This window comes from Gadus chalcogrammus, chromosome 3 (genome assembly GCF_026213295.1).
Source record: "Gadus chalcogrammus isolate NIFS_2021 chromosome 3, NIFS_Gcha_1.0, whole genome shotgun sequence".
Lineage (NCBI taxonomy): Eukaryota > Metazoa > Chordata > Actinopteri > Gadiformes > Gadidae > Gadus > Gadus chalcogrammus.
In genome coordinates, this window is record NC_079414.1 from 10376564 (window position 1) to 10445690 (window position 69127).

The 69127-nt window shown below is 43.0% G+C and overlaps 4 protein-coding genes across 11 annotated transcripts; 3 read left to right on the forward strand and 1 right to left on the reverse strand.

Moving 5' to 3' along the window:
- Window positions 1–4983: 4983 nt before the first annotated feature.
- Window positions 4984–19316, forward strand: LOC130379237 (dehydrogenase/reductase SDR family member 6). 2 transcript variants are annotated; one of them, XM_056585949.1, is made up of 10 exons: window positions 4984–5082; window positions 5521–5600; window positions 11746–11824; window positions 12359–12455; window positions 12966–13074; window positions 13480–13540; window positions 13888–14001; window positions 15874–15932; window positions 16391–16483; window positions 19021–19316. In XM_056585949.1, exons 2-10 carry the CDS (start codon window positions 5529–5531, stop codon window positions 19072–19074), a joined length of 738 nt encoding a protein of 245 aa, XP_056441924.1. In that variant the 5' UTR covers window positions 4984–5082; window positions 5521–5528; the 3' UTR covers window positions 19075–19316. The 2 variants fall into 2 exon arrangements, with proteins under 2 accessions (XP_056441924.1, XP_056441925.1); XM_056585950.1 differs by having other exon boundaries at window positions 4999–5086; window positions 19021–19300.
- Window positions 19317–19458: 142 nt separating this feature from the next.
- LOC130379235 (sodium/hydrogen exchanger 9B2-like) lies at window positions 19459–33103 on the forward strand. Of its 7 annotated transcripts, XM_056585942.1 has the most exons (14): window positions 19459–19588; window positions 20685–20703; window positions 20794–20962; window positions 22046–22286; window positions 22771–22941; window positions 24154–24296; window positions 24839–24966; window positions 26158–26333; window positions 27113–27219; window positions 27606–27755; window positions 29090–29198; window positions 29870–30006; window positions 30449–30671; window positions 32197–33103. In XM_056585942.1, the coding sequence occupies exons 3-14, from the start codon at window positions 20828–20830 to the stop codon at window positions 32256–32258; spliced, it is 1782 nt and encodes a 593-aa protein (XP_056441917.1). In that variant the 5' UTR covers window positions 19459–19588; window positions 20685–20703; window positions 20794–20827; the 3' UTR covers window positions 32259–33103. The 7 variants fall into 7 exon arrangements, with proteins under 7 accessions (XP_056441917.1, XP_056441916.1, XP_056441921.1 ...); XM_056585941.1 differs by lacking the exon at window positions 20685–20703; XM_056585946.1 differs by lacking the exon at window positions 20685–20703 and having other exon boundaries at window positions 22085–22286; window positions 30449–30632; window positions 32197–33102.
- cisd2 (CDGSH iron sulfur domain 2) lies at window positions 33081–37496 on the reverse strand. Its single transcript, XM_056585951.1, has 4 exons — window positions 37349–37496; window positions 37136–37249; window positions 35620–35834; window positions 33081–33981 (listed from the first exon to the last, which is right to left on the reverse strand). Exons 2-4 carry the CDS (start codon window positions 37236–37238, stop codon window positions 33892–33894), a joined length of 408 nt encoding a protein of 135 aa, XP_056441926.1. The 5' UTR covers window positions 37239–37249; window positions 37349–37496; the 3' UTR covers window positions 33081–33891.
- Window positions 37497–37901: 405 nt separating this feature from the next.
- Window positions 37902–54265, forward strand: suclg1 (succinate-CoA ligase GDP/ADP-forming subunit alph). The gene is made up of 9 exons (XM_056585948.1): window positions 37902–38007; window positions 39665–39765; window positions 41577–41693; window positions 42144–42356; window positions 42644–42701; window positions 43304–43387; window positions 43851–44002; window positions 49067–49255; window positions 53954–54265. Exons 1-9 carry the CDS (start codon window positions 37974–37976, stop codon window positions 53978–53980), a joined length of 975 nt encoding a protein of 324 aa, XP_056441923.1. The 5' UTR covers window positions 37902–37973; the 3' UTR covers window positions 53981–54265.
- The last annotated feature ends 14862 nt before the right edge of the window (window positions 54266–69127 follow it).

The following is a 69127-nucleotide window of genomic DNA, read 5'->3' on the forward strand; positions in this document are numbered from 1 at the left end:
TGTGTGTGTGTGTGTGTGTGCGTGCGTGCGTGCGTGCGTGCGTGCGTGCGTGCGTGTGTGTGTGTGTGTGTGTGTGTGTGTGTGTGTGTGTGTGTGTGTGTGCGAGTGATCTTGTCGTGGCAATTTCTCTAGAAGAGTTTGTGTCTAAGACAGATGAGATATTTAGATGCAAAAAGCACACAATACTCGTAGACAAGTTGGTCGTTATATATATTTGTAATAAAAGTATGAACAAAGATACATCACAACATTCATCAACAAACAACAGGCTGAGGCCTCAGATGGGAGTTCGCCCTGCGCCTTACTTCATACTCTAAAGGTACGCTCGGAGAAAGTCTGCATAGTGACTTTTGTTAACCAAATGTTAATCTATTGATTGTAGTTCCTTAAGAGGTTGAGAAGGTGGTTGAGGCTGTTCCTTAACAGCTTTTGCTTCTCTGCGCTCCCCAGGGGGTCAAGGAAAAACAGGCCCAAACCAAACTACAGACAACATGGAAACAGAATGTGAAACCAGATTACATCACATGAAATGCTAAGATTTACATTTTAGAAGACCCTTTAGTTGAGCAAGATTGCAAGACAATACACGGAACGGAATGTGAAACCAGATTACATCACATGAAACACTAAGATTTACATTTTAGAAGACCCTGCACAATAGCAGGGTGGGAAGATCATACACGGAATAGTATACAAAACGTGATGGCATATCTTGAGTCTTCTGAACCTAAAAGGATTAACAGAAATAATGCGGAGAGGGGACAGGGTTTATTAAAACTGCACTTAAGATTCTATACATACTTTTGTATACAAAAAGTATGCAAAAGTTCATAAAGAAAAACGTAACATGTGGATTTTCCATCACAATCTCCATTAGGCTCTGATGAGGTAATGCACTGTACGTCATTGATGTTTCTCTCGTAATTATGTTTTCTCAGAATTGCATCATTTGTATTCTTATTTTAGTTCTCTAGTCTTATCCTCCAGTCATTCGAGCTTCGAACGATTCACTTCTACACCTCAATTAAGGAGTCTCTGTTTATCTAAAGGTCTTCACCTATCTGGGTGTTGTTGAGATTTATTTTGCTCTGCTCAGTGGTTTTTAGGAGTTGAAACGTGGATGCGCCAAACTAACTCCATATTTTACGGTCCCCTGCCTCACTTTAGATTAAAGAACCAACTCATATATGATGTAAATAGCACAACATGTGTCCCCCTTCTCCCAAATCCAGATTGTTTTTTAACTTCGGAGAACAGGCAAGAAATATAACGGAGACTACGTCTGAGAATCAATAGCACCAACGTCAATCTTTAAAGAATTGCTCTGTGGTTTTGTGTTGCACCTCCTGCTGTTCTCTAGGAGATCGCTCAACTCTTGAATTATATCTCTACAGATCTCTCCATCTCTGTCTATATTTCTCTCCCTTCCCTTTTGCCAGCTCTCTCCATCTTTTCTGCTCCATCTTTCTCCATCTCTTCCTCAATCTCTCTCCCCACATCTCCTCATATTTCTTCCACCCTCTCTCAAGAACTCCAGCTCCCACTTAACCTCACTCTTTCTCTATATCCCACTACATCATCTCTCTCTCCATCGTTCATTTTCCATCTCAGTGATGCTCAAGGGACCTGCATTTGAATTGGCCATCCACACATTGTTCATTACTCATTGCTAATTCAGTCATTTGTTAATTCAACCAAATGTAATTTGATTAAAATCTCCTGCCAGCAATATCGTAATCACAAGACATCCCAGTACTGGAAGTCAAGGTTAACCAGAAACCAACGTCTCCATCATTTAATTGATGGTTATTGAACCAATTTAAATTTTCTAATGTGAAGTATCTGGTAGGAGAATATATGTGATAAGTGATGCGTGCAAGTGAAGGATTTAATTGAGCGGAACAGCCTCCTTCCTCACTCACCGATGACAGGTAAATCGTTATTAGGGGTCAAGTGTTATTGTGATCTGAAAGCATCATTAGTCAAACCAGATGTTCTCAATTATGTAAATTAACGTGAGTAATGGTGATATTGAAATAAACCAGTGAAACCGGAGATGCTTAATGTCATTTATTTGTTATTGGCTCGCCACAACGCAACACACACCTTTGGATTTCGTTTTTGAAATTGAATTTTTGGTACAGGATTCCCAATATTGCAGCAGACAGTAGTAGCACAACGACAGACAAACAATTCAAAGAAAACAGGTATAGAATAGTTTTAATCCCTCTGCCCACCCTAACTAGGATTCCTCCCCCGTAACCATTCTGATCAGACCGCCCCCCACACTTTACATCAGGCCTCTCTCCATAAAGCCCCAATTTCATCACCATCCTTTAGATGGAATAGCGTGGTAGCAAGGAGAGAGATTACTCACTGTGTGATTTTGACTGTCTTCTACAATTATTTTAGCTTGTCAGCCTGCGAGACGGAAAAAATGCTGAAATATTGATGTCACTTATTCTACTACCATATTAAGGTGTTCCTCAAACGTGGCTACCACTTGTGTCCATCCAATTTTTCATCAATTTTATTCCCAGAAACAAGCATGTACGCCATCTGGTCTTATGCTCTTGTTGGTCTCTCTCGTCTCTGTTGATTCCACTTATTCCTACTGAGGGCTGCGTGGGGGGGGGGGGGGATGTGGCTCGGTCCGATCTGCCAGAGGCTAGGTCTTAGGTCAAGATAAGCCTCCATCCAGCTCTCCGTCCCTACGTTATTTCGACGTTTTCATCTTCAATCTATTCTCGGAGAAGGAAGGTCAATCGTATCTCCCACCTCCCCTCATTAAAGGGATAATGGAATTTTATGTCAACAAATGTGGAACTCAAGCCTTCCTGTCACATCTTGCAACATAAATGGACGTCACTGATTGGCATCTCAGAGCTCCTGCGGTTTTTCGATCCCTTCTAATAGTTCTCAGCAGAACAAACGGAGCAAAAAGTCCAAGGCACAGATACAATGTGTAAAAAGGAACCAGAGACAGAAGATATGGGCCGTGTTGGAGACCGAGAGCGTACTATCGGTACCTTCTGTTATTAAAGGGCAGTATGGTAGACAGATGAGATGATGAGGGGAATAACACAGATGCATCAGGAAGGCTGGATGTATTAACGTGTTTACCTTCAGTTGTTGACATGCCGAGTGGAGAAATATTTTTTACGCGACAAATGCAATTCAGTAGGAAGGAAGACAAATATAAACAGCTTTATTCTCACTTGTCCACCTCTGCCCTTGATCTGATCTGAAGGCCAGCCCTGGGCTCGGCGAATGATATTTATTGATCCAAATTTTCTATTCACCTGTTTCAGACCAGTGTGTAATGTCTACAAAAAGGAAAAAAAGACATTCCATGCTATTAACTTGTTTATTCCTCATTTCTTTGGAGAAGGAGTAGGGCTGTTGCAACAAAAAAAATTCTATCTATCTAAATAGATTGGTTGGTAGAACGTCCTCCACAAAACCATCATTGATTTAACAAGCCCTCATCAACTGTGGGAGCAGAAATTTTGGACTGCGTGATTTTTCCTCACTAGGCCTTTGAATTGCTTCTTTATCAAATGCGCTTTGCTTTTAATAGAATATCACTCAATATCAACAATTTTGTGTGCGCTCGCACTCTCACTGTCACACTCTCTCTCTCACATGCACACACACACAATTATATTATTTAAATAACAATGAGCAGAATGGAAAATTGGACAGGTGCTAATTATATATTATTATCGGTGCAGGGTGGACCTTGCTTCAAGCCACCTAGGCGGCTGCCAGCCTCTTACGGGGCTGGTGAACATCACCACCCAGGGTTGGGATGTTAAAAGCCAATTTATTGACGAGGTCTGCATATGGTCTGGTGCACCTTGTTGCCATGTAGGAGATTACTTACTCTCGAGTGTGTGTGGTGACGTCTGGTTTAACCTGTGTACACAGATTACCCAATGTGCAATTGGGGTGCTTAAACCAGCCATCCACACACAGTCACACATATATAAAAGTAAACACTGCTTGCAAAGACCACCTATAAAACATTCCACCATAATGTGTTCTGTTTACAGTCATATCCCTAAATATTAAATAGGTCCGGAATTTACACAAAACCTTTAATGCAGTTCGAAATGCTATCCCAATAATCGTTGTCCACTCATAAATCCTCAACTCTCTTTTATCAACCCCATAATCACAATGAGATGGATCAATAGCGAAATATCACCTCACTTATCTTAATAGCTTATATATATTTAGCATTCATATTATCAGTACTGACGATTAACTTCACAATTCCTGCTCAGTTCAAAAGTTGTTCTAAACGTTTTCCCATGCTGTGCGAGCACAGTTTGTGTTTGGTTAACTTGGGGGTTTGTAGCTGGGTCTCCATGGGAGTACAGACTTTCTGGCCTGTTGTTGTGCCATCATGTTGGAGGTCCAGCCTTGAGCGAAGCACGCTTGTGTTGCTGTTTGTATAAATTCCCTCACAGTGTGCCGTAGTTCAAAACAACACTCTTGAGCTCTATTCCACAAGACTTAACTGCAATCAAAAAATGTTTCTTTAGGTCACCCTGTTGAGAACAGATAAACATGGCTTTCTGTCTCTGGTTGACCAGCAGGTCACCAAATAAAGGCCTGCAGACATTACAAGTTAATTAACTAACAACTGAAGACAAAATAGTTTTCCCGAACCTGTGTTCAAACTCTGGTTGGAGTTTACATAAACCTCTACCTTCTGTCTTCTGCTCAGATTTCAATGTGAAGTACTTTATATTTTCTGTCAATTAAAACATTTTATGTTCCTTAACCTATAATACGTGTTATTGATGAGGCCTAATATTTCGACTATTGCAACATAGTAATTTAAGTGTGGGATAAGCATAGTTCTTCATTAACTCCTGGAATGCAGGCGCAGCATGGTTAAATCCTTAACCCTCACTTATTTTTTACTCACATTAACAACTATTGGCCAAGAACACAGTGCTGCGTGCGCACACACTTCCTGGTCTGTAGCCAATGACAGAGCCGGAAAATTTGCTAGCGAAGCTACTGCCACTGTGTGAACTTTGACTCACTGTTGGACTGACAGAGCAAAAGGTAGGCAAGTAAACGTAAACTCTTACAAAACCTATAATGAAGTACGGTTATAAAATGTTCATTCGCCAATGTTGTATGTGGATGCACCAGTGTTGGCTACGTTAAGTAATTTGAAGACAAAGCAAAGGAGAATGTTGCTGCAGGCTTACGTTGGCAATCATACCTCTAAAAATAATGTATGCAATCCGACATGATTGATGTATATAAATTGGTATACATGTGGAAAAGTTAGAACAAAGAAGGCAAATCCTGAAAAATAAGAAAAAATGGGCATGCACATACGCACATCACATTCATAACTGGCATGTAAATCATTGATATCAATAAATGATTTATTTTTATGGTTCCCACTTATGTTTTTCACGATCACACCTTCACCTTGCTACTAATGCATCAGGTGTCTCATGTTGCTGTTACTGTTGTTGTTTAATCATCTAGGACGCGCCATGGGTCGCCTTGATGGGAAAGTGATCGTGTTGTCTGCAGCGGCGCAAGGGATTGGACGTGCGGCGGCAATAGTAATGACTTTATAAATTGCTCATGCAGTTGAAGTTAATTTCCCACTAGCCTTTTCAATATATAGCCTACAATTTGTTAGATTGTGTGTCTTCTGTGCTGAAGAGATGCGTACAATGACAAATTAATCTCTCCACTGACAGCAGGGTCTGCATCACATCACAACTTTGTATACAGAGTCCCGTCACTTGAAGAGTTGCAACCCAGTCTGAGTTCTGCAATGTTTTTAATAGTGAACTTATAGGGGTGAAAGTTAAGTTTAAAGTGGTTGTGAATCACAATATTGAATTATTTTAAACTGGTTTTATGTCGTTTATGTTCTCTTCAGCATATCAATAAACCATTAAATCACTGTTGCTTCAAATAAGACCGTCAAGAGGTGTAAAATCTAGAGCTGTCAAGCTCTAGATTTTACACCTCAATCGCGATTAATGCGATTAATCGCATTAATGTCATAGCTAACTCGCGATTAATCGCAAATTCTTTTTCTATGCTAAATATCCCTTGATTTTTTTGTCCCATAATTCTTCTCATTTTAATTCTCTTATCAACATGGTGAAGTGCATCGGCTTGCCTTGTGCAAATGATTTTTTATTGATAACAACATTGGCATATACTGATCAAAACAGGACGATACAAAAAAAGAGCCTATAGTGCAATTAAACGACTGCTTTGAACAAATGTCATTTGAACATAGCAGTCAGGCTACTGCTTCTTTGTTTTGGCCCAAGGAAAATATATATATATTTTTTTGTAATAAAATAATTGCGTTGATCGCGCGATACATTTTTTAACGCCGTTAAAATTGGTTTGCGTTAACGCCGTTAATAACGTGTTTAACTGACAGCTCTAGTAAAATCATCTGTGTTTTCCAGTCTCCAATCAGTCATTGGCTGTCAAAGTGCGGTGGCACTTTGACACCACGCCAAAGGGCGAGAGAGTGCACTTTGGGGCACGATTTAAGGATATAATTGAATTGCGATTACTAGACTATATATTATAGTCTAACATTAGATTATAATATTGCGATTGCGATTTAGTATGCACATTTTCTTTTTAAAGTTCCTTATGTTTTGTATTATTACTTGACACATTGGCGGTCATGTTTTTTGTCAGTCCGCCGCCAAATAGCCTACCAACGAGTCCAAGACAAGTCCAAGACAATAAGAAATGTCTCTAGTCCGGTCCATTTATCCAGTATCTTTACCAAAGCTGTAAACCCGGCCTAGTCACTGTCTTGATCATATCTTTAACTATTAACCCTATCGCCTTAGTAAATTTGCGGTTTTGAATCTTGTTCATATAGAGTTTTATTCTGGATAATTTCGGTCAGTGATCACTGTCGGGTGGCATTCGATCTACTTGACACCTGTGTTCGGGTTTTTGTCAGTTTTCTTTTTCATGCCAGCGGCAACAAATCAAAGCGTAGCGTGGAAAGTTGTTTTCCTCATCTACTGCTATCGCTCGCAGGTCACGTAAACTTGAACCCCAACGTGGCCCTGTGTTTCAGATTCCAACCACCTGATTTGTTAGATTATAATTTATGTCACATTAGAACAAACACTTTACTTATTTTTTATCCCAGCCTTTACGATTTGAAAATCACGCTCTATTACATTGTGATGTCGGTTGGAATTTGATTAATCGATCAGCCCTAACACTAGCGCCACTGTGTGTGTGAGGCCGTGTGGAGCTGTGTCTGAGCAGCTGTTAATGTTGATGTCAGCCTCAGAGAGAGGGTTAAGCTTCTCCAGGCTTTTTACTTTTTTAATTCCATAACCTGAATGTTCCCTGTGTTCAGCAAGACTTTGCGAACAGACCGTTCAAGATATAATATATGCGACACCACAACAACCAGCAGCATAGACCTGTGACTCTAGGCTTCCCCCCTGGTTGATATCCTTGTACAAACAGAACAAAACATCTATACCGCCTCTCCGGGAGACCGAGTCATTTGATGACCATTTCCTCGGGAGTGACGCCTTTTGCGTATCACACGTGTATGCATTTTTGATTGTGGATGCCTCTTTAAAATGTGTGTTTTTATTCTATTTTGTGTGGAGGAGGCTGGATCCCCGTTGCCCGCTAGTGAGGCGTGAAAGCCATCACAGACCGGGCTCCCATGGTCTGAAGAGCTTCCCATTTACACTCTGAAAGACACTTGAGGCTGTAATGGTCTAGGACATGTTTAATGGGGCGTCACTACTATACTCCTCGGTTGGCCTAGCCACAGCATCTTTTTTAAACCTGTCAGTTAAGTATTTTTTTTCTTGAAGACAAGAAGGACAGAACGTCTATCAAACACTCGATGCTGTGAATTTGATGATTTTTAACCGGCTGGCGGTGTGGGTGCAGTGAGTCGTAAACGGTTTCTGGTAATATTAGTTCCCGTGGTGACGTGACTTCAGTGTTTTATTGTCCAAAAAAAAATACAGCATGATGGCACCACCACTGTTAGCAGGGTAGGAAGGGGGGGTTCCCATGCACCCGAAAGGTATATTTTTCTAACCAAGCTTTTTGTAATCCTTAAGGTGTCTAGTAAAGGAATTTTGATGTTCCCCATGCAAATTATTGTCCCATGTATGATTTTTCTCACCATCTTTTGTGTCTGTGCTTGATTTTCGGCTGTGAAAAATGAAAACTTTAAATCTACATAGATCTTGAACAATACATTCTACAGACACAATCCACCCCATTTTCTCTTCGTCTTTGTATGAAGAATTGATAGAGATGAGGATTGTCATGATTAGATAATGTATGGTGATTAAAAACGAAATAAACACAAATAAAATGTACAAAATCTGTGACATTGGATCACTGGAACTCCTCCCCTATGGACCCTATTGATATATTTTTTCTAACTTTTGTATTTTTACAGTCTTTAAGATGTCTCATAAACAAATGTTGATGATCCCCACTTGAAAAATGGTCACATGTATGTTTATTCAGGCTATATTTGTTCCAAAAAAAAGAAAAAATCGACATGTCTTAACTGTACATTATGTAATGGAAAATTACCCTATTTTCTGTTTCATTTTGGCATAAGACATTGAGAGGGATGGGTAGTGGCATGACTGGAAGATGTATGGAACATTAACACAACCAAATGCTAAAAATGTAGGCTCATCAATAGGCAGAATTGGTCCAAAGAAACATCTCCCATACACCTTAAGGAGATCTTTTTCAAACTGTTATATTAGTATTTTATTTATTGAAACAAAACAGAAAAACACACTCATATGTGTATCATTAGAATAAACTGAAATTCAAAAGTAAAAATTGCAAAAATGAAAAGTTAAAATGTCTATTCATCATTCAGCAGGTCTTCATAATCTATCTCTTGCTCCTCGTCTTCTTCGCCATCTCCATCCCTTTCCTCGACTGTTTTTTCCAGCAAGTCAATGAGTGAAGTGGGAAGGATAGGGCCTTTGTCTACTCCATTACTCATCATACTGTACTGTATGTCTCATGTCACATTGTCTGAAATGTGAATTACCTTGAGCAGTTTGGCCCGTCATACGCAAAGAATAGATCTGCCATGTCCCTGTTGCATTTGTGGAATAGAGCCAAGTTGTTTGTCTTTACAGAGTACTGCACGATCAGGATCAGACGGGTATGATCAATCACACTGAGCCAGAATGTGGCTGTCTTGCGAAGGTGGCCGGCACGCACCTTGTTTTCTATGCCTCATACTTTTTGAGGATGTCGAGAGTGGAGGGATCCTTCAGTGCAAGGTCAAGGTTCTCACGACTACAGGCCTGGACTAGATCAAAGAGGGCTTTGGGATTGGTGATCTCTACGTTCTCCTCCTCCATGAATCTCTGTAGCAACAGTCATTCCATGACTTCACTGACTACTTTGAGACAGAACAGTGCTTTTGCATATGTCTTCCCCTTCAGGACTCCTACGAGACAGCCACTAGTGACAAGTTCTGCCTCAATGAGGATTTCAGCGTAGCCTGGGCCCTTGCATTTGTGCCCTGTCAGCATTCCATATAGTTCATCCCGGTATGGAAGGGTCCTGGGGTGACCACATGCTTTTCGTACTCTTCTGGGAATTTCCAAATGAGAGGCAGGGCCTTCATGCAACCACCGAGGTCAAAGGTATTGAGGATGTACTCCTGACCTACCTCCATGGTGGCCTCCTCAGACTGTTTTAGCAGCTCCCTTATGACTGAGTACTCTGTAAAAGGCTGGTTGATTGGGGTGAAATAGTCGATGATAGATCTTCTAGTGGGCTGGTCACCAGTGGCTGATACAAAGCCAGCCAACCCTGCTACTAGTTGCTTTGATCCACGGCTTCCCACCACTCGGACAAGTAACCAGACATGATACTCTTGGATGCTGTTTGAGTAAACTTTGTTGTTTGCTGTGGTTGGAGTAAAAACTGCTCCCTCAGGAAATTTTTGGGCCGACTATAGATATGGACGGAGTCCAGGTTCTCAGGTATGTCTACCTTCAGAGAGCGTGTCTTGTTCCGCTCGTAGAGAGGGAGCATTCGTTGATTTGGGGGAGAGTTGGGGGCATCAAATCCAGGTTTCACCTCCTATATCATGATCCCACCGTTCCAGTTCACCACATTTGAGCCATGAATGTTTGTCGTTATTTTGTTCAGATTGTCCCACTCTAGATGAAACACATTGTTCCCCTCACCAGAATAATTTGTGGACCGAGAAAGATGGAAACCTCATTGAGGGCCTTGGTTAGAGCGGTCTCAAGTTCCAAGCCAAAGTCGTAGGTTTCACAGTGACCTAGCCTACTGAGAATAGTAGTCAGTTGTTTACTGCGATAAAGGTGACGTATAGTGGTACAGAGGAGGGTATGCTTGGGCAACTTCCACTCTCCCTTTCTCACAGCACGGCAGATGTCCTGAAATAATAAAGAAAGCAATTAAGCATTGAAGTGTTCAAGCAACTACAGTGTACACAAAATAAAAAGTGTGTAATATTAAAAGGCAAAAAAATATATCAAAGTGGAGAGTTAAGTCATACCTGACTTATAGATGGCACAAGGCATCTTGTCTTCTCACTCTTCTCCAAGTCAGCATCACCAGAAATGATGAGGGTCAGGAACCTCATGAGATCAGATGGCAGGAGGTCATCCAAGGACATGACCAGATCATCAGTTGTGGGAGGCCAAGGAAGAGAATTGGCCTCCCTGAATGTCTTCTGGATTGTACCACGAAGAAGCAGGGCCACATCTTCATACTCTGACAGTTCTCATGATAACTCTGATCATCCTTGCAGCATGGGGGGTGGGGCAAACATAGTTCCTGCGAGAACTTTGATAATTCAATCAACATTGCTCTTTGCATTTGTGCCTCAACTACACATTTTGAAAATGACCAGACAGGAAAAGATTTGCTGCCACTGAGGTTCTGTCACAGATTTTTCAGGGTGGAAGCAATATATGTGAGGATGTGCCTGAGACACAGGTTCATTTTGAGGAGGACCCTGATTATGCGGCATTCTCCTCTGATGAGAATGAAGCCAGTGACAGTCTTTTTTAAATTTTTGGAAATCCAGGGTGGCAACCAATATAGCCAGAATAAACCTACATGTAACCATTTTTCAAGTGGGGATCATCAACATTTGTTTATGAGACATCTTAAAGAATGTAAAAATACAAAAGTAAGAAAACATATATCAATAGGGTCCATAGGGGAGGAGTTCCAGTGATCCAATGTCACGGTTTTTGTACATTTTTTTGTGTTTATTTGAGTTTTTATGCACCATACATTATCTAATCATGACAATCCCCATTTATATCAATTCCTCATACAAAGACGAAGAGAAAATGGGGTGGATTGTGTCTGTAGAATGTATTGTTCAAGATCTATGTAGGTTTAAAGTTTACCTTTTTCACAGCCGAAAATCAAGCACAGACACAAAAGATGGTGAAAAAAATCATACATGGGACAATAATTTGCATGGGGAACATCAAAATTCCTTTACTAGACACCTTAAGGATTACAAAAAGCTTTGTTAGAAAAATATACCTTTCGGGTGCATGGGAACCCCCCCTTCCTACCAGACTATGTGTTTTGAAGCCTGCCAATGATAACAATATATTCTGTTCACGCTGAAGATTATTCCTGGATGTTCATTACATTATGTTGGTGAACATTAAATGTTGTTGTCCTTTGCAGGCGTTTGCTAAAGAGGGAGCTAAAGTCACCGCAACTGATATCAATGGAGAGAAGCTGAGGGAGTTGGACAGTATTGCAGGTACTGCCTGTCAGATCTGTTCTGGTGCATCGCTGACATCTGCTGGACAGAGAGAAATTCTGCACACACGGTTTCTTGTCATCTCAAAATACATGTTTGTTGTTCCTCAAAGGCTGTAACATAATATCGTTCATTTCAACATATTCTTCCTAATTTTTCCAGAATTATTTAAATTATTTTCTTATTCAATTAGAGATTGTCACAATGCACAATACCATTTCATCTGACTGTAGTAATGGTCATAAATGGCCCCTGATCATTCAAATGCATCAGTAACCTGATACACTAATTCAGTGAAAGGTTATTCAAAGTTTTTAAAACATTTCTCTGATGTAGCCAGTAGCCACGTTTTTGCAGAGATTCAAACGTAATAGTTTCTAGGTATAGTTTTTAAAAATTGGCTATTTCATAGTCCATAGTTTAATAGTCTCATAGTCTCATTTCGGTTAAAATCCTCAAAGTCTCAATGATAAAATGTAGAGAAATTGTAAATACTTGAAATTGTAAATATTGCTATCCGTTTTCTAACTGAAGGTATCAGAACCAAGGTGGTGGACGTGACTAAGAAGGACCAGGTGGAAGAACTGGCCAAGGAACACGAACACGTAGATGTGTTGTTCAACGTAGCTGGGTAAGTTCTCTCTCTCTCTCTCTCTCTGGCTCTGTCTCCCTCTCTGTATCTGTCTCTTTATCTCTCCCTCTCAAAGTGCGCTTCATCCCCTTCTCCCCCTTTTTTAAACCCTTAAACCCCACAACTCAAGGTCTTCCACAACCCCCTCCTTGACCTCTTGAACACCATTTCAGTAATGTGGTCGTGGGAGCGTTCCTGTTGCATCCAGCATTCAGGTTTTACCAAAAGCGACTCACAGTGAAACCAGATAATAAGTCAAGAAGGTAGTCAGCATCATGCTCTAGGATGCTTGCAGATTGGCCTGTAAATGATGGAGGATTTAACCCAGAACTTTGCAGCTGGCAGGGAAACGCACCTATGCACAACAGCACCCTGCCGCTCATCTTCCTTCCATACCTCCTAAAGTCTGAAGTTCAAGGGACGTGTTGGACGTGGATATTGATAATTATGGCAGTTTCAAGCGATCATCTGTCCAACAGCTCATAAAGGTTTGTTGTTGTTGTCTCCTAGCTTCGTGCACCACGGCTCCATCCTGGACTGTGAGGAGGCTGACTGGGACTTCACAATGAACGTCAACGTCCGCAGCATGTACCTGATGACCAGGGCTTTCCTGCCCAAGGTGACCCTTGACCTCCAAACCATATGCCAGCCTCTTAGATCGGCCGCGGTTGATGGAACCTGTGTTGGTTGTTAATAGAGTGCCATATGTTCAGTGTTTTTATGTTGTTCGGTTTGTTTGTTTCTGTGGATTAGCTGCATTACACTGAGCCTTTAGAGGGAACAGTCCCGTTACTGCCTGCCAATCTGTCTTTAGCTATACTCTAGCTGCAAGCTAATGCAGCGATCCTAGAGACTTGAATCATAACATTTTGTCCCTCTTTGTAAAACCTTCTATAAAACTGTTGATACAAAAAGTAGTTGAGAAGGCTTTAACGGGAATGAACGTGGAGATCTCAAACATGATTACATGGTTATTATTGATCACATTGCTGGTAATTTATCTCCTACTGTGCTCATATTATAGATGTTGGCCAAGAAGTCAGGAAACATAATCAACATGTCATCAGTTGCATCAAGCATAAAAGGTAAACAACAGTATTGATATTAATTACCATCCAAGTACAATCTAGTTTGAAAAGGAAAATAACACTAGACCAATCAAATTATATTGATATTGATACTTTTACAAATTATATATATAACATAAACGGAAATACTCTTCGTAGCATAAACCTATACATATATATATTCTGTATTATAGAAAATTATAAAGATATCCTAAATTAAAGTAATTTATAAGGATAATGAACACAATACCAGTATATATTTAACATGACAGCAACATGAGTAAGAAAGGTTTGCTAAGCCATTGGGCAGCTGAACAATGTCATTGTAATCCTCTTATGTCTGCCATGGCTGCTGTCTTCTTTAGGCGTGGTCAATCGCTGTGTCTACAGCACTTCCAAGGCAGCTGTCATTGGACTCACCAAATCAGTGGCCGCAGACTACTTGGACCAAGGCATTCGCTGTAACTGTGTCTGCCCTGGTAGGTGTATAATGTTTGTTATATATCCCCCCACCCGCCCCCCTCACATGATGAAAACCTTCCCAGATAGTGGCAGTTTACTTTAATTGTCCGCATCGAATACTTGCCATACTGTGTGCCATACCGCATGCCATACTGTGGCAGTTGACCCTGACAAAGGGCTGTTTTTAATCAAATTCAAATCGACACCGCAATGTAATAGAACGTGATCAGGGCCGGATTAACCAATGGGTTTTATGGGCACGTGCCCAGGGCCCAGCCCAGCCAGAGGGCCCAAGACTCGTCCGAATTTTTTATTTATTTTTTTTCGGGCGGGCCCCTTTAAGTTGCGAATGAGTCAATATAGGCGCAAGCCGGTTGCCTCGGTTTCAATTAGAAACGTTTACTCTTTATGGAAACTGACAATTTGACCAGTATCCGTGAACAGGCAGAAGTGCTCTGCATGTCATACCCATCTGATTTAGATGTCGACTTGGCCAATGAAATAATCCAGTTCAGAAGCTTCATGCAAAACGAACAGGATAAGTCTCCTCAAAAGCTTTTGAAGATGATCTTAAAACAGGGTCTGCAATCAACTTTCCCAAGCGTTTTTATAGCTCTCCGTATTTTTTTGACCCTGCCTGTGACAAATTGTGAAGGGGAACGATCATTTTCACATCTGGCCAGAATTAAAAATGAGCTTAGAACGACACAGACGCAACAGCGCCTCAGCGCGCTGTCACTCATGGCCATCGAGACGGAGCTACTCAGGAGCCTGGAATTCGATGAAGTTATCACTGACATTGCTAATAGGAGAGCCCGTAAGAAGTTTTTCTAACAGGTGCGTCAGGGAGGGAGACATAAACATATATATATTATTTCTCATTTAATGTTACATATTTGTATTCAGACTTACTTCTGTTTACTAACTTCTGAGTGTAATGTATTGCCATTCATTATATAGACATACCCTGGCGGAGAGGAGTACTAGTTTAAGGATCAAGATGAAAGAGAGGACAGAAGTGGGGAAATCAGAAAGACAGACAACCAGACCGTGATAGGGGATCCTGAGTGAAGAAAGGAGACCAAGGGATGATGCCAGTCACATTAAAAAACTCTATGTTCATATGTTCATTCAGCAATTCATAAGTTGATAGGGCTAGGCTAGTATAAACTGAATAAACAAATCGAATAAACAAATAATTAAAGTATTTCATTTTGATGGTAGCATATCATTTAGCTTTGTTAAATGTTTCTTTGTCTTGTTTTAGCATATAATGCTTTGTTGATAATATGCGATAGAAACATTTCTGTTCTGTTGTGACATAGGCTACAATAGGCCTAATCATTAATAATAAAAAACACCTGCCACAGCACTGTTTTTTTTTTTCGGGGTGGGGGGCATCCAACATTTGTGCCCAGGGTCCTGTGACTGCTTAATCCGGGCCTGAACGTGATATGCACATCGCGAAGGCTGCGATTTCTTATTGTTACTGAATGGAGATAAGTAATATTATTTTTTTTTTTCATTTATTAATTCAATAAAACTAAGATGTTATAATACGAATTCCTGCATCAATTCAACTCAACACATAGGCCTGGCCAAAAGGAAAGAGATGTTTATCTGCGACCGCTTCCAATGTTGTTCAGTGAATAATACAGAACATAAGGAACTTTACAAAGAGTATTGCATACTAAATCACAATTGGTTAAAATAATTGCAATTAGTTTGTTTCCCCCAATCCTTCAGCCCTAATTGACACACAACACCTAGGTGTCTCTGTAGGCCAACACACGGGATGCAGGGATATGTTGTAACCCAAGTTTGTTTTTAGAATGGGGACAAATCGACCCAAAGAAATTGTTCTTGTGTGTGTGTGTGTCTATCTCCAGGCACTGTTGATACTCCGTCACTACGAGGCCGGATCCAGGCCCAACCAGACCCAGAGCAGGTAGGACTACAATAGAGCTGGCAGCATACTGTAAATAGAAAATACGTTTGGCAATGAGGACAAAATGATGTGATTGCAGAGAAAATTACCACATTTTAATGGGCCCTTTTTGCCCCTCAAATAAATTGTTACTTGCCAGGACGGCATTGGAAACATTGTGTTTGATTGGTCACAAAAGCAAGGCGGCTGTGATTCACTGTGTTCTGTTTCCGCAATCGGAATTCTGATATCCCGTCTCGATGGAGACCTCCAGTAATAGAATGATCAGTGATCAAACCTAAGAAACATTGAGTAATAAACCAGTTTATCCGCAAAGTACTTCTTTGAAGTCAAATGGCTGACCGCTTAGGCCCTGTGATTCAGCAATAACCACCAGATTGCAGGATCTGACGATTGCATGATTTGATCTCCATGTCAAGTGCTGTGTAAAGTGAGCTCCTCATCTGTACCTCCCGCAGGCTTATAAAGATTTCATGGCAAGGCAGAAGACGGGGAGGATGTGCACCGCGGAGGAAGTGGCTTACCTCTGTGTTTACCTGGCTTCAGACGAGGTAAGCTCTGCTCGTGTGGTGCAGCGCCGAGGGCTTTGGTTTGCTGGTATAACTCAATTAGGGTGCCACCGTTGAACGGGTGTTGGCACACAGTGGTTTTGCTGATGTTATGTCTTGAAGTCTTATAATCTGTGGACCTGTTTTTGTGAAGATTGGATTTTCTGGTTCTCTGAACTGAGGCCCACTTTCTCACACATTGTGATATCCGAAGTAAATGCGTATTAAAGGTCCCATGACATGAAAATCTGACTTTATGAGGTTTTCTAACATAAATATCAGTTCCCCTAGCCTGCCTATGGTCCCCCAGTGGCTAAAACTTGCGTTTGGTGTAAAACGAGCACTAGCTGTTCTGCTCGCCTTGGAAAAACGGAGGCTCAAGCGCGCTGATTTGGAATGTCTTTATTTATGTCGTCATAAAGCAGGGGTGCCCAACCTTTTTTGACCCAAGATCTACTTTTGAAGTAGCCAACCTCCCGAGATCTACTTTTGAAGTAGCAAACCTCCCGAGATCTACTTTTCAAGTAGCCAACCTCCCGAGATCTACCAGTCTAGTGTCAACATTGCAAATGTTGACACTAGATTTAGTGTCAACTAAATCTAGTGGGGGGGGGGGGGGACCTACGGACTTCAGTGGGGGTTTCATTCCGTCTGCACACAACAATAATCAATACTATCTTCCTCCTACTCAGGGTGAAAATGGTAGGTCTTAACTCGTTTCCCCTCAGCCATGCCAACGTTTAGGACTGCGTAACTACTGTTGACGGCGTTCAACTACTGTTGACAGCGCATGCGCTACCGCGCGTATATGTCCCGCGCAAGTTTTTTTTTAATATATATATATCTTTTTTTTTTCTTCACCCCTCGCGGTCGACTTAGGATCTATCGGCGGTCTACTTGTAGACCGCGACCGACTGGTTGGGCACCCCTGTCATAAAGCATCTAAGCTCCTCCCCTTACTCTGCCTGGCCCGCCCAGAGACGTTGGCCCACCAATGAGACACGACCGTGCGAGCGCCACATGTGTGTGTGTGAATACACACACTGTAACGCAAGTGTTTCTTGTCGGTTCTTTGACGTCTCTTGTATTTCCACAACGAGACAGTGGGGGTTATCTGAGCCATAGTTGAGAAGGAATTGGGGGAAAGGACCAGAGAAATCGCAGAACCCGACAAAGTCGTTTGTGATTCATAATATCGTCTGGAGGCGCATACAGCTTTTGGCCGTGATAATATGTATTATATGATATAGATATCTATGTATTATATGATATTATTTAGATATAGAGCTCCAGGACTGTAACGCAAGTGTTGTACACTTCCTTGTTATTTGGATAACTGTTCTGCTTTTGGTGTTATGGCGCATAACACGTCGGACTCTCGTCTCTGGTATTTCTACAACGAGACTCGTAGTGGGGGTTATCTCAGCCAAGGTTGAGAATAAATTGGGGGGAAGGAACTTTGGCTTTGACTCCCTCAAGAACATGAACCACGACATAGACGAGAAAGGGATTGTTGGCGGCGAATGTCTCCCGCTTGAGCCCCGCTGAGGGACCACCGCCGGAGGCGGAGGTGCCAAAGCGCTGCCCGGCAACAATCCCTTTCTCCTCCTTGTCGCGGTTCAGTCTACTTCACATTGATGTGAACGTGGAAGAACCACGGTACGGTCGTTTGAGATTCATAATATCGTCTCACACAGCTTTTGGCCGGGATAATATATATTATATGATATAGATATCTATGTAGGCTATCTGATAATATTTAGGTATAGAGCTCCAGGACTCCCGTGTGTTCTAGAACATTTACAGAACACGGCTAAAGGCTGTGTGCGCCTCGCCATTGCAATACATCGGCTGTAAACAGAGTGCATGGTACCGTGGCTGCAAGCTGCTCAGGGCCACACCCCCACCCTCCTCCTTGACCCGCCTCGCTCCTCCTCATTTGCATTATAGCTAGACACCAAAACAGCGCATTTGGGGGAAGCTCAATGTGCGACTGGCTCGGAGTGGCTGTAACTCTGCACCACGACTGAATTTCGGGAACGTCTTTGAATACTGTGTTAGTTGCCCACTAATACCTATATTAAAGAATACATAAAATAGCATGTCATGGGACCTTTAAAAGATGTGCACCTGCGAAATCAGTCACTGATATCGTTGCCATAACAGTGCTATGCACAGTTTTTTAGAGAACTTTTATAATTAACAGTTGCATATTCAAACTATTTTTTTTATATTGTTTTGAATAACTGAATAATTTCATGCCACATGCCATTTCTTTCATAAAACATATTTCTTTTACTAAACGCTAAATCAATGTGTTGCAGAGGAAGTTAATAAATATGTGAACCTTTTTGCTTGATGTTTTTGACAAGTCCCTGCCAAGGGGACTTGGCTTTTGTATGCCATTTAAGAATATAAGACAGACGTTACGGATGGCTCTAGCGGCTCTTGTTCCGAGCCATGATTTGGATAGGCCGTTGACCTGTCAGTGGTGGAATGTGATGGCTCCCAGCCTGATGAGTGTCTTTGTTTCTCAACAGTCAGCCTACGTGACTGGAACGGAGCACATCATTGATGGAGGATGGCGTCTCTGAAGTTTCTGAACCATTCCTTTCTAATAACTACTTCAAATCCCTATTTGAAGGCGTTTTACAATTATTCATCTAACCCATGAATAATATAATTATAATACTACAATTTCCACAGAGATATGATTTCAACCTGTTTACCTACCTTTACTTGTTTGAAGCTGAATTGTCAATTTAACACAATCGTGCCACAAAGGAGTTGTCAATTTGTCAAAAAACATTTAATAAATTTATTTTGAATAAACCAACCGGTAACAACGTATTAGAGATTCCCACACTTTAGTTTCTACTAATGATCTTGGAAGCTGAGTAGTACTAGAGAATTACAGACAAACATCCATGCACCCACACATCCATGCACCCACACATCCATGCACCCACACATCCATGCACCCACCCACATCACCCACCACTAATCCCGCTCATTTCTGCTCGCAGTCGCATGTCGATTCGTAGGACCAACTTGTTTCTCATGAAGCCTCAACCTATGTCGCAATGGTGGAAAATCTCGCACAATGAGGTAAGTTTACCTTAGCCTTTTCACATATTTACTTTGAATTCAACCGTGTATGTCGCGGTGTCACCTTTTGTGTCACCGTTGTGCGTTGGACTTGAGCTCTCAGCTGCTGTAACTACAGCCAAGCCGGTTGCCACACCACGGGGCGGAAGATATGAGCTAATCAGATGGTTGTAAATGGCTAGAAATGTCAACGGTGGCTACTGTTAACCTCGCATGTGGCATTTCGCCTCACCGAGCCTTATCAAAATTCAAACAATGCCAACGTGGGTTACGTGTTGCTTTTTGATTACGATGACTGCACCCGTAGCTTGACAGATAGGCTAGCGTTGCTTGAACTTGAGGGGAGAGGACGAATGGTAGTGTTATCCCGGTCTACCGTAACGCAACTTCGTGTCTCTTGTTTCACATGAGCTGCGTACGCCAATTCAAAGTATCTCGAGCGAGAATGATTACACCAAGCAAGAATAACAACTACAAGGAGTTTGAATGTGGAGTTTCTTTTAGAATGGGAAAATGCAATATCCGAAACGTTTTATGGAAACGGATATCCCTCTACAGGAAGTCCCACCCTCTCCCGTTAATAACCCTTATTGGAGCATCCCGTTAGTTGCGTCCCCTGCGAGAAGAACGCCTGGGAACCGGGACGAATGTAGATTAGACTCGATTTGGGCCATATGGTCATGTCACGCTATAAGCGTTGATTAGTGTGCGCTCCTCTTCACAATTGGATTAGTTTAAAGTCTGTTGCGACGACCGTTATTAGCATTTGGCGATCGCTTAAACAATTTTTGTTCTCAGCCTTAACTTCGTCTGAACTGGTAATGGGAGGTTAAGAGCTCTGGAAAGCGAGGCAAGCATTGATGACTCCAAAGGGCTTAACATTCTCGGCTGTTGAGAAATGTGAGGGATTTTATGAATTTTTCAAGATGAGAGCTCATTGTATTGGTCATGAATACCATGAGCATATCGAGGATGCAACATGATCTGCACGCAAGGCTTGTACACTAGTACGATGTAATTTCCTTCAGTTGCAGTTAATAGTATATCCAGCGTCATTAAGTCAATACGTCTTGTTCCTTTCCTCCTGATTAAACAGGTGACGAACACGTTGGACCGTGAGACATTTTCTTATGCAGGTGCATAGCCGGAGAGGTACCGCCCATCGATGGCCAATCACTCGCCTCCTGGCTTTCTGTGTTAAAAAGGTGAAGGATTCTTGAGATACTACAGCTACCTGCCATGGAGGAAGACCAGAATAAGACGGCCACGCCTGAGCACAGTCCGGTCCACAGCTCGGTTCCGAGCCCGGCTGCCAGCCCACTGCCCAACCCAGTCCCGGACAGAATCGTCCTGCCGTCAACTAACAATGTGGAGGTAGCCTTTATTGAAATACACTCATCACTTACCTAGTTTATTTTTTACTTTATAGAACTGAATCACTTAAGTTGATATTAAGAAGAGAAGAGAATGCCCTCTCATTCTTAGTTTGTACTAGTGATTAACTGTGTGAAGTTGAAGCAAAGGAATAAAGATGTATGAACATGTTATAACAGCAGTAATCACTAATCAGACGGCCAGTCTTCGATATTTAATGACCTTAAGCATGATTGAATAGTCCGGTTGAAATATGAATAGGAAATGATTATTTCTTCTATCAGAAGTATTATGTTTTTTCCAATGTCTAAGTTCTGCTTGAACTTTGAGACAAATACTATTTCCCCAAAACACAGTATCAGTGCTCTATCTTGCTTTACTGCCACTTCCCAGTCCATTGTGCAAGTCTATATCATTATTTGATTTGTCATATTTGGAGAAATAGTAAAGTTTGCCCTGATGTCTGTGAGCCAATAGTCTAAGATAAAGAACTTCTGTTCTGGGTGTGGCTGTCTACAGCTACTAGTCTACTGTTAATATCATCGTTATCGTTGTGTTTAATTTAGAAGATGTTATAGGACAGTAAAGTAAGTGTCATGTTTTTGATCCAAACATTGAAGTGGGTTTAAAAAGATAAAAATGTTCAGCAAACATTTTGTCTCTGTACTATATTGTGATTTTAAAATGCTCAGCATTTTAAAATCACAGTTCTTCTGTATAGCTATATAGTTACGTTGGTATCTAGTCTAGATGGATATGGGTTGAAAGGTACTGGGTTTGATCCCCAATGTCTGCAGCCTACCTGTAGGCATCCAAGTTGATTAAGATGCATCTATTAAATGACGTAATTATTGTAAAAAACTGATACATTTTCCAGTATTTGGATTCAGCGTAACATTTTTCTCTGGGGATGTCCTCTGTCCGAACTCAAATCCCAGTTTCCCCCTCTGCAGCTCTGTACCACAGCACAACAAAGTATGAATACTAAACGTGTGTGTGTGTGTGTGTTTGTGTGTGTATGTGTGTGTGTGTGTGTGTGTGTACCCTTACAACCCCTACTGCCCGTACTAAACCTCACACTAGAACACCTTGTCCTCCCTCTCCTGCGTCCCTCTCCTCCAGCACCTCAATGTCAACCAGATCCAGGTGGTGGTGCGCCGCAGCTCCACCCCCAATGTCACCGAGGAGACCACCTACTTCCTGCCCCGCAACGCCGTGGTCGACGCCGGCACCAACACGGACCCCCCCGTGGTGTGCTGCCCGCTGCTCCGTAAGGTCTGCCCCTGCCCCCCCAGGGGCCTGCTGGCCTCGCTGATCACTAAAGGTACCAGCAGAACCCATGGTACCATGGTTCAATGGGGTCGTTTAGCGCTCCATGCTTTTTACAAAGATGGTTTTGGATGAAAGTAAAAAACACAATTTGACAGAATGTCTGTTACATGTGCTTATTACACCTTTCGGAAACCCTTTCACAATTGCTGCATGATTTTCTCTACAACTTGGTATAGTGACAGCTGTGTGTTAATATAGAATTGGGCTGTGTTTCCTCAAGTTTTTCATCGTAATCAAGTCTCATCTCGTGAACAAAGTAATCAACAATCATTAAACCATTAGTAAACCATTTATATTTGACTTTTTTAAAATCAAACAAAATCAACTTCCTGTTTTCTTTGCATTTCCTTGATGGTAGTATCCAATGGGAGTTGAATGGAAGTTTGCTTTGTCGTACGTGCTGTTCTCCATCCTCATACTGTGTGTGTGTGCGTGTGCGTGTGTGTGTGCGTGTGCGTGCGTGCGTGCGACCCCAGTGATTCTGGCTGCGGTGCTCTTCGGCGTGGTGTGGGCCATCACAGAGAAGGAGTGCCTGCCGGGGGGGAACCTCTTCGGCATCACCGTGCTCTTCATATGCGCCGTCACCGCCGGCAAGCTGGTGGGCCTCATCCGCCTGCCCGGGCTGCCCCCCTTCCCACCTCTGCTGGGTAAGACTCAGGGCGCTGGGCTGAGGGAGTTCCGCACCAGTGGTTCTCAACCTCCGGTCCGCCGGCCGGTTATGGCTTGGTGCTCCCGGGATCCCCCCACAAATAAATATGTATCTATTTCAGAAACACATTTTTCACGTCTACTATTACTACCGGAGGAATTAGTTAGTGGGTGGGACCAAGACGGAACTGTTTTGAACTGAAAATGAGCTTTATGTGTTTACAATAATAATCACCACTAAGCACATGTGTGTCTAACGGTGGCATTGGTTGGTAAAAGGATCAAGTCCCCTACAAGTTGGTTTATTTATTTTTTGTTCAATAATAGGTACATATATATATGTTTTAATACCCTCCTATTTCTTCATCTTCAACACAATTCAGTTTATGATGGCTTATTAAACTATTAGGAGAGGTAGTTGGTTGTTTTTTTCACAACCGGATCAGTGATTCACTGCATAGCATTGTGAGTGAGTAGTATGTAGTCGTAATATAATTGACATTTTAAAATCCAGTCAGGCCTTTTCATATCAATGGTTTGTTCGTTGGTCAGTGGCAGATCAGATCTCGGCTGTTTACCTAAATTGATAGGGGGCCACTCAGTGCACACCAAGCTGGGATTGATGTTGCGAGGAGCTGACCCTCTATCAGCCATTTCAAAACCAATGTACAAAGTCTGGTAGAAGCTGCTCATCTCTGTACTCGCTGACCTTGCATTTTATCTTATGGTCTTTATGACCTTGCCTTAAGCTGACAAGCAAATGTTTTTGTTCTGCTATTTTGTGTAGTTACGATTTGAGTGTCTTGTGTGATCTCTTTTGCCTATCTCATTGTTATGTCTCTGCCCTGTACTCTTTATGGTTGTGTTCTCTCTGTTTTTTACTGCCAAGGAACTACAGATGCAAATTTATGGAAGGCTATAATATTCTGCAGCTGTGGTGCCTTAAATTTTGACCTTTGTTTAAAACTGCTGTGTAAATATACAATACACAAAGTTGGGGTTAAAAGGTACGTAAACGCCAAATTCACTAATTCAGTTCAGAACAGTTCTGTGTAGGTCCCACAAAGTGTTATTTTCTTACTTGAGTTAAACATGACATTAATTACGAGGAAAAAAAAGGTTATTATCTTCTGTTATAGCCAGTGCTACACGAAACTGCATCGTCAAATTATCCCAATCACGATGATGTCTAATTGTTTTTCCCTGCACAGGCATGTTGCTGATGGGCTTCACATTGAGGAACATCCCCGTGGTAACCGATGCCGTCTACATCGACTTCAAGTGGTCGGCGTCTCTCAGGAACATCGCCCTTGCCGTTATCCTAGCCAGAGCTGGGCTGGGCTTGGACCCTTCGGTACGTGGGCCACACAGGAGCTGCGTCATACTCAGTGATTCATGGCCTGCTCCTGACATGCGCAGAGTTCACTCTGAAGACACTTTTACCACAGCGTCTTGCAGTGAACACAGAGGCGTGTCTTTGAGGAGGTGTCTTGCTCTCGGATGCCTACAGGTTTAACTGCTGACATCGGGTATCGAACACAGTGCCTCCCCCAGCTAAAATGAGAGACGATGGTATTTTATAAATCCCAGACGGGAATTTCAAGTGAGAGGGAAACGCACAGGAAGTAACGGATTTGCAAATGTGAATAAGAGCTGAATTAAACAAGATAAGAGATGGTTGAGCTTCACTGGTCGCTGCTACGCCATCATGCCCCCTAGCTGCTGTTCCAAGCAGAATTAAAGCGGTAAATGTTATTTTGTTGTCCTCTTGTTAATAGTTGTTTTGTATTTTGTGTGAATGTGTTTGCGCGTGTGTTTGTGTGTGTGTGTGTGTACGGGCACGTGTGTTTGCGTGTGTATGTGTGTGTTGATGCCCATGTATGCGTGCGTGTACAGGCGCTGCAGAAGCTGAAGTCGGTGTGTTTGCGGCTGGCCTGTGGGCCGTGTATCCTGGAGGCGTGCACCGTGGCGGTGGTCTCCCACTTCCTCATGGGGCTGCCCTGGGTGTGGGGCTTCATCCTTGGGTACAGCACCGCCGCTCGCTAGCCTTCTGTCCACCCCTCGACATTAGCCTCCCAAACCCAGTCAAACTGAACTGAACTTGTTTGTTTGATAGACTACAGACTCTGTACTATATTCAACCATTATTTAATAATAGTTAGTGTTATTAAAGGGGATAACAGTAACTGCTTATGGCAGAGCTGACATCTAGCATCGCTACAGGCTATCCTCCGTGGTTTTAAAAAGAACAATTAAAGGGCGCTTTGGTGATTGCACTCTCTTGCAGGTGGACCATTTATGCATATCTTCATGGGGGCTGTCAAACCGCAAGTCTGTCTTGATCTATACACAGAGTATATAAAAAAAATTATTAGATCTTTTTTTTGGACGACGTAGTTATGGCGGCAGGCTTGTGTTGCTTAGGCGGACGCCTGAGCTGAAAAGTGCTGTAGGAAACCCTGATTGAGGCTGCTTTTATCAAGATTGAAGAGTTATAAAGAGAGAGAGGGGGAAAAGAGTGAGTTTTTTTGACTTAACAAACCCAGAAAAAGTCCTCTCCCTGTCTGGTCCCTTCATCTATTTTCTCCATCATCGAGGAGTTGATTGTTGTGTGATTGACAGCAAGTATTTATTGTATTCTCTCTGAAACAATCAGGGAAGAGATGCACAGACTGCTCGAAAATTTGCCAGGAGATGTCCAAAATCTAAATTGGCCAATCCAGAGGCAGGCGCAGTCAACTCTAGACAGAAACCGTTCTCACGGAGAAAAATGTTCGCACGGAGCATTTCACGCACCACTAGCTTTCAACCTTCAGCACCTTTCTAATAGTTATAAGATCATTAATTCTAACAGAGTCCCTTTTTGAAACCAAAGGACACTTCATAAAGACAGAGCTTGAAAAAATAAATAATTTAGTTACAATTATTTGTGTAATTTTCATCCACATTTCATTATCCCAAGGACACTTTCAATAAAAATGTATTTTTAAAAACAAGCAAAATTAGGCCGAGAAATTAAGGCATGGATATTTGGCAAGGCTTACTTCTATTCTGTCCATGGTTAAGTGCTCTTCAGTGGAGGACTGATTCTCTCTCCCTCTCTCTCTCTCTCTCTCTCTCTCTCTCTCTCTCTCTCTCTCTCTCTCTCTCTCTCTCTCTCTCTCTCTCTCTCTCTCTCTCTCTCTCCTCTCTCTCTCTCTCTCTCTCTCTCTCAGCTTCGTCCTGGGGGCGGTGTCCCCGGCGGTGGTGGTGCCCTCCATGCTGGGACTCCAGAAGGACGGCTACGGCCTGGAGCAGGGCATCCCCACGCTGCTCATGGCGGCGGGGAGCTTCGACGACATCCTGGCCATCACCGGCTTCACCACCTGCCTGGGCATGGCCTTCGCCACGGGTGAGTAAGGGAGGGCAGGTGGGATGGTGGTGGGGGCGGCCTCTTCTTTGGAAAAACGATGGAGATCAGGTCGTGTTATCTTCCTGCTAAACTTGAACTTCCTGCTAAACAAAACCCCAATGAAATTTAAATCCATTCCTGTTATTATCATTCCCTCTTCTCCGAACTGGTGAACACCTCAAGCTGGTTCTTCCAGGGGAACTTTATCCCTCCGGTGTACCGAGAGCCGTGAGAACATGTGCACCGGTCTGAGTGACCGACTAGGGGGTTCCCCCCATGCTGCTCGCCCTTAAAAAGCCTCCCACTACGTCTCCCCCTCGCTACTCCATACCGGGGAGAGTCACTGCTGATAAAGGGCATGGGAACATGGTGCCATGATGCCAATTCATTGTACCTATACTTGTACCGTAGACCTGCTCAGAAGGGGTCTTGGGTCCCACAGATGCTCTCAGGGCCCTGAGAAGACCTCTAGTTAACAACCACCTAACTAAGGTGTTCGTTAGGACACACCAGGAAATGTTGGGTCACACAAAGATGGGCTTACGTCTTAACGAATGGATCAGCTTTTAGTTGGTAAAGTCACTTCCCTCAAGTCCAAGTCAAATACCGATAAAAATAAATAAAGTTTTGCAATGAAACAACTCTCATTGGGTTTTGCATGTGTGCTCACGTTAGGAGCAATATCTAACTATCGATTATATTTGTAGTTGCGTATGCAGCAATATGAGTCGAGTGATGTGCCCTGCCTTCTATGGGCTAATGTTGTGTACCCCCTGTAGGCTCCACGTGGTACAACCTGTTGAGGGGGGTGCTGGAGGTGGGTGGGGGCATGTTGGCTGGCATCCTGCTGGGATTCCTCATCCAGTATTTCCCAAGCGTTGACCAGGTAAGACAGTCCATAGTACACATTAGAGCGTGTGTGTGTGTGTGTGTGTGTGTAATTCTTGTAATTCTACTCTAAATTCTAGCTTTTACAGAACTGATGCATAACATGGGCTGGCCTTTTCTGATATCGATACCCGTCTTAAAAGGATACATATTTTCACTTCTGTGTTTTGGGAACATTACATTTATAAAGTATTACATTTCTTTGACATGAAGATGTTGGAGTACGAAGTTCAATCGGTGTTTCATTTAAACTGATATATTTGAAACGTATATATATTCAAACTGATATTTCAAAGAAATTGTCTGCCTGATTTTTGTTAATTGTTTGAAATATTTCCTTCAAAAATATATTTTTGTGTGCTTCAACACTTTGCTTCCCCCCAGAAACACCTGGTGATGAAGCGTTCCTTCCTGGTGCTGGGTCTTTCTGTGTTCTCCGTGTTTGGGAGTGGAGTCGCAGGCTTCCCCGGTTCTGGAGGACTGTGTACTCTGGTGCTGGCTTTCCTGGCTGGGTTGGGCTGGGGCAAGGACAAGGTACAACTATTGTTCTTCTTAAGTTTTATTTGTTTTTGTTCTTTATTATTCACCACAAAACACAAAAAAAACACCACAAAACTGCGACCTTCCAAAAATGTTCTCTGAGTGACTCCATTCCAATTTTAAAATGTTCATATAAGCTTGGAATTGCGCGGCTCTTTTCAGTATTCTATTTTATACTTTTTAAGATATTCTACTTTTAAAATACAATTTTTTTACAATGGGAGGACGGCGGAGCGACTTCACCAGTGCAATTTCAGCAGTGCAGGGTGATACATTTGACCTTTCAGATTCTTCAGTTAAATTCCTTTAACATTTCTGTATTTTTAGCAATGCTTTGCGCTTTTCATTCAGCTTTCACTTTATTTGATTTTAACCATTACATTTTTTTTAAATGGTGTGCATGTTTACATTGTTTACTCCATTTAGTTTTTTGAACTCTGTTCAAATCCCTTCACTTGATTTAAGCCATTTAACGTTTCTTTACGTCTTAATCTATGTGGCTTTATTAAAACATTTTCACCCTCACTGTTCTATTTGAAATCCATTCCAATTGAAATTAAATGAGATTATCAAATGGAATGACACAATATCCTTCATACCAAATATACTGTACTTAATAAGCAAAAACAAGACAGTGTGATCTTGAGGGAGTTTTTCTGACTTACTCAGTCTGGGTTTAATATGAAACTTAAGAATCACCACTGATTTGGGAATTGTACAATTGTAAACCAACGGTTACTACTACAAGTGTAGTTAAATTCAAATAAGTGGCACCACATATTTGGGAATTGTAAACAGGCTGTCACTTACTGCAGTTTTTATCAGGCACTTATTGCAAGTTTGATTCAATTTAAAGTAAGTGCAACTAAAAACAAAAAATAATACTGAAATTAATATTGACATTCTGTGGGCAGAAAATTAATGAAAGAGAATGTGTGTTTATTTTTATGAATCAAATTAAAATAAGAATGCGTTAACAAATTATTATCACGCTAAATTGAACAGCCCTAATATTTATACATTTTGTAATGGGGACAACTGAAATGGTATTAGAATACATTAACAACAATCTTCATTAAACAGTCTGTACAGCCTTCTTGTTTTCAGTTTCCCCTTTACAGCATAATATCTTTACACTGATATATTTATGTTGACAACCTCCTAGCTGGTCCTTCCTATCCAGCAGGCAGCTGATGGACTGTGGTCCTGGTTTGTTTCCTCAACCAGAGGAAACACCTCCCCCATGCGGCTCTCAGTGGGGTCCCGGCCCTGCTCTGTGGGTCCCCACTTGTGTTTATGTGTGTTTATGTTTGTGTGTGTGTTTCTAGATTCACGTGGAGGAGGTGGTGGGGACAGCCTGGGATGTGTTCCAGCCCCTGCTGTTCGGTCTGATCGGAGCAGAGATCAGGATCTCCCAGCTGGAGGCCCACACAGTAGGTGAGGCCCCGCCCATCTCCAGCATTGAGCCAGCATTGGGCAGCCATCTTGGTTCTGAACGCTAGCTGGGTGGCGGAATCATAGACATACAAACATGCATAGACGCCGCATTGACTGCTTTGGCCTGTTGCTATTATTGGTTAGGGCCAAACAAGTAAGATGGCTGCTAAAGGTGAACAAGGTCTATTGTCTCTCATTCAAATCCCTCCCAGGCTGACACACACAAGTTTGCATAGCGTACACAATGCAGATAGTATCTAGTGTTGTATTACGGTCTGACGGTCTCTCGGGAGGTAATAAAAATCCCTGTTCTAAAATTAACATTATAATAACATTTTGTATTCGATTATCTTATTCAGTATAAAACAGAAATAATGGATAAAATTCAACTTTTTTTCAATATCTTTTTAATCAGGTATTAAGAATAGTAGCGGTCACTATTTTAATCATCTGAAGTTATTGATTTCACATTGAAAAGGTTAGTTGAGTTTTGTTTTTTTTAAACTCTGTTAGTCGCCCTTTCTCAAGGATAGACTGCGAACATTGGGGCTCAAGTGTGTGTGTGTGTGTGGTGTGTGTGTGTGTGTGTGTGTGTGTGTGTGTGTGTGTGTGTGTGTGTGTGTGTGTGTGTGTGTGTGTGTGTGTGTGTGTGTGTGTGTGTGTGTGTGTAGGCCTGGGCATCGCCTCCCTCCTCATCGCCCTGGTGGTGCGCGTCCTCTTCACCTATGTGTGTGTGCTCTTTGCTGACTTCAACACCAAGGAGAAGCTCTTCATCGCCCTGGCCTGGATGCCGAAGGCCACTGTGCAGGTACTGCAGAGCCGCTCCAGCAGGGGCTCCAGGAGGGGCTCCTGAGAGGGGCTCCTGAGAGGGGCTGGAGGGGAGACCCAAGACCTTGAAAAAGGGTGGAGGAGAGCGGAAGAAGTTTTTGGAAAGAAAAAACCCTGAAAAAGTCTTGTCCATCTCTGCTCCCTTTCTTCCTACATTCATCTGCCATTGAGGTGGCCCTGCTACGCGTCCTTATGTGGATGTCAGGCGAGAAAGATGCGCGAAACCTATCTGGGAAGAGAGGCCCTGATAGCTCATAAATTAGCCAGGAGTTGCAAAACATCTTACATCGCCTTATAAAAGAGGAAGGCACGTAGTCCACCAGCACAGATATAACCGCGACTAATTCAGTCAGTCCTCAGTAAAGGTAACCATAGCAACTACCTCCAGTAACCTATAACCTGTTCCCCCCCCCTTCCTGCAGGCAGCCATCGGCTCCACAGCGCTAGACATGGCCAGGATCAAAGGGGACCCCGTGCTGGAGCGCTACGGTATGGACGTGCTGACGGTGGCCGTGCTGGCCATCCTCCTCACCGCCCCCGTGGGGGCCCTTGCCATCGGCCTGGCCGGCCCCCGCCTGCTGCAGAAACCGAGTAGCCCGAGCTGGGGTGAGCCCGTCAAACACAACCTCTCCTCCTTCCTTCTGGGTAGGTACAGGGATCCATTGTCCTCCATAACCTGAGTAGAGCCCTCCCCTGATTACCCCAACACCGAGGGTCCTCGGGTTCCTTTAGTAAGTAGTGAGTTCTGCTATGTAGTACCTTCGCTGCTTCACCAGCCTTTTGTTTGGCATACAGTGTGTATGAGCCTGTTGTGAGAGTAATGTATGGTTAGAAGAGTTGTCCTACAGTTGTTGTTGAAACGGTGTGTATGAGCCTGTTGTGAGAGGATGGATAGTTCGAAGAGTTGTCCTACAGTTTTTATTGAAACAGTTATCCCTTCGCACTAGCCTTGTGAGATTAGGATGGTCTCAAGAGGGTGGTGGTCTCAGCAGTTGTCTTGTAACCGAAAGGTTACTATATCGATCCCCAGCTCCTCCGAGCTGAGTGTTGATGTGTCCCTGAGCAAGACATTTAACCCTAACTGCTCCTGACGAGCTGGCTGTCGCCTTGCATGGTTGACTCTGCCGTCGGTGTGTCAATGTGTGTATTAACCGATGTAAGTCGCTTTGGATAAAAGCGTCTGCTGAATGCCCTAATTGTAATTCAAGAGTGGTTCAAGTTCAGTTTCTTGCTGAGGATCAGTCTGGCCTCGCTCCCAGGAATTGACCTTTCATAACCTCAATGCTAGACGCGCCAATCAAAGCCATGGGAGGAAGTTCTGCAGCTCTTTTGCCCTGCATGGTACCGGGCCGGCTCAACGTGCCCGAAACCGCACATTTCTGAAACCACCCCTCGGAGGTGGTTTTCAAATCTATCCGGACCTATGCGGTTTCGTGTTAGGATTCGTCTGGACGTCTGAAACGCTTGATGGCAGTGGCTCCCCACCAGCTGGGGGATGTCCGAGTTGCGTTGAATTTTTTATTATTTTATTTGTATTCTTTTTGTAGCTTTAAATAAAGCCCCTTGATACATTTAATTACTACTGTACATTTAAAAGTATTTCTGCTCAATTTAAAAGGTTGAATCTCCTCGTGACTGAATGTTTGTATACAGTGCGCAGGCTTGATGCACTCCACTTTTTCTGTGGAGAACCAGTGCCTTGAATATTTACTACAATGTTTCTACAGCTCGATGCGGTTTCAAAATGACTCCGTCTTTACGGAGTGCGCCTTATAGTCTTTACGAAGTGCGCCTTATAGTGCGAAAATACGGTAATTCACTCAATTCACAAACTAATACCCCTCACTAGAATGTTGTGTGAAATGATTTTCAAGCAGTCTTGCATTATCAGCTTGGTAGATGGAACAGCGAGGTGTCCGATAGGCGGAGATCTAGATCAGCGGGAGTGGCCAGCGAAGCTGTGCATCGTGGTGCATGGTGGGAGTTGTTGTCTTCAATCCACAGCGCCAAAAAGTCACTTCTGCCTTTTCTCGGTCAAGACGGCACCAAATTAGAATTTTATTTATTATTCGACTACATATAGGACCCAATTTAAATATTCATGCCTCCACCGGTGAAATGCTCCTTTAATGTTTTTGTTTGCTCCTTCTAATAATATTTATTGTTGCAGGTGTTGCCGCGGCTACAGATGGAGACGAAGAAACTCCCGTCAGTTATGAAAGTACGCTCTGAGTACACTACGTCATGAGAGTGCTGCAACCATTTCTTATTCATAATGGATGTAACCAAAAGGAAAGAAAGTGTGTTTACCTATGTTGTAGTTAGTTGGAGGCTATGTGGTTAAAAACAAAACTCAATTTTATTTTTTATTAAACGGTTACAAGGCCATTACGAATCCACTGTTATGCAACTGAAATGCAATAATTTATGAATATATTTTTAACTACTGATATTCTCTTAGCAGAAAGAGCTATAGTTGGAAGCAATACAATAAGCTGACATTTGAATGGCGTACTTATTCTTTTCACTGTTTTGTATTTAAGACAATGTACTAGGTTTTTTTCTACATTGTTTTATCAGATTTTACAGATTAGTAAACATTAGTGGTTTTATACTTGGTATTTCCCAGCTACGGGTTTTTTTGTTTATTTTAATTACAAATGAGATTGCGATTCTGAATTAGCGGGGAAAAAAAATCAATCATTTTTTAAATAAATAAATGAATAAGACATTTGTTTTCAGTAATACCCAAACAATTTGTTCATGATATCCAAGATGTTCATTTCATTATATCTAAAAAAGCTTTTTCCCCACTTGCAATGTTTTAGTTTATCTGGATTCTTTGAAAATCATGCAGTCTTTTTATATTCATAATTTACATGTTCTCGTACAACTAAGCTGTTATGTCTAGCTGTTATTTATGAAAAAAGTTCAGGAAATATGTTGAGCTTTATATCGAAACAAAAAATAAACATGTCCAAACTGTACCAAAACTTGACGTGTCAAATGTTTGTTTCACAAGGTATATGGTCCAAGAAACAACACAATGATGGTTTACTTTCACCAAAAGTTCATTTAGAAATGGCCAGATCTTTATTTTGTGTCGATAAGAAAATAAAAGTGCTACAATACCAGTTATCTACATGTGTTGATTTGACGATGACAATACTTACAGCGAAATTTTAACTGAACGACTGCAAGACAAAAGTAAGATGCATGGAAACACAAATCACTAATTTGGAATAACGGTTTCTTCCAGTCATTAGTCATGATAGTAAACACAAAATAGTTTGACAAGCTTAACCAAGTGATGAAGGCAACTAATTTGACAATAGGTTGTAAACAAATCTATATTTTTAAGGACATGAAAATATGGAGTAGATTCAAGCAATAACTTAAGAGTATATTATAAAGACCTAAAGCAGACTCCAAATGAACCCTGTCGTTGATGTTAAAAAATTCTAAATAAATCCTCATGTTTATATAATATATCAAACAAGAAAGAAAGTATGAAATGTACAGTACGTAGTGCAAAAGCCCATTGGAAGTCCATATCTAAACATAAGACAAACCTACATTTAAATTCATCATTGGCAATAACAAGCAATTGGAACTGCATTTAAGTTGTCCCCTTTGAGTGTTCCCAATAGTTTGGAACAGCAAGAATCGTCCTGTAGGCATTTAAATTAAGATGCACAAAGTAGGCAGAGAAGGTGTGTCGTTCTATGAACATGTGGAACAGTGATGTATATAACGTAACTAAGAATAAAATGATGACAACAAAACAAAAAGATACAAATTGAAAAAGTTCTGATCTAGAAGACTGAAGACACAGGTTAGTTCAAGGGGCGGTTGCACAGGTGTATTATAGGATCTTCTTCTTCAGTATGAGGGGGCCCACGTTGTCTCCCGTTAGCTCGTTGTGCTTTATGTGGGATTTGTCACAAACAGGAAACTGAAACACAAAGCACGCTCTATTACGATACACTGTAAAGCACGACATGTGCACAAGCCAAATTGAGTCACTATATTATTCCATGTCTTATCTCGGATCAAGCAGTCCTACGTTATAGCAGAACTTCTGGGGGGAGACGCCCCCGAGCCAGGGCCTGAAACCTAAGACCTTAAGGCAGGGGTTCTCAAAGTTTGGACAGATGAGGGCCAATTTAGGAACCCAAAATTTGACCTGAGGGCCGCCAAAACGATTCAGGCGGGAAACGCCGTAAGCATCCACCAGTGGTGAAGAAAAACATTGTGGCCGGACCTCCGGGAGTGAGGTCAAGTGAGGTCTAAATCACGAAACTGAGGTTCATCCTTTCAAAGTAATTTAAAGTCGGATTAAGACTAACAAATGTAACAGGATTTAATTGAAAGCTACTTTTCTCTTCTATATTTATTTACTTTTGTTTAAATTAATATTGATAATATAATAATTAAAAAATATATATATATTAAAATCATTTTTCTTTTTACTTTCATCTGTATGTCATTGCGGGCCGCCAGGAATGTTTCTGCGGGCCGCCATTGGCCCACGGGCCGCACTTTGAGAACCAATGCTTTAAGAGTTCGAGTGTCCTGTTAAAGCGAGGTCTTCTACCTCAAAAGTTTGGCTAACCTAATCCAAATCAGTAGTGATTAACTTCCTCAAACACCCACTGTCAAATAAATCACAGACTTTTTCTCTATACAAAGTACGCCGAGTTGGGACTTGCAGTCCGTCATTCTGCAGTTTGAACCGCAGCATACTTGATATCACCATCTGCGGTCGCTTGGCAACACTCTGGTTATCCTCCCCCAATAAAACAAAATAATGATATATAAAAAACACCCGGCCTCTGCGTTTCATTTGAAAGATAAGAATGCATGTATCCCCATACTTAAGAGTGTTTGAGTTTGTTAAAAGATCTGTAGCCTACACATAGAAATCGAATGAAATTAGACAAAAAAGCACGTTACGAAAATGTTACGAAATGCCTTCTGGGATACTTGGCTGTCCCCAGTGTTTCCCCTAGATTGTTTTGTAGCAGTGGTGCTGTGAGTTGGTAACCCGCTAGGGAATCCGGGGGCAAGCCCCCACCCACCCAGAAGGAACATTTTGAAAAATAACCCTTTAAATGGTTACTTCTGGTGAGATTTTTAGGGGAAAAATGTACAGATTGAGCTTCCAAATATGAAACACAGAGGGATAGAACAGAGTTAAGGTAATCTGCTGAGACCAGATCATTGTGCAAATGTGCCTAGAACTTGACAGAAACTTTCACTTCCCTAAAATGAAGTGATGACTGCAGTGGCGCTGACAATCCAGCAGCGCCACTGCAAAAAAATAAATATATAGTGTTTCCCCTACACGCTGAATGCATATAGGGGAAACACTGCTGTCCCATGTCCACAGAAGTCACCTCTCCATGCATCCTCGATGTGAGGAGCAAGAACACATCCGGGCAATAGGTGTGTACTCGACGAGATGCAGACTATTTAACGGAACAGTACTTTGTCTGCCACTGATGACATTTTACAAGAACACAGGTACAGACAAGAGAGCAAGAACGCTACAGACTGATTGAGAAAGAGCTTGAAAGGGACATGGACTCACGGTTTTGGAGCGCCAGCAGCGACAGTAGCAGACATTGGCGCTGTTCAGGTCCTCGATGTCGATCTCGTTCACCACCTTGGGATTCTCCTTCTGGATCTTCAGGTTGATCAGGCTGTCCCTCTGCTTCTTCTTCTTTGGTAGGAAAGGTCGGATGGTCAGGTAGCCTAATAACGCCAGGATGCCAAGCAGAGGGAGCAGCCGCAGCCACTCTGACACTGAGAAGAAAGCACACACACACACACACACACACACACACACACACACACACACACACACACACACACACACACACACACACACACACACACACACACACACACACACACACACACACACACACACACAGGTTTTTAATTTGAGCACTGTCTGCCTTAATATTTGTTTATGTATCGATGCAAATATTTATTCATGTCGATACATATACAGGCAAGACTTTATGCCATAGGATTATACACCCACACAAATAATGTATATCAACTTCCCGTTTATAAGCAGCTGTTGGTATTTCCTCATAGTTTCCCATGCAGCACTACAATGGTGGATAAGGTTTAAACAAAACAAGTTTTCGACAGATATATCCTCTCAACCCCACAAACAAGGCTGATATAAAGCTATAATTATTATTGTTATTATCATCATTATCATTAATAATGATAATAATAATAATAACGGTCACTACCTTTTTTCTTACCATATTCAAGTTTAAAACAAAAGGATAGGTTGTTGCAAACACTGCAGAAAGAACCCAAACACTACTTAATAATACCGACTAAATGTGGAATGCTTATTTCGTTTTTTCTATACATCCATAATATCTCTGGGCTGCATAATTGAGGATTTACCCTTGATCCCAAATGAAGAATCTATAATCTCATTAACGCTTAAGGTAAAGTATCATCCCATTCACATATAGCTTTCATCTTCTGAGCTACAGTCTTAACATTCCTGCAGGTTGTTCACTCTTCATTCATCTGTGACAGAACCGATTAACATTAAACAAGGGTGTGAAAAACCCTAACTAAAAAATCCCATTACGAAGTTTGATATAAACTGATCCAAAACACAATAAAAAGTCAATCTCTCAAGGCAAATATCAAAACATTATTTTATTCAAAAAGTACGTGCAACTAGTATTCACTTGCAATCTACTCTTAAAAGTTCACTTTCTCAAACTGTGGAGTAAGAATAATTACAATGCATTTCTAGACTTCTATGTCCCGAGGACAATTTCCATATCGATGGCATAGTTCGATTGCACCACGAATCATACGAATCATGTATCAGGAACATGTGTTCTTCTAATGTTCAATATTACTATAATATTACAGGTATTACGATACTTGGTCAATGTTGGATATTTCAAAAGAAGAACAACACATATGAAAACGACATAAAAAAACCTGATTATTTTCATACACAGAAACAAATCTAACTTTAATGGGAATTTACAACCTAAACGGCAGTGGAAGTAGTTTCCATACAGAGGACACTATGTTGGGACATTGTCATATCCTACCTGTTAACCTTGCAAATCCGCCGATGGTCTCTGGAAGAGGGAGCTTCTTCAGGTAGGCTGGAAGCTGCACCTTGATAATCCTGGAAATCGTTTCTAACACCATCTTGGATAGGTCTGTACAAGACAAATTAATTTGAGTAGAATAGTTGCTTGGGTTTGTTTCACGTCAATACGTACGTTTTACGTTATAGTTTTGGCTTAACCGTTTCGTACCATATCGCTGAGTACCTCGCACACAGACTGTATGAAGACCTTGAGGTAGCGTAAACTGTTTGGAGAATTGGCGCAACAGCAGCCAGAGCCCTCTTGTAATTTAGCCAATGAACAGTAGAGGAGTTGTTGTCATTTGATTGGCCAAACTTCCGTACATTCTAATTGTCGTAATGCACAAAACTACACTGACAATAATGAGTAGCAATATAAGCAATATCGAAGAATAATATAACGTTTATGTGAAGTTTATAACGGTCTATTTTTTCAATTATATCAAACACATATGTATTGTAGTTATTATAATCAACAACTTCTACAGTTGTCCTTTGGAGGTTGTCTCTTTGAAGTTGAGCGCGCGCATTCATGTTTAACCGTTGGAACTACATTACCCAGCAGTCATACGAATAATAGTCGGCTAATATTTGCCTTAAAACCTCGCTGGTCTACCTACTGGTCTACCTTATTTTGATAACAAAAAAATTACATAAACACATACATAAATATTCAACGACCATTTATATATTTTCCAGCAGTCTTTGAATATAAATCATTCGGCACAATTTTAGACAACTAAATCGTTGTGCCAGGGTCCAGAGCCTCCCGTGTCATTGGTGAATGACCGAAGATGTCGCACTGTAGGTTGTTCTCCAGGCTGCTCTGTAAGTATTACAACTTATTACAGTGGCAATCTAACTACACGATGTGTCAGGTTGGCGCCTGTTCGTGTGTGCTGTGCTCTGTTATGCATGCTGTTTCTTCAATCCTTTCATCGAGGCAATGACCACATTATGAAGCTTGACATGGCTAGCATGGCTAGCATTGCTTTAGCTTGTCAATATAATCAAATAGGCGATTTAGCATGGTTAATGTGTTTATTATAGTAGCAAATACCCTGCTACTCACTCCTTGTTGAACTTAAACATCGCATTTACTTTACAATAAACTCGATTTGCACGGTTTAAGTGTGATCATATTGCTAGTGACAATGTCTGTTAAATCACATTTGGCAACTGTCAAGTATTATTGGGCTTGTGCATTCTGATCAGTTGTCAATCACAGGCAAACTGAATGCTTGCATGATAACTATTTAGACTTTCTCAATTGTCCAATGTTCAATGTTCAGTTAGGGAGCTCGTGGACCTCTCTTAGGCTGCAATAAAACTGAGGCCAAAGTCCATTCAAGGCCAAGGCCCAGATGACCCCTGCCTATCCCTAACTGTCATTCAGCACATCATATACACTCAAGTCACGGAAAGAGTGTTACATTAAAAATCAATTGCGCAATACATTTTGTGAATCTAGTGAGTCTTCAGTCATGAAAACTGACGGACAATTAAACTGAACAGCCGCCTATATGGGTCAACACCAATGTAAGAACTATCCCCCCTTTTTTTCTGTATTAATGTTTATTTAAGCTTTACTTACATTAATGCATTACAACTAATGATTGCCTGATTTTGGTAACACTTCCAACCAGACCGTGAAATAACAAAAATACAAAACAACAAATAGGCACGGTAAAAGCCAAGCACTGTCAGCAGGAGGCCAAGTCGTCTTCGGGTAGGGTGTGTGAGGACATTCTTGAAGTTAAATCCTGACTCGTGAAGGACTCAAATTACCTACCATTCTAGGACCCCTGTGTTTTACTCTACAGAGGGGCTTTTATGTTAGGAGATATGGAAGAACATGATAAAGGTCACATGATGAATGTCATCCATATACATTATCACAGGTCCATAGACCAGATCAGATAGCAATTATTTAATCCCCGCGGGAGGAACTTGGGTGTTGCAATAACAAACCGATGAACATTTGGTTGGTTAATACTAGAATATCCCAGTTAAAGTAAAGCTATAATTACCCACATTAATTCAACAAAATGGAAGTGCATGGACTTTTCACAGACAAGTTTGTAGCGTCTCCAGAAACCTGTCAGCTTAGCTTGAAGGTCATGGTCACTGCATTTGTTTCTAATGGCCCATTTAGTTAAATACTCATCAGATATGTTGATGGTTTATTACGTTTGACAATGCTTTCAATCAATAGATCTGTTGATTTGCTTGTTAAAACAATATCAATGTTTATATATTCACTAATATTGTAGAATAGCTATAGAGATCCATGGCACTAAGTGGCTTTGACTCCCTGCCATAAAGGTTCTACTGGGTTTAATCCCATCTTACTGAAGGCATCCTTGAGCTAGTTGCCCAAAAGCCTTCCTGCTCATTAATGTCGAATATCTGAAAACAATGCAGATGTGTTGGAAAAAGGTGTCTGCATGTTGACTAAATATTTTTTTGTGTGGGGATACCCCAGTGCAGCAGAGCGGTGTCAGAAGCTGCTATACTGCCTCCAGACAGAACCTTTACATCAGTAAAGACACCAAGGTGATCTGCCAGGGCTTCACAGGCAAGCAGGTAGGTCGACTCACCAGATCGCCACACCTCAGAAACAACTGTCCTCGTGTTGTTATTGCCTTCTATTGGCTCCCTTTGACAAGGGAACCCTGTCTTTCTTTCACTTCCTTCCACATCTAGCTTGTTAATGCTCTGGAACCGACCTGTCCTTGGAGACACTAGCTCTTATTCTCAAATGATAATGTATTGATTGTAGGTAAGAGGCATGTGCAGGTTTTACCCTTCACCGATGAAAAAAAATATTTATTTGAGTTTGTCCGATTGAGTGAGGGTTCAGTGAGGGAAATGTGTACTTATGGTATAGCGCCATTTCATATAAAACAAAGGTCATTATAATGTTTATACACAACAACAGTACTAAAAAAGATTACAAAGTTGCGGTGGTTTGTTTCCACAGGGAACACCCCCTCCTCTCAGCTCCAAATTATATTTTGTACACAATTTACTGTTGTGTAAGTCATCTTTTGAATCCAATGCTCAAAATTATTCTTTTTTTTCTTTATTATTTTTACCTTGTCATATATTTCTTCAAAAAAGTAAAGTAGATTGGTTGTACAGTTAAGTAACTTAATGGTACAAGTAGCTATATAAACTGAAAAACCAATATTAAATATTTTTTTGCCATATCGCTCAGCCCTTTATATCCCGTTTTTGTCCATACGGTGGGCTTAACAGTCGATGGAAGGTTTCATGCTATGCTAACAGTACTTGGTAAATAAGTATACACACTACACGATACATGCCTGATTTTCCAGGTTTTTGGAACTAAAGACAAGTGTAGCTGAACTGCTCAAAGGTATGATCTGAGAGGCTTGCAATAGTATCGCAGAGCCTCGAGAGATACCTAGCAGTTAAAAATCTGTTAGAGAGCCAAATTGCACCTTGTTGTCTTTATTATGTCATTAAATATAGTTCTTATGAATTTGTGGAGTGATACAAGGATGAAAATAATTTAAGCTGTTCTGTTGAAGTTCAGACTAATTTGTCTCTGACAGAAGTCTTCTTAATTTATATTGATATATATTTTGTCATTAGAGGATAGCGTTTGGCGTTAAGCCAGGGCACACAAATCTGCTCAGAAATTATAAAACGCCACCAACGGTGCGGACCACAGTCTTATTCGCAGTTTGCTGTTCATTCTGACTTGGCAATTATTATTATAGAAAATATAATAAAAAATGTTGACGTTTTCTTCTTCCTGTTATGGCCCACAACAGATTAAGATCATATCATTCACATTTATTTCCCAAATCTTTAGTGCATCCATTTCTCATGAACTTTCCAGCTATCTTTTCAAATACAAAAACTTTCTAATCAGCATATAGCTTCTATATTTCAGTTTTGTATCTTGGCATCCTGAATCTCCATTTTTTGTTTTTATTGGGGGCACGGTAACTATTAACACACTTAAAGGGGATTTAAGTTTGTAACACTTCATTTTCATACCTTCTTGGGCTTTTGTTTGCACCCCAAGCAGTTCTTAGATTGCTTGCTTCAATATTTTGATATTTGATACCTATTTAAGTACAATTGCCCCCCCCCCCCCCCCCCCCCCCCCCCCCCCCCCCCCTCCAATAGATGCCGATAATGATCACTTGACTGATGGGTACGGGATTTATAGTTGTTATAGATGCATTCATCATGATGTAATCAAGTTAATCATTTTACAATCCGGTTGGTTACTGGTAACTGGAATAAGCATCCTAAACCACTCCAGGGTGTCTCCTTAACGTCAAATATTGTGCTTTAGCGTCGTGGTTCAATCCTTTCAATGTCCATCCCTAGTTGACCCTCCTCTCTCTGCTGTCCAGGGTACGTTCCACAGCCAGCAGTCTCTGGACTATGGCTCCCAGCTGGTGGGCGGAGTCTCCCCAGGCAAGGGTGGCAAGTCCCATCTGGGCCTACCCGTCTTCAACTCAGTCAAGGAGGTGAGTTGTCTGGAAGAGGTGAGAAGTCTGGAAGACTTTCAGAGAATGGTTGAAATGCATACTGGACGACGTTATCCGAACAAATGGCCCCTGAAGGGCCAGGACATTGTGGAGGATGGTTTATTACGAGGAGACCATTAGGTGTCACTATTTCATAACTACACACCTTGTCTCTCTGTCAGTCTACAGTGCTCTCTCTATGTCTTCATCTCTCTCTCTACAGCTCTAAACATCACTCTCTATACATCTCTATCACTCTACATCTCTCTCTACATCTAAACATCCCTCTATACATCTCTATCACTCTACATCTCTCACTATGTCTCTGCTTCTTTCTCTACTTCTCTATCTATCTACTGGTGAACAGTACAGAAGTGTCTCTGTCTAATTTCTGCATCTCTCTCCGTTGCACCCTTTCCACCTTTTGAAACCGGACCCCCACCTCTCTAGGCGAGGGAGGGCACTGGGGCCCACGCCACCGTGATCTACGTTCCTCCCCCCTTCGCGGCGGCCGCCATCATCGAGGCCATCGATGCGGAGATGCCCCTGGTGGTGTGCATCACGGAGGGCATCCCCCAGCAGGACATGGTGCGCGTCAAACACCGGCTGATGCGCCAGGGCACCACCCGGCTAATCGGACCCAACTGTCCCGGGGTCATCAATGTGAGGACACCGTGTGTGTGCATGTGTGTATTTAGTTATGAATGCAGAGTAAATGTAATATGGGGGAAGATAATGTGTCGACGCAGGTTCAACTGCATTGAGCCGTCATTATTAATGTTGATAGTTTTATAACTGATGTTTTCTTTTAATCCGGAAGTGATTCCACAGGAGGTCAATATCGCTTGGTCTCCGACATGTGGGGGTTCTTGCTACCAATTGGGGAAATGTTTTCCCACCGATTTGCCATGAACATTGAAGTAAAACATAATTCCTGTTCTTATATGCAGCCTGGAGAATGCAAGATTGGCATCATGCCAGGACACATCCACAAGAAAGGAAGAATTGGTATGAATTTCAAAACCTTTTTTCGGTTTCAATCAAAGAATGAAACGTGAAATGTCCCTGCCTTTGGTGTCTGGAACTGAGCCAGCTCTGTACTTAAAAGTATGCCACAATAATCTTATTGTAAACTAAACCTTGTTCAGACCTGAACAAGTGGTTCCCTGATTTGGAAACCCGTCAGGTGAAAAGAACAATAAATTTCTATTCAGGATCATATGCTCTTACATGACTTATGCCCTTTTTTGGGCTCAAAAGAACCTGGGTTGTAAAAGCCCAAGAAATGGAGGTCCAAAATAATTCAAAAAATGAGTTTGTTCCAATGATTGAACCTGCAGCATTTCCGAGAACACTCCAACAGAGAGTGTGATCAACGCTTGAGTCATCCAGTCCCCATGGGCAAAATGCGTTTGAGGATGAAATGGAATAAAATAAAGACCATGAAACTCTTCCCTGCAAAACCAATGTGGAGGCTCAATGTTTTTATTACAATATTAAAGTAACAAGGTCAAACATTCAAAACCAGCCCATCATTTTGTCTCGTATCACGTGCGATGCTATCACAATTCTATCCAAAATTGTTTTTCTTTCTTGCGTCTGCCCTTCAGGCATCGTGTCCAGGTCCGGCACACTGACGTATGAAGCAGTGCACCAAACCACACAGGTTGGCCTTGGCCAGTCCCTCTGCATCGGTAAGTATCCACACACTGATGACGCTGATCAACCCTTCCCTGACCATCCAACCTGGTGGCTACCAGCCTCCTCTCTAGCCAGCACCTCCACACAACCATATAAACATTTGCTAACTTTATTTTACTGTTACGCTTGTCATGCTGTGGCATACCCTATGGCGATCCCATGTGTCCCTTCTAACCGTCCCAGGAAGGAGGGATCCCTATTTCGAAATTTCTTCGTACGGTTTCTCCTTGATGATTCAGGGAGTTTCTCGTTTCTATTTAGAGGGCGTAGGGTTAGGCTGGGGTCATATTATGTGATTGCTGATGCCCTTTGAGACCAGCTTTGATTCAAGGGCTATTTGAACTTATTTTGAACTACTTAGATCCATACCTTCACCTGGGTATGATGGAGCTAAGAGGAGTTCAGTTGGGCCTCCCTCTCATCCTCATCGTCTTCCTCATCCTCGTCTTCCTCCAGGTATCGGAGGCGATCCGTTCAACGGTACGGACTTCATCGACTGTCTGGAGGTATTCCTGCGGGACCCAAAGACCGAGGGCATCATCCTCATCGGGGAGATCGGGGGTGACGCCGAGGAGAAGGCCGCCGATTACCTCAAGCAGCACAACTCTGTAAGGAACGCTCAACGCATGACCGGAAAGCCTCCTTCAGAGGGTTTCAATCGTGGGATCTGAAGTCCCGTCCAATATGTCGACAACAATTAGGGCCCGACCGATTCATCGGCCTGCCGATTTAATCGGCCGATTATAGCCTTTTTGAAAATAATCGGCATCGGCCAAAAAGACGCCGAATTACAACCCGATAATTTTTTATTATTTTTGTAATGTTATTGCGCTTAGTATCCTGCAGATTTGCGACTCCTACTTCGCCTTGCCTAACTAACAACTTTAGCTTGGAGTAAAAAAGAGGATGATGAATTTTACCCGTACAACATGAAAGCCTCGCTCGCTCAGGCAGATGTGCGCTACACCTCACCAATGTACACAAGATGCGGTTCTGTTTGAGCATGTTGTGCCTGTTTTCTTCTAGGTCACCAAGGCATGTTAATTTGTTATACTGTAGACTAACCTGGGTGAGACCATACCTGCTCAGTCCACGCACGTGTTAGTCACTGCTCCACGAGTCGCAGCACATGGGAGAGTAGTTATTTATTTTAACATTTACAGTACACTCATTTTTGACTGTAAATGTATTCTGAACACTCAAAGGTTCTGCATTCATTCACATATTCGTCAAAAGTGTTTAAAGTATATTTAAGGTATCCAAAACTACGTTTTATGTTTTTTTTTTTTCTTCTTTTTTTTTTATTTTTTAATCGGCCGATTAAATCACAATCGTAATTTTTCTCTGAAAATAATCGGCATCGGCACTCAAATCAATATCGGTCGGGCCCTAATAACAATATGTTGTTTTTATTACAATGATTGGAAAGCACCAAGATGCCGGCTTTTATTCTACATGGCCTCGTTTGGAACCCTCCCCTGACTCAGGCGGTTCTCTAGGGCCAGACTGTCCCCAAACACACAGACATGTTTATTTCTTTGATTTAACTGCACTTTTATCCTTACCGACTACCGAGGTATCAAGACGTAATTAATCAGCAGGTAGAGAATAGGTAAGCTTGCTGAGGGCTGCCTACAGGTTATGTTGTAGATTTGGGTCAAACCCAAGCCTTTTGCCTTTATTACTAGACTATCATGTCGTGTTGCAAGAAAGGGAATTGGCCATTGAGTGATCTGTCGGTACCTGCGGTGCTAGTGAGTAAATCCTAGGCTTGCACAGTCTGGACACTTTAATTCAAAGCATCATTTAGGCCTGCACGATAAATCGTTATAAAATCGCGATCTCGATTCAGACCTCTGTGGATTACATTTTTTAATAAATTCGATTTTCTTCTTTTCATAAAAAAAAAAAAGCCTTAATTTACAGGTGTGTAGAGTTGGTTCAGGCAATTAAAGACAATCGGCTGCTATATGTACAAAATAAATCATTCCGTTTTTGATGCTGCACTTTAATCAGTTATAAAGGGCCATATGAAACATAATGTGCCAGAGGTGCCAAAAAAAGACGTTTGGTACTGGCTTTTTTTTTTTGGTTACGGTTCTTGTGTGCAATAAAAATTACATTTTGTGAGAAAAAATCGTTGCAGAGAATCGTGATATCAAAATAGAGATTCATATTTTTCCCCGAATCGTGCAGGCCTAGCGTCATTGTAAAAACATAAGTGCATACATTCGCACGGACCAAACTCCGGCGGGATTCAAACCGCTAGAACTGGACGTGTTCTAGCGGGCCAGCTAGACTGCAAGCTGCTCTTATATGTACAGAAAATTGCACACAAAAGAGAAGTCATCACCTTCTTTCCCCTTAACCCTTTAATCGTTCCTTCTGTCGTCCTGTAGGTCCACTGTAAGACAACATTTGCACATCAGCTGTGCTTCACACAAATTTGGCCCATATGTGTGTATTTATTTGATCCTCGGACATTGCGTGTACGCAAGCGTCTGTGTGCCGGTGAGCAAATGTGTGTTCACAGTGCTCTGGGGCTTATAAATGGATTTGATTCGCTCCTAGCCGCTCTAATGCATGCAAATCTTACCCTGTGGCGTCTCAGGAGAATAACTTCCTCCTCACCCAATCGTTCATCGTAAGCAGGGCAAACACCCTCAGCCAATCAGCCGCGGTGTTGACAACCACGGGTCGCTACGACGAGACACTCCTTCGCTTGAGCAGGCTGAGAGGAGTCACGTAGGGCAGAGCATAGCTCTTCACCCGAGAGTCGGCTGCGGAGGGCTGCATGCAAACACTTTATTTAGTTTGCCTTGTTTTGAGATGGCGTTTACTGAGAAAAGGGAGGGGAAACGAAGACCTGTGGTTTACTTGGATCTGATCTGCTTCAAACCGGTGTTAAGTTGAACTCTGCTGAAGTAGTTTTCAGTCAAGGATCCAAGAAAGTGATCACATCAAATAGAGGTGTGTTCTCTCTGAGGACTTTTGGAATGCTAATGTTGGCTAATGGTTTGGATAAATCAGGAAGAGTACTTTCTGCAGTGACTAGTACACAGAAGTATGTCTTGATGACGGTCAGGGCGATTGTGTCTTTATTATCATCAAGTGATTTATGAAATTACCCGCACCCCTTTCAAACCTTTTGAAACTGTCTCAAGTCGAAAATGCATAAAAAAAGTCAGAAGTCTTTCCCAAACGACATTCCAAGGGCAGTGTGAAACCTTGAAAAACCATTACACCACCGATAGGTTTATTAATCAGTGACGACTCACACGGACACTTTAATAACTGTATGCCAACGGTGGACCCTTTTTATGGAAAGGGTTCAGAGTGCATGCATTTTAAGCATGGGCGGGCCCCAGTTGGAGCCAAGCCCCTGGCAATGTCCACCAGATGAGCAATGCATTACCACTTACCTCCCTTACCCTGTCTCCACACTTGGCTCCACACACATCATGACCATCATGAGACAATCGCGGTTCTGTGTCCCAGACGTCACATTGGAGCTGATGAACGGAGTAATGCGACGGGGCACCGCATTAACTAGACAAGTCCTTTGCTCTTTATGAGCCGAGTGCATCACCAACCCCTGAAAGACTGGCCGGATCCAAGCTTGATCGGATGGTGTCATGCAACATTAGACTAATGAAACTCGTAGCAGGAAAGGACATTCCTACTCTTCCTGCTATGTGCCCAAACGCCTCGGAGACTCACAGGCATCCATCTTGTTGCTCGTTGGAAATGATGCAGTGTTGTTTTGGGGACAATAGCTCATGTAAAAGCTGAAGTACTGTGTCTGTTGCTAGTGTCCACAAGGGTTTAACGCTTCCAAATCATCTCGCCGCAAAGGAGAGTTTGTGAACTTGTGATTGAGCTGAACTTCACACACGTCCAAAGTGTTTCTCAGCCTCTCCCGGAGACTAACGAAGACGCAACGTCAAACATCCCTACGTCGTAGCCATGCCTTTTGGGAGTCTCTTGGAACATTTAGTGTCTATTCAGCGAAGATTTACTACCCCCTCCCCTGTTTCAGTCTCTTGACCTGAGGTGCAGACTCTGTACGTGCACCATACCTTTGTTTCATTCAATTAAATGGGGAACTGCAGAAACAGCCAGCATGTCAAATATTGTGAGGTCTCTGATGGGCTTTGTGTAGAAATGCTGGGTCATTTTGCCAAAGTCTTTGCCTGCTATCATAGGATTATGGGTCTTTCAATTGCCTCATCTTAATGTTAGGCAAAGAGAAAGTGTCACCCTGAAGCACTATAGCATTCACCGCCTTCCCCAGATCTTGGGGTCCAGCCCCCTGTAGTTGATGATTTACCAGTGATTTAACAGTGCCTTGTGTACTATAACATGTAGTTTAATTATCCAGGGATACAGTTGTTTAAAATGTAGTTTGTTCAATTATCCTCCAATAGAGGAAGACTTATTCACAACAGGACAGGTGTTTACATTTGAGACTGCCTGGTAATTATGGAATGAGGAATGGAACAGGACGTTTTTCACTTTTTTGTTTTCAATTACAAATGATTTATGCCAAAAATAAAATGTTATACAGCTTAATTGATACCAAGAAAATGAACCAGTCCATGAACCAGTCCTTGGACAAAACAAAAGACAGAGATATGAAGACGCAGATAAAACAACTGTCACTAGTGACGATGAGTCTATTATCAATTAGTGAATGAATCAAATCTAACTTTGACCATCAATCAATCGCTTAAGTGATTCACACTACCCCCTTAGTCCCACTTCATTCTACCGAAGGGGGACCAGCACCTCACTACACCCCTAGTCCCACCTCATACCAGACCAAATGGGAACCAGGACCTTTGTGACGTCTCTGCAGACAAACTGCTTGCCAGTGTCAATTGTCATTGACAGATCTTAGTGTGCGTGTATACATTTTCGGCGTTCAGCGCCGTTCATTGCATTGTTAACCACGTCACGTCAACCATCAGATAACGTGTGTGTGTGTGTGTGTGTGTGTGTGTGTGTGTGTGTGTGTGTGTGTGTGTGTGTGTGTGTGTGTGTGTGTGTGTGTGTGTGTCTTCTGTGCGATTGTGTGTGTGTGACGTCTCCAAGCCATTTGATCATACAAGGATGAAATACAGGACGTTGGCCCACCTCGCTAGCTCCCTAACGATGATGATAGTGGTGTTATTCGTGGAGATGGAGGGCTGGCTCCTCACCTTGGAGAGGCGGTAGAGTAGTGAATGTTGCAATCCATCAGGGAGCTGGCTAACGGGGGAGGTGTGCGGCCGACCCGCGGCTACATGACTAATCACCACCCTGACGAGACGCCACGGAGCGGCTGGCCTCCCGTTCTATGCAATTAAACGGCCTGATTGACCCGTCGCCTCGCCACTCTGCTAATTCAGCTTTAGTGGCTGTGATGTTTTCAACCTTACAATGCGGCCATGCATGTTATCCCTGTTGTATAACGTTTCTCTTGAAAGGGATTTTCAAACTCGTTTTGTTGGTTAACCCTCCTTGAGATTATCCGCCATTTCATTTTAAACTAAGGATTGTATGTCTTTGTGTCTCCTTTCCTGTCTCCCTCTCCCCCTGTATCTCTCTCTCTCTCACTCGCTGTATCTCTGTCTGTCCGTCTCTCCTCGTCTCTTTGCCTCTCTCTGGGTTCTCTCCCCTCCGCTGTGCAGGGTGCCAGTGCCAAGCCCGTGGTGTCGTTCATCGCGGGGCTGACCGCGCCCCCTGGTCGCAGGATGGGTCACGCCGGCGCCATCATCGCCGGGGGGAAGGGCGGAGCCATGGAGAAGATCGCCGCCCTGCAGGCGGCCGGGGTTGCTGTCAGCATGTCCCCCGCCCAGCTAGGAAGCACCATGTTCAAGGTAAAGCCACCTCACCGTCTCACCCCTACCAGCTCCTTAATGTCACAGGTCTGAACTCAAGGTCTAACCCCTACCTTCTCCTTAATAATATGTTACTGAATGTGTGTATTTGTGTACACAAGCCGATGCTTAATGGTACTAATGATGTTAAACATAGAATACTAAATGGCACTAAAAGCTAATGGATTATTTATATTCAGATAGTTCATAACACAGATAAATGGAAAACATTCAAGTGGGCATATATATTATGTTTGTTATTGGCCAAGTTCCAGTGAATAATTCTGGCCTTAATAACATTACACGCCTAACAAGCCCTGTGGATTTCTTTACTCTTCCTACTATACAACAGAAGCAATATTGTTCTTTGTTATTGAATTGCACAATGCATTTATTTTAGGGCAGGGTTAGTTTAATACGCCGGTGCGTGTGTGTTCTTAGCGTCTATAGACCTCTCCGCACGGCAGCATAATCTGACAGTATAAATCGAAATGTTCCCACTGCCATCCTTCCACCACTAACAAAGCACAAACACAACCTAACCCTGAGTGATTGTAGCCTGTGTAGAATTATATATTTGTGTGTATTTCCTTGCAAGGAACACGCTTTTAGTTTAGACCTTCACTATTTAGTCGGCAGAAGCTTTCATCCGAGTAGACCTGTGGTGGCTTTGATGGCCGTGTCATTAAGGAGCTGGGAGCGGACTGTGGACATGGGGGGGATTGAACCAATAACAGCTGGGTGCCTAAACACCCGAGCCACGACTGTGTTCTGTCCCTTTATCTTCTCATCCCCTTGGGAGCTTTTGACCGGACCACTAACATGCATCCATTTGACACAAGTTTCCTCACTAGTGGGATATATCCAATATATATAAGAACATTTTGGATGCATTTCTATTGGCAGAAGGCTTGGTTTTTAGTAATGAAAAAATGATGTCAAGCACTCTCACTGGGCCTGTTGGAAGAGGCTACTAAATAAGCATATTACACCACAGCATTGTTAAATGCTTGACCCGGATTGGTCAATAACGTTGAATGGTTTAACAGTTCTGAATAAATGCGCTCCAACTCCCAACAGAAAAACAATGGTTTAATACAACTATCGACCAGATGTTTCTGGTCGATTCAAAATGCGCCGCTGAACCGTGTTTAAATCTCAGCGGATTAAGTAGATGAAAGAACAAAAATGTCATTGATGGAAGTAGCTAATTTCTCATAATTTCTAACCCCATTTAGGTGGTAGTAAGCTAACTTGGGCTTGCCCCGGCCACATCACAACCCTGTCATCCGTTGTTCTCCAATACAGCCGACCACATCCTGGTTTATTCCTTACTTTCCACTTTATTGTTGTTTCTCTCGCTCCTGACACGGGTACGCTTTGGGCAAAAGTGTCTGCTAAACGTCCTAAATGTAAATATATATGATTACTCAGTTTATTCACCTACAAGCTCAAAAATCCGCAGTTGCCCAGATAAAACAAACGGATCCACGTTCTGTTCCTATGCAACCGTGACAAACATTCCATCAGTGGAAAGCCCCCCGGGATAAACAAGGGGTTAACGCGTTAACGCCTGGACATTTAACATGCAATTATCCGCAGGCGGGCGGGCGGGCAGGCGGTGGGAGATATGAGCGTCTGCTGCCGGGGGCTCATTAGGCACTACTGTCCCCCTTGCCGTCCCATTCATCACGCGGGGAAAGCACGTCTGACCACCAGATGTATTAGAAACGGTTTGTGTCGACCTTATTAGTCAACTGGTGTCATTCATTACCAGGCCCCTGAGAAGGCAGCTATAGATCTGCCTGGGCCTTTCCCTCCCCTACCAAAGTATAATCCATAACCGCTCTGCTTAATGATGGAAAAGCCAGCTTATGGTTGTTAATTTTACAGTCCATTGTGTCCATGCGTCTCTATTTACCTAATTGACCGCCATTACGGAGACACCGGCTCTTACAGAAGGGGCTAAACGGTGGTCTTTAGCGCTGGGCCCAACCCACACAGATGGGTGGGGATATTTAACGTACTTAGTGACGCATCCGTCCGTGCGTTTATGCATGCCCATGTGTTCTGCATGTCCACGGTGGGTGGTACTTGGGTTTCTCTCATTTTTATTGATGAGTGTTATTCCGGCGGTCCACGCTTTGTTAGCCGTCAAATGTTTCTAAACACCAGGCTGTGATGGCTCGCTGTTTACACGGTATGGGCGTCCACCATTTCACCTCCCTAATTAACCCTGTGGGCTGGTGGCATGCAGAGCCATGTCTCCACGTTTACTGTCCAAGTGGGTTAGACACGCACACACACACAGGGGGTATATGACTCCCGGTTTCAAACTTGTGTGTACGGAAATGAGGTGTGTAATCTCATGAGGTCTCTTCAGGTGCGCTTTCTAGCCCAAACATCCGGGGAGCCCTTACCCATCATAATGAGTCCCTCGCCTTTACCGCTACTTGTAATTTGCGTTGACTGCATGGTTACGCCCCCTGTTTTATAATCATCAGGTTTCGGGTCTTGCTGTCAAACTTGTTCTCTGTCTTGTTGACTCAACGCCTCCCCTCTCTTTCCCTCTCTCGCTCTCTCCTGTCTGTAAACTGTGAGTGGCTACTGGCACCATGAGACTAGAGATTACTTTTAAGAGATTAGCACATTAACCACAAATTCCATTGACTTTATAAAAAAGAAAATACATGTTGTGGAACATCGTGTATATCTTGCTGCTACAGATTCTGCTCACGGAAAGCCTTTTCCCACCTGGTTCGCTTATTTAGCCAGTAATATTATTCATATATTCCAAAAAGTCAAAATCTCCAAAGTGCTTTTAAGGGGGTTTGTACTTTTCCTCTTGAATAGCGTAATTACTGCTCTCCACTAATAGTTCCACGCTGACTCCCAGGGACGGGGAAAATGCAAAAGTCAAAAGAACTCAAACATTGCGAGCCTCAAAAAATTCATCTTTTATTTCTTAGCCTTAAAAGACCCCAAAACTTGGCTACTCTGGGAGTGCATTCAAAATGTTTCCCTCTTCCCTACGGCCAACTACGGCCTTGAGTGTGTCGTGCTAGAATAATGTGTTGGCCTAAATTAATTAATACTGTCATCTTATCACAGCCACACACTGGCTCTAAACCCCTGTCATTGTGGCTGCCTTATAGTAGCCTGGGAACCAGCAAATGTGTCAGCCAGTTTTATGATTTGCTCGGGCATATGCACCCGGCCCACTCCCATTCAGACCGATTTCCAGGAGATACCAGCAGGTACCATGAGTTCAGAGGTGCACCTTAAGGGAGTTCAGATTAAGCATTTCATTAAGCAACGAAGATGGCTGCTACTGATGTGTCAGACGTTTCGTCTTTCGTTTTTGGTTGGAGGTCCAGGGGTATTTCGGTCTGCACCCTTTGATTATACCCCTCGAAATTAAAAACCATCAGAGAGGTTCCAGGCTAATACGCCTTTGCCAATCCGGTCTGGCGAATTCCGGCCTGCGTAATTGCCCACCCTGCCGAAAATGAATTATGTCACTTGTTAAAGCAAGCGGAAACGAGGCGATTTGTCTGTCTTTATATCAATGGAGCTCTTCCAACTCCGACACAGGTGTTTTGTTAATGGTATCCATGAAAGGAAAATGTGTGATTTTAATTCTACCCTTTCGCTGGAACAGAATTCGGCACTTTCAAACTTCTCTGCCTCCCTTTTTCCCCCTGATGGATGTTTCTCTGTAGCGGATGAACATGAAAGAGGATGGTGACATGTTGGGAGATTGTATGTCACCATTGTGTCGCTTTATTTTTTTGTCCACCTTGTTTGGGGGGCCGATTGTGTACAATTCTGTCACGCAATTATCCCTTCCCAATTTCAGACATCTCTGCACACTTTTCCCTTTATGATGGCTCCCTCTTATCTCCTCATACTATACTCCTCCTCCTCCTCCTCCTCCTCCTCCTCCTCCTCCTCCTCCTCCTCTTCCACTAAGCGTGTCAGCTACCCCCCTCCCGCCACCGTTTGCTGGGTGGTGTGAGGACAGTATTAAACGTCAAGAGAGCTCCGTACCGCCTCTCACCTCAGGGTGGCAGTAGTCCTCCGGCTACGACGCCTGGGCCAGCATGACTTGTGTGTTTTCGTGGCGCCGATAAGCATTTGCATTTCTTTCTCCTCCCTGCGCGTGATGAAACACCTAGACGAGAGGCATTATTTACTATTATTAACTTATTTTTAATTTTTTTTAGATGTCGTGGATTTACAAAACATTTTTGCATGTAAATGGCTCTGCATTGATAATGGCTGTCGTTGTATTTTGTCACATTTTGCTGTCGACGTGACAACCCTCTTCACCGATTAATACAGACGCGGGTCGTGATTATTCCAAAAGTGGTGTGTGTGTGTGTGTGTGTGTGTGTGTGTGTGTGTGTGTGTGTGTGTGTGTGTGTGTGTGTGTGTGTGTGTGTGTTGTGTGTGTGTGTGTGTGTGTGTGTGTGTGTGTGTGTGTGTGTGTGTCACACACACCAGCCTCTTCCCTCATGCATAACCAATCAGCTAGGCTTCACGCGGGACCCCTGCGAGATGTCCGCGGCCCCAACAGCACTTCAGAACCACAACAAAAGCGTGTTGTTTTTTTGGTCCATGAATAGATCAGCGGGTGCTTTCTATCGTTTTGTGTGTTTTCCTTTCTCTTTACATTTTTTTCCGTTGTCTCCGCAGGAGTTTGAGAAGAGGAAGATGTTGTAGGTAGTGAGCGAAGGCTCCCTGCCCTTCTGCTCCACCACCACCAACCCTACGCCGCCCACCAACTCCACCCTCTCAGCTCCCCCCCCACCCACCCCTGTTGGCTCACCGAGTGGGGTCGCCCGCACGGCCTTCAGACAGCCTCTCACGGATCAACTACCGCACACATGTCTGTGTCGGGCTTGGGTTGCTTATGCAACTCAACGATTTCTTTCCCTCGCCCTGTGATGTTGTTCTAATCTCGTTGTGAAGGAATAAAATCATTTTCCATCTTAACGGTATTGGAATCTCTTTCAATGACTCGATGTGCAAAAATAAATGTGAAATCGCAATGTCGGAATTTCCTGTCCACTGGCGTTATGCCCAGGACCCGAGGGAGGCAGGCTATGGTAATGCCTACTATCTATTCTCTCTCTCTCTCTCTCTCTCTCTCTCTCTCTCTCTCTCTCTCTCTCTCTCTCTCTCTCTCTCCTCTCTCTCTCTCTCTCTCTCTCTCTCTCTCTCTCTCTCTCTCTCTCTCTCTCTCTCTCTCTCTCTCTCTCTCTCTCTCTCTCTCTCTCTCTCTCTCTCTCTCTCTCTCTCTCTCTCTCTCTCTCTCTCTCGCCCTCTCGCTCTCGCAGCCATCCATCAAATATTTTAACTGAACGATTTTGGTGCTGTTCTGTAATACTTTCAACAGCATTTTGGTAGACCTGTCGGTGGGAGGGGGGGTCTCTATTATGTTTTGTTCAAATCCTTCGTAAACATTAACGTCTAGTTAATGGATTGAAAGCCCTTTCTTATGTAGACAATGACCAACACTGAAAGGAACCCCTTTCAATATTGGTTAATGTCCACAAAAAAGAATGCTCTCTTGTGCATTTCCAAGGCCAATAGTTACAGAATGTCCATCAGATTTATGAAACCGTTGGAACGAAGAAATTAAGTGGTTGGCTGTAGAGAGCGTACAATGAAAGGGATTGCGTCAATGCAGTTGCCTGTCCAAAAAGGCAAGTTGACGCTTATATGAATCAAACTGCAATGCATCATGGTCTGCAAATTGAAATCAGGCAGTTTGGTGGAAATGGAGGTACACGATAAGGTTACCGATGGGGATGGCTTTGCTAAAATCCTTTTCAGCGAATAAAAGTGTGTAATGAAGCGTTGGAGGCCCTATACTGGACATCTCTACAGCTTATTCTTATCTCTGCCACCGCAGTCGGCAAAGACCCGTTATTATGTGTACACATTGTAAGCAATTACTTTTTAATCTGCATTAGCAAATTAACATAATGATTGGCGGTGGAATTTAAGGCTTATTTATTTAACGGCTTGGAAGTTTCTTGTGCTGTCAGTGAAGTTGCCAAGCTGTAATTTTTACTTTGGCTATAGAGCCGTGAACCGGGTAAATTACGAGGACAGCTTCTAAGGAAATGTTTCTTGATTCTCTTTTAATCTTTTAGGCTTTCGATGTTTATTTATTTTCCTTGGTATTAGTGTGAGTTATTGGGAAACGAATTGCCCTTTTTGAAGACCAGATATGTTCATATCTGTTATGAGTCTCAAAATGCATGGTGAAACTTTTAGATGGTCAATCTGTCCATCTTTCGTTTCTCTTGCTCTCTCTCTCTCTGCTGCCTTTTAGTTCATTTGTCTATGAATTTTATATTTTTATATTTTCATTACCTTATTCTCTATCTCTATCTCGGTCTCTCTGTTTCTGTCTCTGTTATTAATACAGCCATTATCTATCATCAACTATCCTTCTGGACATTCATTTCCTGATATGTTTACTAGCGTATCACCAGAGCGTGTAATTAAGTAGCGGGTAGCCGACCTGTAAAAGTCCTGGCAATGGGCTTTGGCCATAAGTATAGGCCTACATATCGAACCTACATTTAACAGAAATAAACACTTGGTTCCAAGCAACTGGTCAAACTTTCTAATGAATTCTTTCTGGGGGGAGGGGGAAGGGGTTGATGAACCCCAAACCATGATGAACCCATGTTGCCGCTCACAGGTTTGGGTCCCCCCACTTCAATGCAATTCAATTCAATTTCTATTGGATCAGATTTGTCAATCACTGCTTAATTTGTAATAAATAAATGATTTGATCCAATGACGTTGGGAGTTTTGAGAGTTTAGAGAATAGTGTATTTGAATTAATAAAATATTAAAGAAATCTATATTATATTAAAGTTATTTTGGGGTGTTTGTGGTGGTAGAAATAAGGTCCCTGAGTTATATAATGTATTTGCTCTATTATATATATATATACATATGTATATATATATATACAAATATATAAAGATATATGTGTATTTGTTTCTGATAGAATTGTCTGATTTCCCAGGGTTCCCCCCGGGCCACCTCATAAAAATAAAAAAAGCTCACAGCTGCTTCTATGCACAAGCAACACCTAATCACTTCAAAATGCTACTTAGCACTTTGTGCACGGACAAGAAATATCCATTCATGCAAATGACTTCCATATATTAATGAAGCGTTCTGAACCCTATCCCCCTTCTCTGTGCATCGTTGCTCCAGGTTGGGCAGCGACTGTCACTGCGAGTTTGCCCATGTACCGAAGGCGAAGCAGCAGCAACAGCACCAGCATCTTCCGCAATCTTTCTGCCCTATCGTGACCTTCTGGTTTGTGGTATGTCGTAGCTTGGATCTGTCTCTGTATTTGCCCTGGATTGTGCAGGTTGCAACCATCTACTCACCATCAACTACATTATCTTACCGTACATTACCCGCTGTGAGATTTCCACTAGTGCCCGCGCATTCCACGTCACACATTGAGTTTTTCCAGGTTGAAAAGACCACTCACTGATTATTTAATGGAAAGTAGTTGCGTAACTGGAACGCTTTATTTATCTGCACGTCGGACAGATGTCGTAATAGGCCTACCTGTTCTAGAAATGGACCTATGTGGATTTTGGATCTGTTTTTTAATGACCTTTGCAGGTTTAGCTCATTTTGTGTTTGCGTGGCATTCTAAGTAATCCTCAGATTGGTGTGGAAATGCGAGAAATAGACAAAGCAGATTGAAGCAGAATTTGTTCTACATGATACAGAAAAGTGCCAGCGCTGCAGAGAAAGTGTATTCAATTTCACGAGCATTGGTTTGCGGAAACGTAGCCATGGTGATATTGGTATTCCTTCAGATAGGCAAAATTAATACAATATCACAATTTCAAATCACAACAAAAATAAGTTCTTACAAAGTATGTTGTCTTTGTGTTTGTGTGTGTTTGTTTGTCCCCCATTCTGCAGAGGGTTCTATAGGTTTGAGGGGGTGGGGGTGTTTACATGCGGCCTGTTTGGGTGGGGGGATATTGATTGCGGTACATGCTGGCTGATCATGGCGTGCTCCGCAGGGTGGGCCGTCGTCATCAACGCTTCCTCTCAGCTGGTGCGAGGCGGTCCCGCCGAGACGCACATCATACACACCGACGCCTTGGAACGGGGGACATGCAATGTGGAAGTCCTGCCGGGAGCTGAGCTAATGTTAGCTTGTTGTTGTTGATGTTCTTTGTTGTTGTTGTTGTTGTTGTTGTTGTTGTAGTATGAATGGCGTGTACCAGCATGCGCCGCTTAGGCGATGTGCATGTGTGTGTGTGCGTCGGATGTTTTGTAACAAACCAGGCGTCGGCTCTCATTCTAGTCAGAGATCATTCTAGGGTTGTCAAAAGAAGACATGGCTGAAGGAAAGTCTGATCATATTCAAATGTATTCTATTCATAAGAAGAACCATGTAGTCCAAGCCTCATTATTTAAAGACTCAGGCTTCTGGAAGCAGTCGTGGCATTTAGATAATTGTTCGTGACTTTGAAGCGTGCTGTTTATAATAAACCTGTGTGCGCGCTGTTGATCAAGCGTAATGCATCTTATCATCACGCACAAATCCAATAGCTTCGGCTGAGGGCAAAACAAACAAACAAGCAGTTTGTACACTTTCTACATGCCATTAGCTCTCACAAAGAGCCTTAGATCCACAACACTGAGACCAAGATGTCTTTCAGTGGCTTCATTGAGCTATTCAGGGAACAATTTTGCTGGGTTCTGAAACCTTTCTTCCTTAAACCCTTGACCCCTTTAACATTTAGTACCAGAAGAAGCAGGATATATTGTAGGTACGGGGGCGGGGAATAGGGACTAATTGGGGACAGCCAACTCCTTCGGCAACTGTTGATAATCGGACCAATAACAAACTTCAGACTTCATCGCCAGGGTCGCTTGCTATGTGGCCGTACAGCGGTGCGATACGTCAATGTCTGCCGCATAGTCGGAAGATTGCCAGCAGACATCCTGTTGGATGCGTGTCTGATGTATCCTGAGCCCCCCGAGCTGTTCGGCGGCTGATGGAGCCTCTTGCGAAACCATTCAATGCCCGGAACAGTTGGTCCATTTGAGTGGAAGGGAGAAGCGATAGGCCCCGAAGCCTGGAGGTTTATTAGAGGTATTTGTCAGAGAGCTAAAGCCTGATCCTGGGTTATTTATACCAACCTGCTGTCGTCTGTCATCACCACATTGACCAGGCCTTGGGTCCACATCCTCCCCTGGCCGTGGACCTTACTCACCTTGTGGCTACTTTGTTCATTTGGTGGGTGAACCTTCGTCAGGCTTTGGAAGGCGGGGCAATGCAGCGTAATATCGCACCGGTTTGCTGTTTTACCATCTGGAGTTTGAAATAAAGAACACAAAAAGTGATTACGAAAAACTTTTAAATAACTTTTTTTCTCAGATAAAAAACAACAGTAATATCGTTAAATTCTCATAATGCTTTATTATGTTCTTACAACCCGCCTCTTGCAGTATTAATGACATATTACTTTTCATTCCAACCAATTTCAGTATTCGATTATTAGAGTTTTTTTTTATAGCTAGCTGCTAAAACGAATATATTGCTCTGCTTTCCTCCCTTTACCTAAAAACAACGGACCCTGATTTGGCTATTTTCTTTTCCTCACACATCTGAGCGGTTTAATGAGGTTCTAAATTCTAAGCGCGCCTGTCGACCGCAAAGACAGAAAACCCGAAACTGTTCATTTTTGGGCTGTTTACGTGACTCGTCTGTGATATGAGGTCCTTACACACCTACTCAGGATTGGTGTCTACATGGTCCCTGCCGAATGTGCATAAGCTCTGTGAAATCATCCAGACACAGAGATCTGGGTGTGCTGTAGACTAATTAGTTCACAGTAGCTGTCCAAGTTTTGTTAGGGGTAAGGGAACAGTCACTGCTCTTGCATTTCAAGTTCTGAGCGTTCGTGGAAATGTAGCAAACATATAACAAATAAATACAAACAGGATATCTAGTGTTTCATGTTTACCTAGAGACATTTTATTTTCCTTATGTTGTTGCTGTTGTTGTTGTGGCAGGAAAGTCTAGAAGTTTCAGTTTTTGAAACCCAGCTGACATGTTCTGGGTTCGAACCCCAATGCCCATAGAGGAATTCTACCGCGTATAGTTCCCCTATCACCCTACCCGGTCCTTAGGGACCTGTATCTAAAGACATCCACAGTAAGTCGATGTGAATACAAGCCTCTGCTATGAATGACTAGGCCCAAATTAATAATTCCGACATCATCCCTCCTGCGAGATTATTTCTGTTTGTTTTTGTGGCGCTCCTGTCTGTCCGTCGCCAGCAGCGACTCCGACGCTGCACGGGAGCTGCAGGTCCATTCTTCCTCCGCGGCGGGCGTTCCGCGGGGGGGGAATAAGCCTTGCTGCGTCTCCGCACTTAATTCCTTCCTTTATTCACGTGGAGACGGCAGCCAGCGCCCGGCTGGGCTCGGTGAGGCGTGGCGCTGGAATCCCCCCGCCTCGCCACCATTTATCTTCTGCTGCAAATATTTGACTCTGGAAAAAAAAATCTCTCTCTCTCTCTCTCTCTCTCTCTCTCTCTCTCTCTCTCTCTCTCTCTCTCTCTCTCTCTCTCTCTCTCTCTCTCTCTCTCTCTCTCTCTCTCTCTCTCTCTCTCTCTCTCTCTCAGTGTAACACAGAGATAGAGCTGAGAGTGCTGCTACACATTAATCCAAACTTTATCTGTTTTTTACAACCCCCACCCCCCCCGCCACATCTTTCTCTTAAAAGTTTTTAGTTTGGAAATGGCTGCACTTATAGTAGCTTTGTTGGCTGTTTTTTGGAATATGTTTATGTAAGTTGAGTGGTAAAAACTGCTTATTTTGTTGGGTATGTCATTTAATGTCACATCTCTGGGTGTGGGTGTGTCTGTGTATGCACTTGTGAGTGTGTGTGAGTGTGTGTGTGCGTGTGCGTGTGTGTGTGGCCTTGTGAGTGTGTGCGTATGTTTATGGACTACATGTATACATTTTGCATTGTACCAAACCTCCTCTTAGATATCTCATGTCTTCTCTATGGCTTGACAGCATATTTTATTTGTACCCAGTACGCTGTAAATAGTTTGAGTGCAACTTTATGTAAACCTTCCTTTCTGTCTGCTTCATTCCCACGGAAAACACTCAAAAGTTCAAATTATTTCATTTTTCCTCAGTTTGAACTGTTGTACATGAAATGTTTTGGGAGTTGAACTGACATTCACATCAGTGATGCTGAGGGTGCTGGCTTGCACAAAGCAATGCAGCCAAATGGAACACAAATTCAGGCTGGAACAACCAAGCGTGTTCCTCAAATGCCTGCATTAGAGTGGACTGAAACGTATGCTCCAGAGCTGGGGTGACGACCCAGGGATCCTTACAGCAGAAACGTGTAGGAACGTACACAACTAGGGAGCTAAAACCTATAAGAGGCTACGGCCAAGAAATTTAGGAACCTAGAAAACTAGGGACCAAAAGGGACCTAGAAACCTACCATAATATAAACCTTAAGATACCTAGAAACCTAAAGAGACCTAGAAACATGTGATCATATGAACCTAAAGGGACATAGAAATCGATGAAAATAGAAAACTAAGGACGGCAAAACCTATGATCACACTGGACCGATAAACTTATGATCATATGAACCTAAAGGGACCTTGAATCCTATGATCAGAGAAAACTAAGGATTGAGAAACCTAGGAATCCTAGAAGCCTAAAGGAACCAATAAATCTATCAACATGGAAACTTTTGGATGGAGGAACCTATCATATGACATAGAAAAAGCGCATGACATTGAAAACTAGGGACCTAGAAACCTAGGGACTTTCACAGCTAGGGACATAGAACGGATGAGATAGGAACATATAGGACAAAGAACTATAGGGACATGGAAACCTAGACCCAGAGAAACCAAGGTACATAGAAGTCCAGCAAATATAAAGTATATATCTATGGACATAGAGTCTAGACCAAAAGAAACGCAGGGACATAGAAGTCTAGACCAATTGAAATCTTGGGACATAGAAACCTAGGAACCTTGGGCACAAGGACAGGGACGACACAGATGCCTAGGAGCCTACGAACGCTATTTGTGAAACATTCAGAAAAAAAGTGTGTCAATTATCACGTTAAATAAGAAAGTGTATTGCAATCATCACGTAAATGAATTGTCAAATGACAAACGACAGGATTTCATTAGCATGGAATGTGAAGGTAATGGTGTGGTGACACGATCACCCGTTATCAGAGTCCCATTCCTACAGCGCTCCCGCTGCTCCACTGCTCTATCAATCAATGCGGTAATTCACCATTTTAATCATTTATTGGGTCGCTGTCCAATTGGATCCAAATCAAACGTCAATATGAAAAAAGTATACAGAATAGCATTCACAAGCAACAGAGATGGTTTTTCGTGATGTGCTGTAAAATATTATTCATTATATATTATTGCTGTGTAACTGTGGGTAAAAGTCCTTGGAGATGGTGTGTGCGATGTGCGTCCGTGCCTTGTGTTTGTGTGCGTTTCTGTGTGTGTGGTTTGTGTGCCTGCGTAAATGTGTGTGTGTGTGTGTGTGTGTGTGTGTGTGTGTGTGTGTGTGTGTGTGTGTCTGTCTGTCTGTCTGTCTGTCTGTCTGTCTGTCTGTCTGTCTGTCTGTCTGTCTGTCTGTCTGTCTGTCTGTCTGTCTGTCTGTCTGTCTGTCTGTCTGTCTGTCTGTCTGTCTGTCTGTCTGTCTGTCTGTCTGTCTGTCTGTCTGTCTGTCTGTCTGTCTGTCTGTCTGTCTGTCTGTCTGTCTGTCTGTCTGTCTGTTTGTGTCTGTTTCTGCGTGCGTGTGTGCCTGCAATTTTGTGTGTGTGTGTGTGTATGTGTGCGTGCATGTGTGTGTGCATGTGGTGTGTGCGTTGGGGCGTGTGCACGGGGAGGGAAGATATATTTCCCATAAAGATCTCACCTAGAGGATGTCTAAGCCAGCCAGTGAACACCTTTGTCTTGAATCATTTAGCATGTGTTCGCGATCGATGACCCCCCCTCTCCCCAACTTTCCGTTGAAAAATATGACGTCTCACCCCATAATTGTGTCCCGGAGCAACACGTACACAGGGTGAAATATGTCTGCTGTGCATCGCAGTTGGCTGCTCAGTCACCGGCGTTGACTACACGTTGAAATATAGATGGCGTCCACAGGCGGATATTGGCAAACTGTAAAGACCCTGAACGCCCCTCATTTTAAGAGTAGTTCCCCCCCGTGACTTCATTAGCAACGATTATTCTCCAGAAAGGCACCTTTGATTGAGCATATCTTTGGGTCATATTTATCCCCTCCCGATTGACTGTCACTGAGCATTTTAATCACTCTGTAGTTTGGCGTGTGATTAGCGCACACGCTAGCTCCGGCTGGGGGAAACCAAAGGGCTGGAGTGCCATCATCACCATCATGATCACATCCACTGCAGTCTTATTGATCGCAGTCGGACACATGCCCCAACACCCCCCCCCCCCCCCCCCCACAAACATGCTTCAGACTGTAGTGGACCGGGAGGGAGGGCGGCTTCTGCAGCCTCTCGCCTCATATCCCAATGCCACTCCACTCTCCGCTCATCAAACCCTGCTCCAAATTGTACATCCTCAGAGAAGAGCACGCACGCACGTATCGGACAGCCTGCCAGCAGGCACGCACCCACGCAGGCATGCAGGCACACAGGCACGCACACACGCACCCACGCACGCAGGCACACACGCACTTACAGACGCACACAAGCACGCACGCACGCAGGCACTCACGCACGCACGCACGGAGGGACGTGCTCTTTCATCACGTGACACCTGCTCCCGCCCAGCACCGCCCTCTCCGTCCCCTAAGACATAAACAAAAGCTCATAAACTTTGTAATAATATATCGATAGCCCCGCTCGCTTCATGACTCCTTGTGATTGCCGATGGTTGCCAAGATGAGGGTTACTCCATTCGTCTTGAGTGACACGCCGGGCGTGTGCCAGGGAAGATGTTTTAATCAATCTCGGCCTGGGGGGGGGAGGGGGGGGACATTATGATTATGCTCGCAGTCCCCCCCGGGATTAATCACCGGTGTGGGCTTCTTCTTTTGGGTCTGGGATTCTGCCCTGTCATCCGATGGCTATCGCCAGACGCGCTGGTGATTGAGGAAGTGGCGCCCTCCTCTTCCTCGCCTTTTGTACTCTGCCGATCTCTCTCTCGCTCTCTTTCTTTCTCATTCTCTTTTGTTTCGTTTTTTTCTTCCCTCCTGGGTGTTGGTAGTAGTGGTGGTGGTTTGTGTGTGTGTGTGTGGGGGGGGGGGGGGGCTGATTTGTGGGGCTGTTTTGCATCTCCTCTACAGGCTGTCTTGCCAGTCCTCCACGTTGGTAATTAAATAGCACTTTAGGCCCGGGCTGTGTGTTAACCGCGTAAATCAAAGACATAGCAAGTGAAGGATAGAATGAGCAAGGGGGAGAGAGACAGAGAGAGAGAAAGAGATGTTTCTCTTCTTTCCTCGCTTATATAAAACTGCTTCTTTATTTTTGTACGTCAGACCAGGAGAGCGCCCAATCTCTTAGAGTAAAAAGCTTCAAAGCAGCCACTTTATTTCCATGAATTCAACACAGAGATAAATAGATCAGCCTAACATTTTATCGCTCTATATATACACCGTCTCGCTTTAATTTGCTCTATAGTGTCTGGTCTGCAGCCTGACTTGCACCCTGCTGTAGACCCTGGTAGGCCTATACTAGACTCTTACAGCGACTCCTCTACACGTTCTTTCCACGTCCATTCAAAGCTCCATCTCCCTTCCACTAGCTAAATATTCCAACTTCACTTGTGTTATTTTGTTTACAGCCCCAAGCATTGGTTGTGCCATGGTGTTGGTGTGTATGCTTTTGTTCCTGCGGCATTGTGATGTGTGTGTGTGTGTGTGTGTGTGTGGGTGGGTCTCTCTGTATGTGTGTGTCTGTCTTTCTGTGTGTGTGTGTGTGTGTATGTGTTTGTGTGGGTGCGCACGCGTATGTGTGTGTGTGTCTGTGTGTATGTACCCCCATGCATTAATGCTTCCTATCGGAAATGTTGGAGGAAAAAGGCCCGTTCAAAGCACAGCCACTATAGCAGAACCTAACAAAGTCTCCACCATCCTGCCAACCCCTGCAGTGTTGTGCGACTGCAGCCGGGGGGCGCCCCTCTGTTCCCCCGCCCTCTGCACTATTTGTATCAATTTGTTGGGGTTTCATATTGTCCAGGCACACCAGGAAATAAGGACACACTGCACCAGCTGCTGGCTTCGACAATGTGTGTTTGTGTGTGCATATGTGTGTGAGGATGTGTGTGTGAGTGAGTGAGTGTGTGTATATCTTTGTGTGTGTGTGTGTGTGTTTGTGCCTGTGTGCGAGCGAGTGCGCGTGTGTCTGTGTGTGTCAGGGTCCCTGGTTCTGGATGCCCAGGTGGTGATATAGGTCCCTCTATGCTTGTATTATTTCTTATCGCCCAACTCCTGTTTATTTCAGTGGCACCGCGCTTGACGGTTTTACACTGCAAGCAAAACACGTGGGCTACCGCCGACCAGCGAAGCCGTTCTCAGCTCATTAAAGTTTCAAGAGGCCGCAAAACACGCAGCGAGAGCCAACATATGCTGGGAGCGCTTCAAGGGTCTCTCGATTGTTCTGTACCTCTCATGGCTGATACCTATTGGCGAAAACCAGTGCATTTGATCACTCACAACGTGTGCGTGAAGAGAGTGTTTCATAACTTAAAGGTCCAGTATTTACTATCTAGTGGCTTATACTGTGTTGGACGGACTTGGCAAAATTAGAATATAGCATTCATCAGTTTGTTTCATTGAGTGAACAACACTTTGTTGTGTTTTAGTTACCTTAGTTTGAGTACTTTATATCTTCCTGGGGAGCAGGGCCTTCTACATGGAGGCCGCCATTTTGCAACGCCATGGTTCTCACTAGCCTAGAAGGGGAAAAAAACAGGTGGGGCGTGGTATCTCCATGGCTACAACCTATTTGTGATTATCTTTTAGTACCGTTGTTGTGTGGGAGCATTATAATGAGCGATGTTATATTTGAATTGAGCCACACACTGTGTCCTAGAAACGTTACCCACTCTCGGTCGCGGGCATGCACTGCGGCACGATAAGGTAAAACGGTGTAGCGGATGGCAGTTCGTTGATGAGCAGGGGTTATGTTATTAGTTTCAAGTTAGTATTCACTTTTAGATAACTAAAAGTAGGCTCTCACTCTTTCAGAGAAAGTTTGTATCCAAAATGAAACCGTAGCGAAACAACTGCACATCGTTATGTTATCAAAGGCAACCTATATTCAAGTCCTACTGTGCAAGTAGACATTGGCTTGCAGTGCTGACTGCTATTGGAATGAATGATCATTACTTAAAACAGATGGTGATAATTATAGATATAGATCTATGAATGGGTGCAATAAGAGGACTGTGTGTGAGAAACGAAATAGGCTAAAATCTCCGCCATGTCCTCAACATGCACAGTTCCCATGGTGACTATACAAAGGTACACAGGTGTTCTTGTCTAAACTGATTAATTCGCAGCCTAAAAAGCAGTCAGAAAAATCAACCGTGGTGCGTTTGAAATGAGTGTCCCTTTTTGCAAAATCTACATTTTGCGAAAAAGGGACACATGAAGGTTCATACCTTATTCACCGCCATTTTTTGGTCTTATTTTTTATTGACGTACAAAAACGCAACAAACTAAAAATGACAAAAATTATATAATTACATTGACTTGTAAGTCATGACCTATTGTTTTACATTAACAGACTAAATAACTAAAAGACAATTCATAAATCTATCCAACAACCACAACTTGGCTACCCAATGCTGTCGTAAACAATTATCTCATTTTGCAAGTACCTGCTGGCCCCTCACACAATACAGGCCAGTGCAGGCCAGCGTAGGTATTGTAAAGGGAGTTGCTGAGGGGGGAGATTCGGTTGGTTACAATCTGCGTTCCCACTGCTAGTTGCGACCTCAATTTTACACACTTGACCTTTAAACTACCCTACTGAATTTAATGCATTTCAGAAAGTGTGTGCTACTCCTTGATATTAAATCAAAATTCAAAACTGTCTGTCCGTCTGTTTCTCTGTCTCTCTGTCTGTAGGTCTATCTGTATTGTCTTTCAATCTATCAATCTATCCATATATCTATCTTTCTATCAGTCTCGCAAATGTCAGGTGTGGGATTGACTATATTGACATAGTGTCTTCTCATATCTGTCTGTCTTGAGTCCTATTAGTCTGCATGACAGACACATAGACAGACAGAAAGAAACCATAACCATTGTCACAACAACCACATGCCGCACAGCAGTGTTTGTCATACACAGTAAATGCAGAGCCCGCCTCCACTCCTTGAGGAAGTCCATTCATGTGTAAAATCATATGAACTAGCTTGTTGTCTGTTTGGCGGATCTCTCTGTGTGGAAGAGATATTGAATATTAATGAGCTTCATTTCCTGCCTCACTCGCTTCCGCCCAAACTGACGGCCGGTCTCCTTGGCGACACGCTGGGTTCTAGGGCTCATCAGTATGACAGGCCACACTGTCAGAAGAGCCTTTGAAGATCACTGCGTCCTTAAGTGACAACATTGTTTATGCACTGATAATGGGGTTTTCATTGTGAATATTAACTTTGGAAATGCAACAACAAGCCAAAGTTTATTATATGGCAACAGCCTCCGTGACAGAATGACTGAAGGCCTGTCCACAAAAGACAAACTAGCGACTTGAGAGAGCTCGGAGGAGATCTGGCTACAGATGGTTTCATCATTTACGAGATGTCACAGGGAGTCCATAGAATAGCGCTCTTCTTTGAAAGATTGGCTTCAAGATGGCTGTTGACTTCTCAACGTGTTGTCGCCTCAAGAGACACATTCAAAACAGGAGCTTATGTTTCTTTCTAAGCCTGCTACCAACAACCGGCCTCACTGTTGTAATTGTTGTTATATTATGTCCACATTCTACCAAAGTGGTCCCTATGCAAGACGCCAAACTCCTGTACCTTCTTCTTACCAACAAAATACACCCCTACCCTGCAAATAGATATCCTACATTTACACACACACACGCACACACACACACACACACACACACACACACACACACACACATTAACATATATGGTGTGGAGGGCCACACTTTGCAGTACCATTACAGCTCAGCGCGTCAGCACAATGTTGTTGAAACAACAGAGCACACATGTATACTGTTATAACCAACACGTCTATGTTAAAACAATGTTGCATACATGTATTCTGTTATAACCCACACGCCTTTGTTAAAACAACGTAACACACATAACCCACACGCCTGTGCCTGTAGGGGGTAAGTGGCACAGAGGCAATCCAGCTCAGCCAATCATGCTTCATTAACACTTATTGGTTCCCATTCTCGCCTGGGGTGGGGGGGGAGGCCTCACGAGAGCCAGGGTTCAGACGGTACAGTCAAGTAGACACAGCCTCATCGTGATGCCAGACCACGGACAGAGACCCTCTCTCTCTCTCTCTCTCTCTCATCGATTGGATATCATTGTGTTTGTCTTGATGAGTGCGTTTGGGCCTAATGGGAGGTGGGGGGCATTCGGAAGATGATTGAGATTCATACCGAAGATGAGTTGTTTTCTTTTTTTCAGTTGAGATGTGTGGCTTTTTGAAGCTTACTATCAGCGCCCAGAAATGAATTAATATAAATTTTTTCCATCGTTCAATCTGTACCGTGAAATGCTCTATTGTGGCCAATATAAAGAGCTGATACTGTGAAGAGAGGTCCTCATCATCCACATCGGTTTCATAAAGACTCAGGCCGGTACTTAAAGGCATCACGATCACAGCTACCACTTTAGGACGCTCGTCCACATAGTGTCTGTTTTGTTTGTTGGCGAGCAGTTTTGTTACCTTGGATTAGCTTGCGTTGCACTAAATGGACGACCAAGCAATATATTACCAGCTATGGAACCACTACTGTAAAACGGTAATTTAATTTAGTTTGATTTGATTTCAGTTGGGGCTAGTATATCATTGCATATCAGCCCGAATACATTGGCTCTTTCTGAACACATATTAGCTAATGAGAGATGTATACATTTATATACAATAAAGTTAATGTGAGCAGTGCACATTTGCACGCCACTCTTCAGACTGATTATGCCCCGAGCGCACAGTTAATGAAGGCCTGCTATTGATTTGAATGTCATTGTAGTTATTCACCCTATGCTTAAGCACAGAGACTGCATGTGGTAATACGTTTATCTGGGAACATAACAACCATAAAGCTGTCCTGTTTGGCTAAAATGTGTGATTATTTCATGTGACTGCCTAGTCCTACATAAAGAAATATCCAGTAAATTATTAGGATTAAAAAATTAATAAGGCGATAGGAAAGAGTTGAGTCAAGTTAATTAAGAAAATGCAATTTATATAGGCGATTGACAAGTTTTTTTCCGTGACATTAATTACAGCTCACTCGATTCTTATTTCATTATATTCAGGATGTTATTCTGGAAGCTACCGGGATTGAATGTCTTGTGTCTTTGTTGTTCTTACAATAGCCATTATCCCTCTGACTACTGCTTCTGGCTCCGGCTCATTCTACTTCCCCCTGATCCACGACGCATCTCGTGGCCAATTTAACTGCAGTATAATCCCACAGATGAGATGCATGCACGGTTCCTTATGCACTCGGTTGGTGGAGGCGCGGCCAGAGGTAATCTAAGGCCGGATGTATGGCTGATTGACACCTCTCTCAGGTGAGGGGGATGAGGTAAGGGAAGCGGACAAGGTAAAGGC

Coding starts and splice junctions, on each gene's coding strand:
- LOC130379237 (XM_056585949.1), top strand. CDS start 5,529: ATGGGTCGCCTTGATGGGAAAGTGATCGTGTTGTCTGCAGCGGCGCAA. Junction 11,825..12,358: donor GGAGTTGGACAGTATTGCAG/GTACTGCCTGTC, acceptor TTCTAACTGAAG/GTATCAGAACCAAGGTGGTG. Junction 14,002..15,873: donor CTGTAACTGTGTCTGCCCTG/GTAGGTGTATAA, acceptor GTCTATCTCCAG/GCACTGTTGATACTCCGTCA.
- LOC130379235 (XM_056585942.1), top strand. CDS start 20,828: ATGGAGGAAGACCAGAATAAGACGGCCACGCCTGAGCACAGTCCGGTC. Junction 20,963..22,045: donor CGTCAACTAACAATGTGGAG/GTAGCCTTTATT, acceptor ACCTCACACTAG/AACACCTTGTCCTCCCTCTC. Junction 24,297..24,838: donor GGCTGGGCTTGGACCCTTCG/GTACGTGGGCCA, acceptor GTGCGTGTACAG/GCGCTGCAGAAGCTGAAGTC.
- cisd2 (XM_056585951.1), bottom strand. CDS start 37,238: ATGGTGTTAGAAACGATTTCCAGGATTATCAAGGTGCAGCTTCCAGCC. Junction 35,835..37,135: donor CGGATTTGCAAGGTTAACAG/GTAGGATATGAC, acceptor CTTTCTTCTCAG/TGTCAGAGTGGCTGCGGCTG. Junction 33,982..35,619: donor GCTGCTGGCGCTCCAAAACC/GTGAGTCCATGT, acceptor TTTGTGTTTCAG/TTTCCTGTTTGTGACAAATC.
- suclg1 (XM_056585948.1), top strand. CDS start 37,974: ATGTCGCACTGTAGGTTGTTCTCCAGGCTGCTCT. Junction 38,008..39,664: donor GTTGTTCTCCAGGCTGCTCT/GTAAGTATTACA, acceptor GGGATACCCCAG/TGCAGCAGAGCGGTGTCAGA. Junction 49,256..53,953: donor TAGGAAGCACCATGTTCAAG/GTAAAGCCACCT, acceptor TTGTCTCCGCAG/GAGTTTGAGAAGAGGAAGAT.